General features: G+C 42.7%; 3 protein-coding genes and 2 pseudogenes across 7 annotated transcripts in view; 2 read left to right on the forward strand and 3 right to left on the reverse strand.

Annotated features, from left to right (window-relative positions):
* Nucleotides 1-765: 765 nt before the first annotated feature.
* On the reverse strand, nt 766-30,648 carry LOC123997253 (annotated as a pseudogene).
* A 908-nt stretch (nt 30,649-31,556) lies between these two features.
* Nucleotides 31,557-48,331, reverse strand: LOC123997179 (DAZ-associated protein 1-like). 5 transcript variants are annotated; one of them, XM_046301308.1, is made up of 13 exons: nt 48,187-48,331; nt 46,949-46,989; nt 46,128-46,294; nt 45,533-45,598; nt 44,446-44,550; nt 44,115-44,163; nt 40,340-40,422; nt 37,888-38,035; nt 37,604-37,633; nt 37,013-37,165; nt 36,276-36,443; nt 33,612-33,704; nt 31,557-32,483 (listed from the first exon to the last, which is right to left on the reverse strand). In XM_046301308.1, exons 1-13 carry the CDS (start codon nt 48,216-48,218, stop codon nt 32,311-32,313), a joined length of 1,308 nt encoding a protein of 435 aa, XP_046157264.1. In that variant the 5' UTR covers nt 48,219-48,331; the 3' UTR covers nt 31,557-32,310. The 5 variants fall into 5 exon arrangements, with proteins under 5 accessions (XP_046157264.1, XP_046157263.1, XP_046157268.1 ...); XM_046301307.1 differs by having other exon boundaries at nt 44,446-44,553; XM_046301312.1 differs by having other exon boundaries at nt 44,446-44,553; nt 48,159-48,271.
* A 5,743-nt stretch (nt 48,332-54,074) lies between these two features.
* On the forward strand, nt 54,075-58,933 carry LOC123998045 (guanidinoacetate N-methyltransferase). Its single transcript, XM_046302879.1, has 6 exons — nt 54,075-54,333; nt 55,337-55,482; nt 55,579-55,642; nt 55,756-55,823; nt 56,124-56,234; nt 58,665-58,933. Exons 1-6 carry the CDS (start codon nt 54,159-54,161, stop codon nt 58,803-58,805), a joined length of 705 nt encoding a protein of 234 aa, XP_046158835.1. The 5' UTR covers nt 54,075-54,158; the 3' UTR covers nt 58,806-58,933.
* A 2,716-nt stretch (nt 58,934-61,649) lies between these two features.
* LOC123997421 lies at nt 61,650-68,071 on the reverse strand (annotated as a pseudogene).
* A 443-nt stretch (nt 68,072-68,514) lies between these two features.
* Nucleotides 68,515-72,089, forward strand: part of LOC123996879 (proprotein convertase subtilisin/kexin type 4-like) — a 13,216-nt gene continuing 9,641 nt past the window's right edge. Inside the window, 4 exon segments of the mRNA XM_046300683.1 lie at nt 68,515-68,659; nt 68,795-68,899; nt 69,005-69,049; nt 69,051-69,104. Of these exon segments, the coding sequence (XP_046156639.1) occupies nt 68,534-68,659; nt 68,795-68,899; nt 69,005-69,049; nt 69,051-69,104 (330 nt within the window). The 5' untranslated portion in view covers nt 68,515-68,533.

A 72,089-nucleotide genomic window follows, 5' to 3' on the forward strand; every position in this document is an offset into this window, starting at 1 on the left:
GAGAAGGGCATAATACAGTATCATAAACAAACATTACAGCTCCCCCTAGTGAAATAACTGATAATACACAACTACACTCACCAGACAGTTTATTAGGTACACCCATCTCGTACCGGGTCGGACTTTCCTTAGCATCCATAACAGCCTGAATTCTTCGGGGCGTGGATTCTACAAATTGGATGCTGACACGATGGCATCACACAGTTGCTGCAGATTGGACAGCAGTACACCACAGCCACCAGCCTGTACCATCGACACAAGGTAGGATGGGTCGATCATGCTTTCACCAAATCCTAAGTCTGTCATCAGCTTGACGCAACAAGAACCGAGATTCATTGGAGCAGGCAATGCTTTTCCACTCAATTCGCCAGTGTTGGTGATCGCATTCCCAATGGAGTCGTTTTTTCCTTGTTTTTAGCTGATAGGAGTGGAACCCGGTGTGTCGTCTGCTGCAATAGCTCATCCGTAACAAGGATCGACGAGTCGTGCGTCCCACTGTTGTACTGAGCTGTTATTTGTCTGTTTGTGGCTCGCCTGTTATCTTGCACAATTTTTCTTCAACCTCTCATTCTCCTTCAACCTCTCATCAACGAGCTGTTTTCGCCCCAGGACTGCCGCTGACTGGATCATTTCTGTTTGTCGCACCATTCTCTGTAAACCCTAGACGGATGCAAATGGCGGAAGGTGGTGGGGCACAAAGTGTGTGTATGTGGAGAGGAATGGTGACATTGGGCAATGGGGGGAGGAGAGGTGGGCTCTTTCCGTTCAACTGCAGACCTCGAGGTACTGCTGGAGGAAGTGCAGCAGCATAATTTCATAGTGCTCTCCAGACTTTGGGCAGCGGATGCTGTGTCTCTCGTCGGGGTAGATCTGAAGAGATAGAGACAAAGGATCAGATATGGAGAAAAGAGAAAGCCCCGGCAAGGATGCGTCGACCTTCCTCATTTCAAAGATGATGTTTATATACTATGAAAAGATTCCTTTGAAAAATAAATGAGTCATACTCGTTTCTTCTTCATAGTGTGTTTGTTTTCGCCAACATTTCAGCTAAAGCCTGTGAAACGGTTCCACCGCACATACTCAATTCTCTTATCAATCGCTGTTCATTTTCTACCCTGAAGGCAAGCCTCACACGCAAATAAACACTATAATGTGTGTTGTGTCCCATCGTACATGGGCTTGTACATGTGAACAACTAAACCCAATACCCTCCTACCTGTAGCAGATAAGGCTTCCCAGCGGATCAGTTAAGAACCCAGGAAATTGGTGGGAAAAGTGTACAGTTTCATCAAGGAATCAGTGTAAAATAAGTAAAAGGTTAGTCCTGGGTTGGAAAACAAAATATTAAAGAAAAAGTATTTCCACTCGAATCGAAAATTAGCCTGATCCTTGATCTGTTAATGCAGTATAGCCAACTCCTATGGTTATTGTCATAAGAGTGGGCTCTACAGCACAAACAAATCTAGGACTAAGCTAATTGAAATGCATTCCAAGCAAGTCTATCCCATCAGGACTATACCAACACAAGGGATGAACAGTGCTGCAGGACAGTGCTGCAGGACAGTGCTGCAGGACAGTGCTGCAGGACAGTGCTGCAGGACAGTGCTGCAGGACAGTGCTGCAGGACAGTGCTGCACAGCTGCACTTTGGAGAGTGCTTACTGCTGCTTTTACTTACTGCCTGTTAAGCACCCTGAGATCGACAGTCAATTGTAATGAAACGTGATGACTCACTCACTAGGCAGATTGTCTATGGGCAGGGTCGACCGAGCCGGTCTCGTAGCCCTGCTGGTTGTTCTCAGGCAGGTCTATGTAGCGCTGTGTAACCCGCCTCGTAACCCATCCACACAGTCACAGGGGCGCCCTCTATGGCCACCTGGAGGACAGCTCAAGTCAAGCAGGCTTAAATCACTTGAGATTGTGAGTCGACAATGTTAACTGGTTAAGAGTGAGGAGTAATCATAGCTACAACCAGTCAAGACCTTGTAGTGTTAAATTCAGTTTTAGAGTCAATATTTTAGACTTGTTGATTTTACCAGGGCTGGGCCACATTACTACCCTTTCATGGTACGAGGTTATAGAACTGCACAGCCTGCCATCACAATATTCTTATTTTTTTTACACAGAATGCGTGTGATGTGAAATTGTGACCAAGTCCAAAGAATAGTCCCCTAAAGTTCTTCAGTGGAGACTGAACTTTCACCTCACCTTGAAGATGTTGGGCCTGTAGACAAGGACCATGAGGGAGAGGAAGCCGCCGTCGGACCAGCCGTGGATAGCCACGCGACTTAGGTCAACAAACTTGTACTTGTCGGCCAAGTACTGCAGCTCCTCCACCTGGCCCTGAGACCCACAAGAAGTGTGAAAGGAATGTTAAGACTCGCATGGACTGAGTCTTGTTCAGAGGGCACGAAATAGGAGAAAACCTTGTTGAAATGGGAACGTACCATCTGGGCTTGTCCAATAAGAACGTCCTTTTTGATGTTGCCACATTGTGCCTTCCTGAACACAACCCTGCTAATACAGATTGATAAACTGGCAATAGAGAAATCACATATTTTGTCAATACCTACAACAATGATGTCAGTGGAGATGTAAAACTGTGCTACCATTTTGTTTTCAGAGCCTCGAACTTGAGCCCTCTTCCATCGATGACAACGACGGAGTAGCCTAGTGATGCTAGCGTGTTCAGCCTCAAGTAATTCACTCCTTTGTGCGAGTTATTTACTAACTGCACCTGGAGCACAAACAAAAACACCCGCTCAAGATTAAAAACATACATAAGAAAACCTTTAACATGATCTTTATTTTTATACATTTTGGGGTTGCCGAGTGGCGCAGCGGTCTAAGGCACTGCATCTCAGTGCTAGAGGCAACACGACTATAGACCCGGGCTCGATTTGTCTTGCCGTCCATGTTACCCAATTGGTCATTTTGTAAATATATATTATTTCCTGGAACCATTACATGCACCCATCTCATTGTTATTTAATTATTAGAGATACACAAACGTTTGTTGCACCCACCATGCGTCATGTCCGCAATGGTCATGTGAGGTGAAATGTGTTTATTTTGGGATGTGAACACTCGGTGTGTTTGACCCGACAAAGATCCGTTTCGGATGGAAACGTTGTCAATAAAGCGGTGAACTGGGAGCTTTAACGTTGTGCGGACCTTCTTGTTCTATACTCGATTCCAGGCTGTATCACAACCGGCAGTGATTGGGAGTCCCATAGGGCGGCGCACAATTGTCCCAGCGTCGTCCGAGTCAGGGTTTGGCCGGGGTAGGCCGTCGTTGTAAATAACAATTTGTTCTTGACTGGCTTGCCTAGTTAAATAAAGGTTCAATAATAAAATAAGATATATAAAATCCCAACTCTGACAAACAGACTATATTACAGGATAATAACATTTTAATTGAACAAACCTGGGGCCCTCAACACACAAATGGGATGGTGTGGTGCTCTCTGCCAGATACCAAGTTGTGTGGTTTACGCAACATGCCGTATAGCGGGAACTTCGACTTCCCTGAAAAATTAAAAGTCTCTGGTAGAATGTAATCTCCTTGGCACCCTGAGAAGAAAACAACATCAATATGATGTCAAATGCATATCACTGTTCATTGTGCTGCTCTTGGGGCAGTTACTAGAGCAGAAGGGGCAGATAGTATTTATGTTGTTGTTCTTAGGAAGTCAGTATAGTAAGGGCAGATACTATTGATCTCGTTTGCCCTTAGGGCACAATAGCGAGAGCAGATACTGTTGATGTTATATATGTAGCTGCCCTTGGAGTGGCTCGTTCAAAAACGATGAAGAAGCAACATTGAATTTGCAGCGCCATTCCGATGTCTCAATTTGTGAGGTAAGTGTGTGCTTATTCATGTCAACATCTTGTGCATTGATACATTCACGTTTTTGTGGTGAGGGTGAAAAGCCAGTAGAAAAGTGAACATAACCGCCTCCTTAAATCGGGCACTTAAAGTAATCTGCAGGGAACAACGAGTAGATTAAATGAGTTGACTTACCCATTATCAAAAAAATGATTTTGTAAGGTGCATCCTTATTCACATCTTTACCATTAAGCCAGAAATAGAATCCAGAAAGAACATCTAACAACAGTGTATTCTCCTGCCTGTTGTCTGAGTGTAGTCTCTGGCCCACTGGTCACAGCCCTGTTGTAACAGTGTGGTGACCTTGTACAAATGGCAGACGTTTTGGACTCATTCACCCTGAGGAAGGTGATCTCCTCATAGCTTGTTTGAACAAAGAGATAAAAGACGTCATAGACCTGAAACAAACAAAGAACCAACATAATATGAGCCCTTAAAGAAAGAGCCTTCGTTGGTTTCAAAGTTCAAGACAACAAAAGCGTTTCATTTCAGCACGTATAACTGGAAGAGAGGTAGGTAACTTAACATTCATGTGACAACAAACTAACCAACAAAAAACTACAAGTAACAGCCATTTCCGATAGAGGCAAGTAACTACAACTTTGTGCTAATCAGGGCACTGGAAGCAGTCAGGATGATTTATTTTACATACTGAGTTCCATGCTCAGATCTCAAGTCAGAATCTAGACCTTGGAGCCAAAGCCGGAGTTACTTTAATCCAGATGTCAGTGATCTCCTCACAGATGATGAAGGGGTGGACCCCCTCAAGCACAGCCTCCACACTCTCCTCCCTCTGGGCCTGGTCCTGAGTTACAGGGATGAACAGACCCGGGGGCTGCAGGACCAGCTGGAGCCTCTGCTGACTCCTGTACAGCAGCACTGCCCATGCACTGGACAGAGGAGCAATGAGATATGTTACAAGTCAGTATCAAATCATTAGCTGGCTAACGTTTCTAAATATCCTCAAACAATTCCATATTTACTAGTTCGTAGAGAAAGATTGTCTTGAAATTGAAAGAGCTACTTTTAATCAATTTTTTAAAATCAAAGTAAGTCGAATTAGCTTATTGATCATGCTCCGTGACATAGGCTACCCTTCTGGAGAGAAGAAATGTGTGCGGTTCAACAGATAACCGACCCACACATGATTGAATAAAACATGTAGAGGAGAGGAGCTTGATTGGCTGTTGGTTTCTGGTTGCGGTGTCATTTGCCTTGGCGCAGGCCTCAAGACAACTGTCGCCCACCAGGAGTGGGTAACTTGCCATTTCAGCCCTGCGGGTAGCACAATTGTGTGAGGACTAGTCCAGATTGCTGGTGAGTGTGGGATGGAATGGAACTCCAGGTGGTGCTGGCCTAAGTCACATGATCAGGCTATCATTGTAAATATGCATTCCTTAATAACTCACATGTTTAAATAAAGCTACAATAAATAAACAAAAATCTAGCAGATGAAACCACAAGGCTTGGCGCCTTTTTAATCTTTACAAGCACTTTACTCAATGGTTTATATATAGGAATAATTACACCTTTACTTTACAGATACAATCCGTTCCATGACATAGGTTTGGTTAGTTGTGTCTGTTCCAGTCTTTAGAATGAACTATTTGCCGTCTTGTCCAGCCGGCGCGGGCAATGTACTCGACCCCGGGGAACAGGGTGGTGACCGGCAGGACCAGGTCCTTGTCCTGGGTGCTCACAATCTGGTGAATAACAATGACTCATGAAAATACACAGGCAGATAGGCATTGAGGGACATACAGAATACATAGACCAAAAATATATAAACAGAAAGCGACATACAGAATACACAGGTAGACATACAGAATATGAATAGACAAACATACGAACACAGATCAAAACCATGACAACTTAAGAAGATATGTTTACTCTGCCAAGATGGTTGGTTTGGATTTCTGCCATTTTGAGGGTAATTTGAGCATTCTTACTCCCTAAGAAGGAAAATTGATAGCAGGACGACACAAGGTACAACTCTGCCTAGCCACAATATTCCCCACATGAAAATGTAGATTGTAACTAATACAGTTCAAGAAAAAGTTATGAATCAGTACCAAAAAACAAGGCCATTTGGGATAGGGGTGAGACAGCGGACCTGTGCGGGGGTATCTGTAAACGTCCGCCGTGCGCTCCTCCAGGGCTGGGGAGGGAACATGAATTCTCTACCTCTGACTCATCCACCTCCTCGTACAGTAACTGGAGGGTCCCCCCCCCCCACCCGGGTCTGAAAGAGAACGAGACGAACCTATTGAGTTGGCCGTTTTATTCAACAGCAAATATGTGCCCGAAAGCCAACGTGCTTTGTGTTACAGTGGATTGTAGAATGGCCTAACCTAGTGGACTTGGTCTTCAATAATAAAGATCCTGTTCAGTCAAAAGATATATCTCTGGTAGAGGGAAACAAAGTAGAATAAGGACACGCATCCCAGAAAAATAAAGATAGTCACCTTCAGGAGTAGCTGGTGACCATCAGTAGCCCGTGAAGCAGTCAAACTAAGCCCTAAGAAAGGTAGAAACGCATGCACTGTCAGAAGACCGCCCCCTGCTGTCCACTTTGTTTTAAAATGATGCTGCCCTTTCGTTTGACCTTACAAGAATCAACTTGATTAAAATATATATATGCACATGAAAATGTAATGCAAACGAAATGCAGGCCTGTGTGTATTCTCGAAATTACCCTAAAAGAGCACCCTTTCAGATAAGTTGTAGACCTTTAATTTAACAGAAATCAATCAAATTGATAAATAACAGAACTCTGAAAGTGAATTAGCATCAGTCTCAATTTTTTTTTATTGTGTTAGTACCGTGCCAGTGTAACCGGTGTGAAATGGTTAGCTAGTTAGCGGGGTGCACCCTAATAGCGGGGTGCACCCTAATAGCGTTTCAATCGGTGACGTCACTCGCGTTGAGACCTTCAAGTAGTTGTTTTCCTTGGTCTGCATTTGTGGAGCAATAGGTAACGATGCTTCGCGGGAGGCAATTGTTGATGTGTGCAGAGGGTCCCTGGTTCAAGCACAGGTAGGGGCAAGGAGAGGGATGGAAGCAATACTGCTACACCAACCTTTATGGCAGTAGGTGAGTCTCCTCTCCTCCCCGGTCTCAATGCTGACCACCCACAGGTCATTGTTGTTGATAAAGGCCAAGAAGGGGGGGGTTCCCCAGAGGAGATCTTGGGGTCCATGCTAGTGCCTGAGCATTGGGTCTTAATCTCTACAGGTTTCATGGAGGACACCTGCTAAACACCACACAGACTTTCAGGGATTAAGATTTACAATGTTACAGTTAGGTTTGTTATCAGAGTGCCTACCAGTATTTTCTAGCACAAACACATGTTGGTGAGCACTTAGTACACTTCTTCACTTTGTACAGTTCTTTCCTTTAACAATGCACAAAGTGCTCTGTACACTTCTTAATTTTCACAATGTACAAGTTCCGAACACCTAAAATGGAGACATTAGATTGCTTTGATAAAGTCCTGATAAATCAAGTACATAATCTCAAGGCATATCAAAGAATTCACTTTTAAAGTGAAACAAAAGCAAGAACCCTACCATGACAGAAGTTTTAAAAAACATTGAACAAAAATAAAATCTATAGCCTAGACCAGGTATTCCCAAACTGGAGGTACGCACAATGCCGTCAGGGGTACGCCAAATAAAAATGTAATTCACATTTAAACAAAAAAATATATATCTTTTTTTTTTTTAAATGTCTTCACATTTTCAAACAGTGGGGCTATACATTTGGGTGAGTTTATTTGTCTCGCCTGAGTAGCTGTCATGCCCTGACCTTAGAGATCCTTTTTATCTCTTTATTTTGGTTTGGTCAGGGCATGAGTTGTGGTGGGCTTTCTATGTTTGGTGCTTCTATGATTTTCAATTTCTATGTTTGGCCAGGTATGGTTCTCAATCAGGGACAGCTGTCTATTGTTGTCTCTGATTGGGAACCATACTTAGGCACCCTTTTTCCCCACTTGTGTTTGTGGGAAGTTAACGTTGTTTGATAGCCTGAAGCGTCACGGTTTGTTTTGTTTATAGTTTTGTCTGCGTCATTTTGAGTTAGAGATAAAATGTACACTCACCACGTTGCACCTTGGACCAGTTCCTTCAACAGCTATTGCCCCCTTACCCAGGAAAGCACTGAACAACAGACAGGGACGTTGGACCATCGAAGAGGCACAAATATGATAAGAACTACATTGATTTAAGGTTCACTTATATTGGGAGTAGTGCCTGTCCTCAGCCACAGTGTGTTATATGTGCAAAAGTACTATCTCACAACTCGATGAAACCTTCACACTTGCGCAGACATTTAGAAACAAACATGCCAATTTGAAAAATAAGCCACAGGAGTTTTGAGCGAGAATTAATATGACTTTCGAGTAGTAAGACATGTATAAAAGCAACAGATACCATTAATAAGAAGGGGATAGAAGTGTCTTATATGGTGAGATACCGAGTGGCTAAGACAGGCAAGCCCCATGCTATTGTGGAGGACTTCATTCTTCCTGCTACCGCAGATATGGCTGGAAGAATGCTGTGGGAAAAAGCCAAAAAAAAACTATACAGACAATGCGTTCATCAAACAACACTGCTTCACGACGCATCAGTGACATGTCAGGAGATGTTTTAAAACAATTACTGCTTTGCATACAAGCCAGTGAATTCTATACATTACAGCTGGATGAGTCAACAGACGTGTTGGGCATGGCACAGCTTCTGGTATATGTCCATTACGTTTATGGGGGGTCAATTAAGGAAGACATCCCCTTCTGCAAACCACTGGAAACCAGGACATCAAAATGGACTTTGGTGGTCTAGATGAGTTGGTATCTGTACTGATGGCGCAAAAGCCATGACAGTGATACATAGTGGAGTGGTAACGCGAGTGCAAGCAGTTGCTCCCGACGCCACTTGAGTGCACTGCAACATCCACCGAGAGGCTCTTGCTGCCAAGGGAATGCCTGACAGCTTGAAAGACGTTTGACACTACAGTGAAAATGGTTAACTTTGTTAAAGCAAGGCCCCTGAACTCTCGTGTATTTTCTGCACTATGCAACGATGCGGGCAGCGACTATGTAACGCTTTACAACATACAGAAGTGCGCTGGTTAACAAGGGGAAAAGTAGACACGTTTTTTAAAATTGAGAGACGAGCTTCAAGTTCTTTAATGACCATCATTTTCACTTGTCTGACCACTTGCATGATGACGAGTTTCTCACACGACTGGCCTGTCTCGGTGATGTTTTCCTTGCCTGAATGATCTGAATCTAGGATTACAGGGACAAAATTGAGGCCATGATTAAGAAGTTGGAGCTCTTACATTTACATTACATTTACGTCATTTAGCAGACGCTCTTATCCAGAGCGACTTACAAATTGGTGCATTCACCTTATGACATCCAGTGGAACAGCCACTTTACAATAGTGCATCTAAATCTTTTAAGGGGGGGGTGAGAAGGATTACTTTATCCTATCCTAGGTATTCCTTAAAGAGGTGGGGTTTCAGGTGTCTCCGGAAGGTGGTGATTGACTCCGCTGTCCTGGCGTCGTGAGGGAGTTTGTTCCACCATTGGGGGGCCAGAGCGGCGAACAGTTTTGACTGGGCTGAGCGGGAACTGTACTTCCTCAGTGGTAGGGAGGCCAGAGGTGGATGAACGCAGTGCCCTTGTTTGGGTGTAGGGCCTGATCAGAGCCTGGAGGTACTGAGGTGCCGTTCCCCTCACAGCTCCGTAGGCAAGCACCATGGTCTTGTAGCGGATGCGAGCTTCAACTGGAAGCCAGTGGAGAGAGCGGAGGAGCGGGGTGACGTGAGAGAACTTGGGAAGGTTGAACACCAGACGGGCTGCGGCGTTCTGGATGAGTTTTAGGGGTTTAATGGCACAGGCAGGGAGCCCAGCCAACAGCGAATTGCAGTAATCCAGACGGGAGATGACAAGTGCCTGGATTAGGACCTGCGCCGCTTCCTGTGTGAGGCAGGGTCGTACTCTGCGGATGTTGTAGAGCATGAACCTACAGGAACGGGCCACCGCCTTGATGTTAGTTGAGAACGACAGGGTGTTGTCCAGGATTACGCCAAGGTTCTTAGCGCTCTGGGAGGAGGACACAATGGAGTTGTCAACCGTGATGGCGAGATCATGGAACGGGCAGTCCTTCCCCGGGAGGAAGAGCAGCTCAGTCTTGCCGAGGTTCAGCTTGAGGTGGTGATCCGTCATCCACACTGATATGTCTGCCAGACATGCAGAGATGCGATTCGCCACCTGGTCATCAGAAGGGGGAAAGGAGAAGATTAATTGTGTGTCGTCTGCATAGCAATGATAGGAGAGACCATGTGAGGTTATGACAGAGCCAAGTGACTTGGTGTATAGCGAGAATAGGAGCCTAGAACAGAGCCCTGGGGGACACCAGTGGTGAGAGCGCGTGGTGAGGAGACAGATTCTCACCACGCCACCTGGTAGGAGCGACCTGTCAGGTAGGACGCAATCCAAGCGTGGGCCGCGCCGGAGATGCCCAACTCGGAGAGGGTGGAGAGGAGGATCTGATGGTTCACAGTATCGAAGGCAGCCGATAGGTCTAGAAGGATGAGAGCAGAGGAGAGAGAGTTAGCTTTAGCGGTGCGGAGCGCCTCCGTGATACAGAGAAGAGCAGTCTCAGTTGAATGACTAGTCTTGAAACCTGACTGATTTGGATCAAGAAGGTCATTCTGAGAGAGATAGCGGGAGAGCTGGCCAAGGACGGCACGTTCAAGAGTTGGAGAGAAAAGAAAGAAGGGATACTGGTCTGTAGTTGTTGACGTCGGAGGGATCGAGTGTAGGTTTTCAGAAAGGGTGCAACTCTCGCTCTCTTGAAGACGGAAGGGACGTAGCCAGCGGTCAGGGATGAGTTGATGAGCGAGGTGAGGTAAGGGAGAAGGTCTCCGGAAATGGTCTGGAGAAGAGAGGAGGGGATAGGGTCAAGCGGGCAGGTTGTTGGGTGGCCGGCCATCACAAGACACGAGATTTCATCTGGAGAGAGAGGGGAGAAAGGTCAGAGCACAGGGTAGGGCAGTGTGAGCAGAACCAGCGGTGTCGTTTGACTTAGCAAACGAGGATCGGATGTCGTCGACCTTCTTTTCAAAATGGTTGACGAAGTCATCTGCAGAGAGGGAGGAGGGGGGGAGGATTCAGGAGGGAGTAGAAGGTGGCAAAGAGCTTCCTAGGGTTAGAGGCAGATGCTTGGAATTTAGAGTGGTAGAAAGTGGCTTTAGCAGCAGAGACAGAGGAGGAAAATGTAGAGAGGAGGGAGTGAAAGGATGCCAGGTCCGCAGGGAGGCGAGTTTTCCTCCATTTCCGCTCAGCTGCCCGGAGCCCTGTTCTGTGTGCTCGCAATGAGTCGTCGAGCCACGGAGCGGGAGGGGAGGACCGAGCCGGCCTGGAGGATAGGGGGCATAGAGAGTCAAAGGATGCAGAAAGGGAGGAGAGGAGGGTTGAGGAGGCAGAATCAGGAGATAGGTTGGAGAAGGTTTGAGCAGAGGGAAGAGATGATAGGATGGAAGAGGAGAGAGTAGCGGGGGAGAGAGAGCGAAGGTTGGGACGGCGCGATACCATCCGAGTAGGGGCAGTGTGGGAAGTGTTGGATGAGAGCGAGAGGGAAAAGGATACAAGGTAGTGGTCAGAGACTTGGAGGGGAGTTGCAATGAGGTTAGTGGAAGAACAGCATCTAGTAAAGATGAGGTCGAGCGTATTGCCTGCCTTGTGAGTGGGGGGGGGTGAGAGGGTGAGGTCAAAAGAGGAGAGGAGTGGAAAGAAGGAGGCAGAGAAGAATGAGTCAAAGGTAGACGTGGGGAGGTTAAAGTCGCCCAGAACTGTGAGAGGTGAGCCGTCCTCAGGAAAGGAGCTTATCAAGGCATCAAGCTCATTGATGAACTCTCCGAGGGAACCTGGAGGGCGATAAATGATAAGGATGTTAAGCTTGAAAGGGCTGGTAACTGTGACAGCATGGAATTCAAAGGAGGCGATAGACAGATGGGTAAGGGGAGAAAGAGAGAATGACCACTTGGGAGAGATGAGGATCCCGGTGCCACCACCCCGCTGACCAGAAGCTCTCGGGGTGTGCGAGAACACGTGGGCGGACGAAGAGAGAGCAGTCGGAGTAGCAGTGTTATCTGTGGTGATCCATGTTTCCGTCAGTTCCAAGAAGTCGAGGGACTGGAGGGAGGCATAGGCTGAGATGAACTCTGCCTTGTTGGCCGCAGATCGGCAGTTCCAGAGGCTACCGGAGACCTGGAACTCCACGTGGGTCGTGCCCACTGGGACCACCAGATTAGGGTGGCCGCGGCCACGCGGTGTGGAGAGTTTGTATGGTCTGTGCAGAGAGGAGAGAACAGGGATAGACAGACACATAGTTGACAGGCTACAGAAGAGGCTACGCTAATGCAAAGGAGATTAGAATGACAAGTGGACTACACGTCTCGAATGTTCAGAAAGTTAAGCTTACGTAGCAAGAATCTTATTGACTAAAAGGATTAAAATGATACAGTACTGCTGAAGTAGGCTAGCTGGCAGTGGCTGAGTTGTTGACACTACACTAATCAACACAACACACAGGTCTTTCCATCATTGTTAGATTTTTGTGTGCAAATGAACTCAAGTTTACGGACAATGTCAAAAGTGATATAGCGAAGCACCTGAGTGAGTTGGGTACGCAATTACGCAGGTACTTTCCATAAACAGGTGAGACAAACAATTGGATTCGTTATCCCCTTCATGCCCTACCTCCAGTCCACTTATCGATATCGCCTCCTCAGTGCTCCACCTAAAGCCCCATAATCACGTCTGTCCTCGGGGCTAATCAATATCAAACAGGCCAGAGCATCATCCGTGAGGCATAAAGCCAACTGCAGTGCCCTATCTTCATTCGACCACCCCCCAAAATGAGCTAACAGTTCAAACTGAGCTTGAAAAGCTTCCCAATCCGCCTTACCAGAGTACTTCGGGGTCTTAACAGATACGGACGCAATCGGGAATGGGTGCCGCCATATTTGTTTACATACTGAACTCCAGATTCCTCGTCCTGCAGAGTCAACGTCACCCCTTCGGTCCACCCACCAGAATCCACGCGAAGCACAGTCGACAAAGCACTCATGCTCGCTTCAACTGCCATCATTCTAGCCGTCTCTCTCAAGCAGCCTCTGTGATCCGATGCCCTGGCGATCTCCTCAGCCAGATCCTCCGACGTCCATGCACACGCACCTCCTTGGTCATAATCGTCCCCTACCTCCACTTTCGGATTCCCTCGAAGCATTTTCAACCCCAGTTCTCACGTACGTTAGCTAGCCACAGTGGTCAGCTAGCTAGCTGGCTAACTTTTATCTAAGTTTTTACTTCTGACACCAATGACCTGGCTAGATCGTAAAGGAACAATTGTCCAGACAGTTGATTGATATTACGAATTCACGGTTTATTAACCCAACTCCACACAGGCTACTGTTCGGCCGCAGCCCACGCCAAATAAATTAAAGATACCCGTATAAAACAACCATGACCTTCTCTTGTGAAGGCCAGACGTAAGAGAGAGAACAATGGCCAAACATGGTCTTATCTTGGCCTCCCAGGTGGCGCAGTGGTCTAGGGCATTGCATTGCAGTACTAGTTGTGCCAGGTGCACTGTGTTTCCTCCGACACATTGGTGCGGCTGGCTTCCAGGTTGGATGCGCGCTGCGTTAACAAGCAGTGCGGCTTGGTTGGGTTGTGTTTCGGAGGATGCATGGCTTTCGACCTTCGTCTCTCCTGAGCCTGTACGGGAGTTGTAGCGAGGAGACAAGATAGTAACTACTAACAATTGGATACCACAAAATTGGGGAGAAAAGGGGGTAAAATTCTCAAATATATATATATAAAAAATTTAACCTCCACGCCACTCCACCAACCACCAGGATGGTGCATCAGAACATTCCAGGCATTCCCGTGATTGGCAGATAGCAGGTTGATTGGCATGTCGGACCCCACTAGCACTGGGTACTGGTAAGTACAACACAACCAACTAACAGCATAACACATAACACACAGCTGCTGTCTGTCCGGGTTACTACAGTATTAAGTGCTGGGGGGGGGGGTCGCAGAACGCAACTATTTATAGACTATCATGATCATACAACCTCTTAAATGTAATGGCAAAATGTCGATTCCCACCTGTGCCCCTGCACAGGTACCCCCTATATATATAGCCTCGCTACAGTTGTTTTACTGCTGCTCTTTAATTATTTGTTATTTTTTTCTTATCAATTTTTATACTTAACAGTTATTTTTGTTAACTGCATTGTTGCTTAAGGGCTTGTAAGTAAGCATTTCGCTGTTGTAGTCGGCCAATGTGACACATAAAACTGGATTTGATTTGAAATAGACGTACCCACAGGTAACTGCTATTTATGTGTAATTACATGATTCTGACATGCAAAAACTTGGTATATTTGGAAAGACGACATCTGGGATATTATGAGGAAATTATCAGAAGATAGGAGTTACATAGTTCAGAATACACAAGATCAAGCACACACAAAATAACCTTTATTTAGTTTATTTTGAAAGTAATATTTTATTGACAAGCTATAAGTGAATTATTGATGACTAGAGCTGGAAACACAGATGGCTTCTGCAACATGTGAACAATATCAGAAAAAAAATGTGATTAATAGACCTAACAACTACAAATGAGCAAAGTGGCATATTTCTGTAAATTAGATCATTCCAGTGCCATTACATATTTACAATCCCTAAATTGTTACGGTTCTCTTCTATCTCCTCCTCTGAAGAGGAGGTGTAGCAAGGATCGGACCAAAATGCAGCGTGGTAATTTTGATACGTGTTTAATTAAGAAAGAACACGAACATAACAAAACAAGAAACGTACCGTGAAAACCTAAACAGCCTATTTTTTTTAAATAAAAAATAATTTATTACCTTCAATACCATTCATTCTTTACAACTCCTAATTTTCATACATACTCCAATAATGGTATTTTAATTTAACTAAACAAAAACCCCAAACAAAACCTCAGGGGAGCATCTTCCCTCCCCGTCACCCTACAAACTACCTTTCCCCATCTCCCCGTCCCTATTCTATCCCCTTACAAATCTAAATGACACCCAGCCCTAAACCCCCCTTCCACCTCTCCCGAGCAGCATGCTGCCCCCACTTCTTCTCCCTCTTCATCCTCCCCCTCAAATCTCCTTCCACCCTCCTCACTATCCCTTCCACCCCCCAATCTCTCCCTGTCTTCACCATGTTCTGCCTGGCTTCCCACAGCCCCCGTTTAAAGAGACTCATGAGAAGCCAGAGCAGAAACTTGTCCCTATCTGTCCCTCGCTCTCCCTACACCTCTCTAACCTGGCCCACGTCAATACAAAATCCCCCCCTTACCAAACCTAACACACGTGCCCTAGCCCATACTACTCCAGAAAAGGCACAGTCCCAAAAGACATGGCGCACAGTCTTCTCCCAGTCACAAGAGGATCTTGGACAGGTGGGGGATTGCACCAAACTATACCGGTACATGACGGAACGTACCAGCAAGCACTTATGGAGGCTCAACCAATTCAGGTCCTTGAGCCTGTTGTCTAGACCCCGCGCCTGCACTCCCTCCCAGGCCACTTCCGAGATGCCCACTACAGGCGCAGGACTCCCTGCCTTTCTGACCTCCTCGTACAGGTGCCTGTGATCTAAACCTACTCGGGCAACTTCAACCTCAGGGTGCGCACGCATGACCAAAGTGCCACGGCAGCTGTTCCGCCCGAGGACCCGTGTTAGACCACACCATTACGCTTCTCGCCTGATTACGAGAAGAACACCCGCAGGAGGTAACCGGACAGGTGGATCACTGGATGAGCAAGCTCCGTTAACAAGAAAGAAACAAAAATTGCGTCCAGCTTGAGGGGGAAATGTGGTACCCCCTACCTCCCTCCCCGATGGGACAGAGCATGCGTGCCCTGGCGACCCACTCGCACCTGCCACTCCACATGAACTGAAACGCAAGCCTCACTAGAGGCCTCCTCAGACAAGCCGGCAATGGGTAGATGTACGCCAAATACAAAAGAGACGGCAAAACATCCACCTTTAGGACCAGGACTTTGCCCATAAAAGACAAATACCTAGCCTTCCACATTGCTAGCTTCCTCTGTACCACTGCGATACACATGTTCCAGTTTAGCGTCGCTGAGCCGAAGGTCTCAAAATGGACCCCGAGAATCCTCAGGGCCCCCTCACTGAGAGATAACCCCCCGGGCACATCCGTTCTACCGCGCCATCTTCCGAAAAACTTGACGGAAGACTTTGCATGGTTCAGAACCGCTCCCGACGCTCGGGTGAAATCCCCAAAGATGGCAAGGGACCTTGTCAGGTACGAGTCCTTGCACAGCAGCAAGGAAGTGTCGTCGGCGTACTGCGTCATCTTAACACGCAGCCCACCACTTCCAGGGATCAGCAAACCTTCCACCCCTGTGTCTGCCCTAATGGCAGCCCCCAGAGGCTCCATGTACAGAACGAAGAGGAGAGCTGAGAGTGGGCACCCCTGCCTGACCCCAGACGAGAGGTCAAAAACGTCATCCAAGTGACTATTTACACTAACTCGGCACCCCGCTCCGACATATAATGTACGAATCCATCCTATGAACTTCTCCCCAAATCCTAATCGACCTAACACTCTGAATAAAAAGGATCTATTCACGTGATCAAAGGCTTTCGCCTGATCTAGCGCTGCTACCATTAAAGGCAGTCCTCTATCTTCAACCCAAGCAATGGAGTCCCAGATTAACTGTAGGTTCCATCTAATAGAGCGGCCCTCTACCCCGCACGTCTGATCCTCATGGACGACGTAGGGAAGGGCTGTGCGCAACCGGTCTGCTAAAACCTTTGCAAGTAGCTTGTAATCTACACACAGCATGGTCAACGGCCGCCAGTTGCCAAGGTCTGTTACTTCCCCCTTCTTATATAAAAGTGACAGCACACCAACAGCCATTGATCCCCCCGGGACCCCCGTCTCAAGGATGGCCTTCAAGACTTCGAGGACCACTGGTCCAAGTATACCCCAAAACTTGAGATAAAACTCAGCCGGCAGCCCATCCATCCCAGGCACCTTCCCTTTTCCCATCCTCCTAAGAGCGCTCTCAACCTCTTCTAGTGAGATCTGGGCCTCCATCACTTCTCTAATGTCCTCCGGCAACCGCTTGGACAAGTGTTCTAAAAACACATTTCCCTGCTCTACTTCTATTTCCCTTTCCTTAAATAAACCTTGGAAATGATCAGTTGTCACCCTGACCATATCCTCTGGTTCTCTAACTATACTACCATTTTCTTCCCTAACGCCATGCATTACCTTCCTACTCTGTCTGGCCCTAACCGACTTAAAGAACATAGCAGAACAAGTCTCATTATGTTCTAGAAAGCCACTATGCGCACGCTCCAGGAAAGCTCGAGCTTTCCGCTCCTGCAACTCCCTGAGCTGCGCCTTTAGTGTTGCGGATCTCTCCCAGTCAAACGACCCGCCGAGGTTGCCTGCCTCGTACTAGAGTTCAATTAAACTTTGGATACGATCCACCTCCTCTCCTCCCTTTTTTTCCTCTTGCAATACCCTATTATAAAAGCCCTAATCCTCACCTTAACTAATTCCCACCACTCTAACACCCCCTCGCACATGGACCGGAGGCCTTCAAGCCTCCAAAAGAAACCATAAAACCAGTCAACAAAAGCCTGCTCCTCCAGCACATCCTGATCTAACTTCCAGTACACCCTACCAAAGAGGCAGTCTGGCGACCCCACCTGCAGGAGCAACCCGTCGTGATCCGAAAAGAAAACAGGCAACATCCGCCCAGACAACTTACCCAAAGACCTGGGTACAAAAATATAGTCGAGCCTCCGCTCAACCCCCCTGGAGTTGCGCCATGTAGGACCGGCCATTTTCGGAGTAGTGTGCAGACCACCATCTACCAGACCATGGCAAGCCATTAGCCTGGCAATGGCGCCTGCACTGCTATCCCCCTCTTCCTAAATCTGTATTAAAATCCCCCCCCTATCACTAATTTCCTATTTGTGACACACAGGGGCGTCAGACAGTCCACCATCTCCCTCCTGTCTGCCACCACCTGTGGCCCATACACCACCACTAATCTAAATTTACAATCCCTTATCGTGACATCCACCCCTAAAACCCTCCCCTGCATTACCACAAAAGATTCCTCCACTTTTACCTCCCTGTGCCCACACAGAATCCCTACCCCCGATGAGTGCACCCCCCAACACCCCAAACAGACTCCCCCTTATGAAAAAATAAAAACATGTAATACACTCAAATTCTAAACCCAGACAGAAAAAAAACAACAGGAGACTCACCCGATGCTCCCCTGCTCCATATCTACCGGTGAGAACACCATCCGTAATCCCGACATCCCCCCCTCTTCCTCCATCACACCATCCCAGGATGCAGGAATAGTGTTTGGCTCCGGGGTGCCCTGCATCCTGGGTTTACCCCTACAATCCTGACGGGCACCCCCGCCACAGGTGTGCTGACGAGCCACACCCATGGCACGTCTTAGGCTTGTCACAATCCCTCGCCTCGTGATCCTCAGATGCACAAAATCTGCATTTTCTTGTACTGCACGAGGCGAATATGTGACCGTAGGCCATACAGCGCCTGCAAAATGGGGGCTGACGTGCATAAAACAACATCCCCCTGTCAGCCCCTAGGGAGAACATAGCAAGAGGATGGAGGTAGCCACCATGTCCCTTTGGGTCCTCTCTGAGGAGGGCCTGGAAGCCTCTCCTCCCATTCCAAAACCCAAGGGAGTCTTTGAGGTGCCTTGCTGAGGAGACGTTATCCATGCATCTCCCCAGAAAAGCCCTCACCTCTTCGTCCTTAACGTAAGGGTTGTAAATGTTGACAGTTACAACCCTAAAGTTATTCTTCGCCAGGCTTGTTATTTCGTAGTGGCACATCGGCCTCTCACCTCCCACTGCTCTTGCCCTTCTCAGGATATCATCGTGTTTTTCCTCTATACAGTGCCACGTCGTATGCTCCCTCCAATGAGTTGCCTTGGAAACAAAACACGTCCTTCACCATCAGCTTTAGAATCCCCATCAATATTATCCTTCCAAAAGATTCGTCCTAAAGGCTCCAACTCCTTTTCCTTCCAAGCAAACCGAATCGTGTTGGCCAGCCCAATCCCAGGGACCGACCATGTTGATGTATTTAGCACCATCTCCGCAAGGAGAATGGCGCGCGTTCTCTTCTCTTCTCTTCTCTTCTCTTCTCTTCTCTTCTCTAACAAGTAAAAAGAAAAACCAAAGTGACCGAGCCTATCTGGTGAAACGACACAGAGACAGGAACAATCACCCACGAAACACTCAAAGAATATGGCTGCCTAAATATGGTTCCCAATCAGAGACAATGATAAACACCTGCCTCTGATTGAGAACCACTTCAGGCAACCATAGACTTTTCTAGAAAAACCCACTATACCTTAATCCCAATACCTACAAAAAAAACAAGACAAACACACCACATAATAAACCATGTCACTCCCTGGCCTAACCAAAATAAAGAAAACACAAAATACTAAGACCAGGGCGTGACATAAATGCTATTTGTTTAATATAAAAGCACAATTTCTACCATATCAACCTCACTCAAACATTGTGGTGGTGTAATGGGGTATCCAGGGTACATTCAAGCGTCCTTTCAACCTCATCAAAGTGTCCAAATGTGGTAATCGCACTGTTTTTGCACACTGGATATGCCTAAAAGTTATTGTTCACTATTAAAACTACATTTCCACAACACAAACCTCTCTCAAACATTGTGGTGTTGTCAGGGCTATACAGGGACCATCCAAGTGTTTTTTCAACCTCTCCAAAGTGCCTGAACATTTAGCCTAGGCATATCCAATGTATTGGTCCCACAAACAAATTAACTGTTTACAAAAACAATATAAAAGCAACAGATATACAGTACCAGTCAAAAGTTTGGACACATCTACATATGCTGAGCACTTGTTGGCTGCTTTTCCTTCACTCTGTGGTCCAACTCATCCTAAACCATCTCAATTGGGTTGAGGCCGGGTGATTGTGGTGGCCAGGTCATCTGATGCAGCACTCCATCAATCTCCTTCTTGGTCAAATAGCCCTTACACAGCCTGGAGGTGTGTTGAGTCATTGTCCTGTTGAACAACAAATGCTCGTCCCACTAAGCGCAAAACAGATGAGATGGCATATCGCTGCAGAATGCTGTGGTAGCCATGCTGGTTAAGAGTGCCTTGAATTCAAAATAAATCACAGACAGTGTCACCAGCAAAGCACCCCCACACCATCACACCTCCTCCTCAATACTTCACTGTGGGAACCACTGACGCTTCTCTTTGCTTTTTTGAGCTGTTCTTGCTATAATATGGACTTGGTATTTTACCAAATAGGGTTATCTTCTGTATACCACCCCTACCTTGTCACAACACAACTGATTGGCTCAAACGCATTAATTTTATTTTATAGATGTAATGTCTTCACTGTTATTCTACAGTCTAGAAAATAGTAAAAATAAAGAAAAACACTGGAATGAGTAGGTGTGTCCAAACTGTATTTGTATATATATGTATATATATACAAATACAAATATATATATATATATTTTTTAAATGATTGTGGTAACTAGTGAGAACATGAACCAAGAGGCCAGGGCTCAGGTCGACAGCACAGTTTCGACTGCTCCTAAAGTTTTGCCTCGGCAAAGCAATTTGACTGACTCCCAGCCCAGAAAGACAATTTCCATAGACGGCCAGATAGAGAAGTCAGATTTGAACATTTCTAATAAGACACTTAAGTCATCTCTTTTGTGCACCAAACATCCATCAAATTATTTAAATAATTGTAGCTGCGGCCGATTTTTATCTCAATAATTTGCAGCTGAAGACATTACATTTTTACCTTCATCCAATGTCTGACATGTTTTTGAATGACATGGAGATGTCATCACTGCTCGTGATGCTCCCTGTGAGTGCTAGCACAGTTAGAACAATAAGTCAGATGTTTCAGCGGATGTATAAATCTGAAGCATCTGGTTAGCATTTCCACTCACCACAAAATATGGTGATAAGAGAAAGCCCAGTGGCCAGCAGTGGGAGAAGATGGAACGAGATGGATTTTGGCTAACAGATCAAACAGCCAGCTTCAGTCAGCTGATTCTAGCCATCCCTTCTGGTTAGTTCTAGTCGGGCAGCTTAGTCTCCCATTCAGAGGACGCAAATCCGACCATTACCCCCGGTGAGACAAAACCGTGACTCGTCAGTGAAGAGCACTTTTGCCAGTCCTGTCTGGTCCAGCAACGGTGGATTTGTGCCCATAGGAGACATTGTTTCCGGTGATGTCTGGTGAGGACCTGTCTTACAACAGGCCTACAAGCCTAGAAGCCTAGAAGCCCTCAGTCCAGCCTCTCTCCAGCCTATTGCGGTATGTCTGAGCACTAATGGAGGGATTGTGCGTTCCTGGTATAACTCGGGCAGTTGTTGTTGCCATCCTGTACCTGTCCCGCAGGTCTGATGTTCAGACGTACCAATCCTGTGCAGGTGTTGTTACACATGGTCTGCCACTGCGAGGATGATGAGCTGTCCATCCTGTCTCCCTGTAGCGTTGTCTTAGGCGTCTCACAGTACGGACATCACAATTTATTGCCCTGGACACATCTGCAGTCCTCAAGCCTCCTTGCAGCACGCCTAAGGCATGTTCACGCAGATGAGCAGGGACCCTGAGCATCTTTTTTTTGCTGTTTTTCAGAGTCAGTAGAAAGGCTTCCTTAGTGCCCTAAGTTTTCATAACTGTGTCCTTAATTGCCTACCGTCTGTAAACTGTTAGTGCCTTAACGACCGTTCCACAGGTGCATGTTCATTATTTGTTTATGTGTCATTGAACAAGCATGGGAAACCGTGTTTAAACCCTATACAATAAAGATCTGTGAAGTTATTTGGATTTTTACGAATTATCTTTGAAAGACAGGGTCCTGAAAAAGGGACGTTTCATTTTTTTGCTGAGTTTAGATACTCTTGACCATTTGGGACCCCTTGGCTATTTCACTCAGGAAAGGTTATAGCCCAGACTTAATCAAAATTGTGTTTTGTCTCATTTATTGATATGGATATAGAGTCTGCATGGTGGGGTTGTGCAATGCAAATGGCTATAACAAGCCTACATACAGAGTGGAATTCACTAATACAAAAGTCAAATGCCTAATATAAGACCAAGAGTCCGTGCTGTCAAATACTGGAAAAAGTGTGATTCAATAGGTTATATGATCACCACTCGGGTGGCGCAGTGGTCTAAGGCACTGCATCTCACCACAGACCCTGGTTCAATTCCAGGCTGTATCACAACCAGCCGTGATTAGGAGTCCCATCATCATCCAGGTTAGGGTTTGGCTGGTGTAGGCCGTCATTGTAAATAAGAATTTGTTCTTAAAAGGATTAGACCCGTTTATTTCAATTTTTGCCTAAAATTACATACTCAAACTGCCCGTAGCTCAGGACATGAAGCAAGGATATGCATATTCTTGATACCATTTGAAAGGAAACACTTTGAAGTTTATGGAAATGTGAAATTAATGTCGGAGAATATAACACATTAGATCTGGTAAAGGATAATACAAACAAAAAAACAGGGTTTTTTTCCAACAACTTTGAAATGCAAGAGAAAGGACATTAAATGACATAGGAGTTTAGGTGCAATTTTCCCACCAGATGGCAGTAGTGTACATGCAAAGTTTCAGACTGATCCAATGAAACATTGCTGTAATGCACAAAATGTTGTATCGAGTCTGCCCAAACAGACACAGCAGGGGTTCAAAATGTAGAACCCAGTTCTTAAATTTTAATATAAAAATAGATTTTATCAATCAAAATGATGCTACATTTTATCTCTGGGACCCTCAGGATGACAAATCAGAGCAAGATTACCGAATGTAAGTACATTATTTACCTTCAGAGGTGAATGTATCAAACCAGTTGCGTGATAAAAGTTTATTGTTGTTCTGCACTCTCCTCAAACTATAGCATTGTATTTTTTCACTGTAATAGCAACTGTAAATTGGACACTTCAGTTAGATTAACAAGAATTTAAGCTTTCTGCCCATTTAAGACATGTCTATGTCCTGGAAAATTGGCTGTTACTTACAACGTCATTCTAGTCACATTAGCGCACGTTAGCAACAACCGTCCCGGTATAAGGACACTGATCCCGAAGAGCAGTGGTTCCCAAACTTTTTATAGTCCCATACCCCTTCAAACATTCAACCTCCAGCTGTAACACCTCTAGCACCAGGGTCAGCACACTCTCAAATATTGTTTTTTGATACATTTATTAAACATAAGAATGAGTGTGAGTTTTTATCACAACCCGGCTCATGGGAAGTGACAAAGAACTCTTATAGGGCCAGGCACAAATAATAATATAATAATAATCAATCATTTTGCTCTTTATGTAGCCATCTTACATATAAAACTTTAACTGTTCATTGAAATGAGGAATAACTCACCACTGGTTAATTAGAAGGGTGTGCTTGAAAGGATGCACATAACTTTGCAATTTTGGGTTGTATTGGAGAGAGTCTGAGTCTTAAATAATTTTCCACACAGTCTGAGCCTGTATTTAGTTTTCATGCTAGTGAGGGCTGAGAATCCACTCTCACATAGGTATGTGGTTGCAAAGTGTAAAAACTGCTTCCAACTCTCACTCTCAAACACATAGATCCCCTGATTGCAGCTCACGTTGCCTTTTTGGACCCCCTGTGTATGACCCTTTGCCTGCCCTTGGACCTAGCTACCTGCCCCCTCCTGTGGTCCTTTACAAATACACCTGCTGCACCCTGCACTTGAAACCAGCTCTCTGTCTCCCATGTGTTCATTACACAAAGGGCATCAATGTATTAGCAGCGCAATTCGCCAAGGCAGGATACTCTGAGCGCAGACCAATCCAGAAATCTGGCAGTGGCTTCTGATTAAATTCAATTTTCACAGAACCGCTTGTTGCAATTTTGACGAGGCTCTCAGATATCGGTAAGTGGACTGGAGGCAGGGCATGAAAGGGATAACAAATCCAGTTGTTTGTGTCATTTGTTTCAGGAAAGTACCTGCGTAATTGCGCCCCAAACTCACTCAGGTGCTTCACTATATCACATTTGACATTGTCCGTAAGCTTGAGTTAATTTTGTACCCAAGTGGCGTCGGGAGCAACTGCTTGCACGCGCGTTACCACTCCACTATGTCTCCCTGTCATGGCTTTTGCGCCTTCAGTACAGACATCTTGACCACCAAAGTCCATTTGATGTCACAAAGCTGTCCAGTGCTTTAAAAATATCCTCTCCTGTTGTTCTGGTTACCAGTGGATTGCAGGAGAGGATGTCTTCCGTAATTGACCCCCCATAAACGTAACGGACATATACCAGGAGCTGTGCCAGGCCCGCCACGTCTGTTGACTCATCCAGCTGTAACGCATAGAATTCACTGGCTTGTATATGAAGCAGTAATTGTTTTAAAACATCTGATGCGCCATGAAACAGTTTTGTTTGTGATGAAGTCATTGTCTGTATAGTTTTTTTGCCCTTTTCCTCAGCATTGTCCCAACCATATCTGCAGCAGCAGGAAGAATGAAGTCTGTCTTAGCCACTCGGTATCTCACCATATAAGATGCTTCTAGCCTCTTCTTATTAATAGTATCTGTTGCTTTTATACATGTCTGACTGACTGCTCGAAAGTCATCTTAATTCTTGCTCAAACTCCTGTGGCTTATTTTTCAAATGGGCATGTTTTGTTTCTAAATGTCTGCGCAAGAGTGAAGGTTTCATCGAATTGTGAGATAGTACTTTTGCACATATAACACACTGTGGCTGAGGACAGGCACTACTCCCAATATAAGTGAACCCCAAATCAATGTTGTTCTCATCATATTTGCCCCTCTTTGATGGCCCAACATCCCTGTCTGCTGTTCGGTGCTTTCCCGGGTAATGGGGCAGTAGCTCTTCGGGGCATCATATTCACAACTGTCTGTGTCCATGCTAGCTGGGCTAACAAGCAAAACAACTTGTGTCATCGACAGTTGCAGGTGTAGTACTGCTGGTAGTAGCAGTACTACCAGTAGAGCTAGTATGTCTCAAATGTTTAAAAAAAAAATATGAATCACATTTTTATTTGGCGTACCCCTGATGGCATTGCGCGTAACCTCTGCGGCAGGTACCCCCAGGGGTAACTGACTTGCCTAGTTAAGTAAAATTAAATCATTCTCACACAAGTCATTTGCTGAAGGCTCAAGCCTATACTACGTTATCTACTGGTATAACATTGTTATTGAATGCAGTTCTATCACAAGCTCTAGACTTTTATTTTGGAAATTAAACCGAAAGCTTCAAAGCAACTCTTAATGTCTGGGTGTTGCTTGATTGACTAGCCAACTTTGACTAGCTAAGTTCGGTACATATCCTTTGCAGATGCCACATTACTGACAACAGTTTGTAAGCATAAAAAAGTTCTATAACCAAGCAAAGGGAGACTGAATGTTATTGAATGTGTAAATGTTAATTTATAGTCATAACATAGGGTTTGTACATTTACATTTCATGTTTCACGCACGCAATTTACGTATGGATTTTCTTACGATCCTAACGAGACAAAACCTTTTGGCAGGTATAGGAAGAGGCTAAGCGAGAAGGCTCACTCTTGCCAAAATCTGTTCTGAATAAGCCCAATGCTTTTCTATGGGCATAATATGCAGACCTAAGCTTGTCGCCTGCAGTCCTGCCTTTGGGACAACGACTCACATTGTTAGGGTGGAGTCATGAGTATCTTGTCAATACACAGATCTCTAGTTTCCGCCACTTGGCGGGTACAGCGTGCACTGTTCAGATGCTGGCTTCCCGTAAAATAAATTGATATAATGACTCCTGTTTAAACAAAATCATTCAAATACCACAGAAGATCATTAGCTTATTTGAGAAGCCAGCAATTTGGGCAGCGCACGTGGCAATAGGCCTAGCTGATTAATAAGTTGAGGCTGTCAGTGAAAAGCATCTCAAATGTGTGAAGATGTGTTTTGAGTATAAATTAAAAATGTCGAGACAAGAAAAATGGGCGGGGTGTGTGGCAAACATGAGCGTCTCTCTCCAGAATGCATGCATTCAGCTCTCCAGAATGTGCTCCACTGTCTCCCACAAATTCTTGCACATTCATTGTGTCATTGTGTGAATTGGATGCCCTTGTTAATTTTGATCAATTCCCAATTACATTACAGTATGCAATCAGAAGGTCTTGTAAATCTACTGTTAATTCCCCTATTTTGGTTACATCCATTTCTGTTAATGCATGTATTACAGTCATTTACTGTTCTCATTCTCAAAGTGGAAACGTTGTTTGCAGAGTTTACAACCTACTACACTTGTGAGAAACACATTTTGGTATATTTCATAACCAGCCGTTTAGGAGTTTTCCAAATGTTTTCATTGTCTTTTGTTTGGAGTGCTCTATGTGAGTAATGAGCATGTTTGTGGTTTCTCTGTCCTGATAAGGCTGAGGGAGTGTGCATGCCTGAGCACGCCAACCTGCTAAGTTGGTACAATGTTGCACTTCACTAGCTATAGCTCAAATCAAGACATATAGAGATGGAGGCATACAGAGTAGAGAGATCAGTGCAAATTTTAGCATGTATATCTTGGTGGGGCAAACCACTACACAACACTAAACAATACATTAATTGCACTTTAAAGGTGGCAAACAGTGTCACAAACTGTTACATAAAGCTATCCCAAAAGCAGAGCTTTTTTTTCAGCACCATGGAGTGAATCCTTACCACCGCTACACCTGGCTATCAGCGGAGCCTTGTCTGGCAGCGAAACAATTAATTCAGCCTAATTTACTGCCTTTTAAAAAACATTGCTGATATGGCTGACTTGCTTAAACAAATGTGGTTTCTACTGACAATTGAGATGTACAAACTATGGCATAAGGGAATGATGAGCGGATAAGAAGCAATCCTTAATTTTGATGAAGACAATGTGCGAGCTACAATGGATGTAGTCAATATAACTATTTGTTCAGCACTTTTGAAATGTAGTGACAGAATTCATAACATGGGAAATCCTTACAGTATTCTCCCTGTACACCAATTCAGAACTGTAGGGTATATAAATGGGGCAAAAAGCAGACAATGAAAGCTCTTACAATAATCGAGGATGACATTTCTCTAAAACAGGCTATGTGCACCACCAAGTCAGAACAGTAGGCTAAGTTATAAGGGGGAAAGGGACCAAATTAGTATGGTGAGGCACATACTAACAGCTCACTACACAACATACACTTAGTATTACTTTGTTAGCCACAATATACATATCTCCCTGGCATAATACATAATTTATGCAACAGCATACAATACATTTTTGGAATCACCTTGTGCTGACTTGAACAGGAAGGTGGTGCGGCAGTCCTTCTTGGGGGCAAATTCTGTCACCAAACTTTGTCATCTAAGTCTGGCATTCTCTGGATTTATTGTGCTTTCAAGACAACTGGGACGTCAGAATAAAAAAAGATAGAATCATGACGTCAGTGATCTTCAGGTCGGAGCTCTAGAAAGAGGACCAAGTTCCTGACTTGGAATTCCGAGTTGGATGACCGTTCAAAATGTATTTTCCCAGTCGGAGCTCGTTGTTTTCAAAGTTCCAAGTTGTCTTGAACTCACTGAACTCTGAGATTTCCCAGTTCCGTGTTTCCAGTTGGTTTGAATGAGGCAGAAGTCATGCTGGATTGACAGCATGGCCAACGTATTCAACCTTTTCTGGCCCATGGTTTTGCATGTGAACGTTTATCCTTCTAAGCTTTGAAAAGAGACCCTTAAAACCAGACTTGAACCACACACCCTCTCTACCGAAAAGCCGGCTACTGATTGCTTTGAAATGCTTGCAGTTAGCCACTGACTCCTTCCAAACCACTCATTGTTGAATTTGCAAATTCCAACTTGTGTAATGTTTATGTCCAATGGCAGATGAACTCTGATACGTTTTATCTGTAATTTCACTTCTTATGACAAGGACTGAAAAGGATTTGCCAGTAGATTGTCGACTTGATTCATGATGATGACTGCTTGTCTCGCTTGCTAAGATTTTGAAAGCATGATGGTGAAATTATCAGTCCAATCAAAGCTATGGTAGATAACGTGATTTGACCTGTGGCCATTGACCTTGAGCCTTCTTGGATGTAACTCTGTGGCAGCACCCAAAGGGCTTGAACTTTCTTAATCTCCCTGTAGATTTTGCAATGATGTAGTGTCCCCATGAGTGAGAGAACACTGAGACAATCACGGCGCAACTAGAGAACATTACCAGCCCATATGCTCTGTATTTTCCGCTGGCTGCCCCACCACCACAGAAACCACTGAGCTAGGCTGAAACACCTGTATTTTGGAGCTGCTTTACTCAAGAAAGCAAAAAAAGAGACCATGTTTGTATGTGGCTTTATTAACTCAATTTGTTATTTTTAAATTGGCAAACTGATATTTGGCACATATTGATGCCAAAATAACATGCAAAACAGAATAAAAGAAATGCAGCAGCCTACAATAAATTGGCCAATACAGCAGTTGACCTCTAACTTCCATTATCAACTAAATAATATACATAGGACTAAAGCCGACAAAATAAAAATAGGATAATTTGTTTGTGGGAGGATAAACAGCCCCACCTGCCCTGAATGATGGGTCACCCCTGAGAGAGATTAACAGATTGAAAGAACCTGAATGTTCATCGGGATATTTTATACTGTTTTTATTTGTGGGCTTTAGGCCTAAGTATTTTATTTAGTTGATGATGGAAGTTAGAGCCTATTGGCCAATGCAGCTGTATCTCAGTTTCTAGTGCTCATTTATTTAGCTGCCAATGGATCACCTTGTATCAATGTTTCCATATGGGAAAGGCTGGTGCTCTTGCATAAGTTGAATTTAAACTTTTAGATTGCTATCATTTTAATTCAGATTTTTATAATGAACCATGCGACAATCATTTTGAGGAAAGAAACCCTTCTTATAGAAATGAAACTGTTTCACGAAAATGCGTACATAAAAAATAAAGAGGGCACGACAAAGCCTGATCCCCTTCAAGAAACTGAAAAGATTTGGCATGGGTCCTCAGATCCTCAAAAGGTTCTACAGCTGCACTATCAAGAGCGTAGTGCGTATGGCCCAGTACATCACTGGGGCCAAGCTTCCTGCCATCCAGGACCTCTATATCAGGCGATGTCAAAAAAAGGTCCAAAAAATGGTCGAAGACTCCAGCCACCCTTGTCATAGACTGTTCTCTCTGCTACCGCACGGCAAGCGGTACCGCACGGCAAGTCCAAAAGGCTTCTTAACAGCTTTTACCCCAAAGCCATAAGACTCCTGAACAGCTAAACAAAGGGCTACCCAGACCCATATTTTACACTGCTGCTACTCTCTGTTTATAATCTATGCATAGTCACTTTAACTCTACCTACATGTACATATGACCTCAATTACCTCGACGAACCGGTGCCCCCGCACATAGCCTCGCTTGTTATTTTACTGCTGCTGTTTAATTATTTGTTAGTTTTATTTTCTATATTAAATGTTTTACTTATCTATTTTTACTTAACACTTATTTGTCTTTCTTTCTTAACTTCTTAACGCATTGTTGGATAAGGGCTTGTAAAGTAAGCATTTCACTGTAAGGTCTTCTTCACCAGTTGTATTCGGCACATGTGACAAATCAAATTGGATTTGATTTGAATGTTCCTGAGTGGCGGAGTTACAGTTTTGACTTGAATCTGCTTGAGAATCTATGGCAAGACCTTAAAATGCGATGATCAACAACCAATTTGACAGAGCTTGAAGAATTCGTATAGGAATAATATTGCACAATTGGCCAAATATTGCACAATCCAGGAGTGGAAAACCTTTAGAGATTTACCCAGAAAGACTCACAGCTGTAATCGCTGCCTGAAGTGATTCTAATATGTATTTACTCAAGGGGTTGAATACTTATCTAATCAAGATGTATTATTGTTTTAAATTTCATATATTTATTTCTTACAAATGGCATTTAGACATAAGTAGACTGTTTGGACCTGCAAGAAGTTGTGCCACAGATCGAGTCTTTTCAGGAGGATACAAAACACACGGACTTGGATTAGATATTTCAAAGGTATTTCATCCCGGGGCAAAACGAACAAATTGCCATCAATCTAATGATCTAATACACTCGATCAAACAGGCTTCACTGCACACGATTATACATCTTATAAAGCAATACACTCATTCAAACAGGGGTCACTGCACACGCACACAGGCAACTTCAGACTATATACACCATTCTAACGGTCATGATGCGTTATGAGCACAAACAAAAAAACTATTATTGACTGCAAAGAGATCTGATATTGAGTCCCTATCAGTCTGCCCTCCATATTCGTTACAACAGATGTCAGTTCAATGTCTAGTATGGATTTACATTTGGTTGAGTTGTCAACTAACATGAATTCAACGTGAAATCAACCAAACATGTCACCCTGTCATTGGATTTAGGTTAAAAGTAGGGTGAAAAAATTATGAAATGCCCTTACTTGTGTTGAAACAACGATAATTCAACCAGTTTTTGCCAAGTGGGAACGTTCTTCGTAGCCTAGTAGTCGAACACTTTCCATAATCTACATACAGTAGTTTAGAGAGTCTAACAGCTAGGCCTATGGCGAAAGGGAAGTTCAGAATGGGGGGAACCAAAATTATGTGCGCTAAAAGAGTAACGATTTCCTTTTTACTAAAACCAATTCTAAAGTAGTTTCACCAGGTCCTCCAACTCGTGCATTTTAAATTGCACAGCAGAGAGCCAGGGAGGCATGCAACCAAACCCTTGAATCTTGAAATTTAACTGCGACTTTGTTCTCGAAACATTGACGTTTAATTTCAACGTTATTCTCGATATAAATGGTATTTAAGAGAAAATTCACGTAAAAGTTCTGTGCATTGAGGCAAAATAATATTTAATGATGGCTATTATGTGGTTTTACCATGTGAGACCAAGTGGGTTTGAAAATGTAATCTGCACAATGCATTTGTTAGCTTGCTGAGCTAAAGCCTATAGGCATTTTATTGGAGAGATAAAACCATAAATCAGGGGTATTACACTTTTAATCTACTAGGTCCAGAGCCAGCTGTTTTTCAGTTGTATCGGATTAATTGCACCTACCTGGTGTCCCAGTTCTAAATCTGTACCCGATTAGAGGCGAACGGAGAAAAAGAAAGAGCCGTGGAACTGGCTACGAGGTCCAGAGTTGAGTTTGAGGGGCCTATGTGTACGCAAATATATCTTTATTTTTTTAGAGGGCCCAACCCTGTTTGGGTTTGACATGTTCAGGTTTTTGTTGATATTGAGGGAACCTGGTCCATGACTGTCATTCTACTTAACCCTTGAAAGTGACCATGGGTGTTATTTTCCCCATAGACTGTCGCTACCCCAGAAACAACACAGCCTACCCCTTGATGGTTCATGCAATGCCCCCCCCCCAAAATTGTGTAAAGGGATCCTAAACAGAATATACACCAAGCATATCAAACATTAGGAACACATTCCTAATATTGGCAGCAACAAGAGGCAGGATATCTTTAAAACATTTATTTGAAATAAATTCCTTTCTTTTTGCATAAGTGCAAAATGCACTCAAAAACAGCCACCTGAGGGAAGTCTACATTTAAATAAAAAAACAAGCAAAGTGTACATTTTTTTGTACAAAATTCTCTTTAAAAAAATTGCAGTTTGTGTATAATATATATTCATATTTTCCAAACTTTAAAACAAAGACTCAGAAAATAAAACACAATCCACCAAATTAAAAACATTTTCCCTAAAATTTAAAGCTGATAACTTTAGACCCTGTTTTCAGTTCTGTATCTGGCATAAATATACATATGTCTCTCTCACATACATACATACATACATACATACATACATACATACATACATACATACATACATACATACATACATACATACATACATACATACATACATACATACATACATACATACATACATACATATTCTCTGTGCTAGTGTTTGACCAGACAATCAAAACCTATTGCAAAGTAGTAAAGTCCTACTTTAAAACATGTGGGGAGAAACAAAGTTCCTTTCACTTCAACATTTGAAAGAAAGGTTATGCAAAAATCAACTTTTACATCATGTGACATTGTAACAGAAGTAAATTGGAATCCCTGGTTTTATGAGAGTTCACTTTTCCCCCCAAATTGTGTCAATTTGTGTTCCAAAAAACAAATACAGAAATCCAGTTTTGCTTATGACCAGAACACATTTCCCTGACTTTAGAACTGAGCGCTGTGGCGGTCGGAGACGCTCAGCGTCGGTATGGATGAAAGCCCGTTACGTTGTGATTCTGTCCTCGAGCAAAAGCGGCTGCTGTAGGCTGGGGGCCCGCCGCCGGTTGTGCTGTTGGTGCCCCATATGAAGCGGTCTGCTGGCTGGGATCTGCGAAAGTATGGCCAAACCCACTCAGGTCCTGACCATAACCTGTGGGGGTGGGTGAAGAACAGGGGTTCATTATCACAATCATAAATAGTGCTCATAAACAAACAGATTCTAACCAGCTAGGTGAAAGTCCCTTATTTTACCCAAAATAAATACAGCATTGATCATGGTTTCAGGGCTTTTAATGTTCATGTTAAATATAGTCTTCCTTCATGAGCCTTCATGAACCAAAAGTCGGAGTTTGGTTAGGCAGTTAAGAATGAGTGCTTCCAGTTTAAATCAATTGGTCTATTATTTTTAGGATTCAAAATATGTAATCTGAACTGTTATGAGAAGAATCAACAAAAGGAAAACAGTATAAATGCTTAACAGGTTTTAAATTTTTTGAATACACTGGATGGCTCCATCTCCCTGCAATCCACTGTAGTCTGAGAAGCAGAGAACTGCATAGACGTTCAGTGCAGATCCAACTCATGTCGGACAGAGTAACGAAAAAAGAAAATAAATGAAACAGAAAATGGTAGAACACAAGCAAACTTTCCCACAAGGTGCTCAAAGCGCTACAAGGCTAGAAGAAACATGTGGAAGAGCAGACCTAACAGAAATCAAATAGATATCGGACATTCATTCACCAGCCACAGGTGTTTGTTTCTTCATACAAACTTTGCTCTGATTATCATTTATCTGTCAAAGGAGAGGACAGCATATGGGAAAAACAATAATTGACTGCTAACACTTTCAACAACAGAGAGCAAAATAAAAACGTTAATTATAGTATACCATGAACACATTTTGCCAATTAAATATATATATTTTTTTTAACCAGAAAAGGCAGAGTGAGAGAGGACAAACAAATCTGAGGACACAGGTGTTGTTGGAATAATAAACTACAGCTACAATAGGAAATGAGACATTAACATTCAACAGGCATGGAACCCTGTTAATTTATTTATTATTCATATTGTGAGATATGGTCACGCAATAAGAACTCAATCTCAAATCATTGAATACCGTAGCTGTATTTTAGTTTACTCTAGAAGTATGTACTTTGTATGCACAAACATACAAAAGCACATACAGGGGGAAAGGGACGCAAAGGAACGTAGCAGCTATACGACTTTATACTGAACTGTACTTCTGGTGGTTGGAAAAGACAATGCTCACACCTACCTGCACTACTTCCTCCCTGCACATCCTGACCATTACTGTGAGAAGGACGCGTTGGTCCGTAGGAAGAAGGCTCCTGAGGGTAGATACTCAGGCCTATCAGGGAGACGAGGAGACTAGGTTGACGTAGCCCAGATAGTCCACTTTAACATTGTCGCCTTCTTAGACCTGCCACTATGGCTTGGCTTAACACTTAATTATTACACTCCCACTGACTGCCTGCTCTTAAGACTCCTACCATCACTGCACACATCCACCTGGAATTACAAACACATAGGGTGAATGGGGGGGGGGGGGGGGGGGCACTACTTGCTAATGCCCTTTGCCGCCTATGGTTACCTTACTAAACAATTCTAAAGTAGGCAGCTAATGCTAACGGTAAAAGAGCAGGATGGGTAGGCAAAGCACAAGCATGAAACACTGAACAAGATGGGAATCTCAACTGACAGTCACAGGGATATATTCAACTGATGCAGTGCATTCGGAAAGTATTCAGACCTCTTGACCCCCACCCCCCCCCTCTACACACCCATACCCCATAATGACAAAGCAAAATCAGGTTTAGAAATGTTTGCAAATGTATTAAAAATAAACATCATATTTACATAAGTATTCAGACCCTTTACTCAGTACTTTGTTGAAGCACCTTTGGTAGCGATTGCAGTCTTGAGTCGTCTTGGGTATGACACTAAAAGCTTAGTTGGCACACCTGCATTTGGGGATTTTCTCTCATTTCTCTAAACAGAGGTCTCTCCAGAGATGTTAGATCGGGTTCAAGTCCGGGCTCTGGCTGGGCCACTCAAGGACAAAGCGACTTGGCCCGAAGCCACTCCGGTGTTGTCTTGGCTGTGTGCCTAGGGTCGTTGTCCTGTTGGAAGGTGAACCTTCGCCCCAGTCGGAGGTCTTGAGTGGTCTGGAGCAGGTTTTCATCAAGGATCTCTGTACTTTGCGCTGTTCAGCTTTCCCTCGATCCTGAGCCTCCCAGTCCCTGCCGCTGAAAAATATCCCCACAGCATGATGCTGCCACCATGCTTCGCCATAGGGATGTTGCCAGGTTTCAAGTTCAATCTTGGTTTCATCAGACCAGAGAATCTTGTTTCTCATTGTCTGAGAGTCCTTCAGATGTCTTTTGGCAAACTCCAAGCTGTCAGTTATGCGCCTTTTACTGGGGATTGGCTTCCGTCTGGCCACTACCATGAAGGCCTGATTGGTGGAGTGCTGCAGAGATGGTTGTCCTTCTGGAAGCTTCTCCCATCTCCAGAGGAACTCTGGAGCTCTTTGAGTGACCATCGGGATCTTGGTCACCTCCCTGACCAAGGCCCTTCTTTCCTGATTGTGCAGTTTGGCCGGGCGGCCAGCTCTAGGAAGAGACGTGGTGGTTCCAAACTTATTCCATTTAAGAATGAGAGGCAACTGTGTTCTTGGGGACCTTCAATGCTGCAGAAATGTTTTTGGTATAATTCCCCAGATCTGTGTTGACACACAATCCTGTCTCAATTTCCAGTCTCATAGCAAAGGGTCTGAATACTTATGTAAATAAGGTATTGGTTCTTTATTTTGAATAAATGTGCTCAAATTTCCAAAACCTGTTTTGAGTTTGTCATTATTGGGTATTGTGTGTAGATTGAATAGGAAAAACATTTAATCTATTTTAGAATAAGGCTGTAACGAAAAAATGTGGACAAAGTCAATGGGTTTGTATACTTTCCAAATGCACTGTACTATTTTGAATATACACGTATAAGATACACTTATAAGAGCTATTAACAAAACAAGATATCTAGGTCTGTCTCTCCCCACAGATTTTTGTTCCCTCTGACAAATGCCAGTGGGGACGAGGAGGGGGAGACAGAATTAACTAACTAAGCAACATACATTAACCTTTCAAAAAGCAAGGATTTACCAAGGCATTTTGCTTACTAAGGAGGAAGAGGCCTTATGCAAGAGCCCCTCAGTTGATGACAATGCTGGATTTGTACTCAACATGGTACAATAAATATAATTGGAGGAATTGAAAAAAAATCCTGATACAGTGCCTTCAGTCTTCTCATATAAGCTTTCATATTTGTTTGTGGGGAAAGATTGGTCTGAAAACTATTACTCTCAGGAGAAAAATAATCTACAGGATCCATCGACACCATGGAGCTCATGCCAGGAGAGAAAAGCCAGCCAAGTCAATAACAAAAATGGAACAGTTGGTCAAACTGCCTGTAACCTTTGCCAGTAAAATACAATATCTTCCTTGGTCTATGTGCAGTTTGGTGGACATTCCAACTCTTCTCAAAAACAAGATTTCTAGGTAGGATGATCTAATTCAAACCTATCATTGGTTACCCAGCCACATCATTACACAGCCCTAACTGGAATATTCTAAAAAAGGTGACACTGAAGAGTCCTGGGTATGGTGGGACTTCTATAGTATCTTCGTGGCCAAGCCGTGGGGGGGGGGTATATATGTATGCAAGTGTGCATATGTCGTGGTTAAAGCTACATGGTACCAAAGGGGCGAGCACCTGCTTGTTTTAGGGTTGTAGTAATGAGCTTAGGCTAGGGAGGAGGGGTTGTTTGAACCAATAAAGCATCCAACAAAATGGATCTATCCAGTATAAGCCATAATAACAGCAATGCTGAGGGTGGGGCTAGGGAATGCATGGAGGCTCTACTTACCATACTGGCTGTAAGGGAAGTCTGGCTGTCCCGTGGGTGCTTTGCTGATGTCCTGAGTAGGTGCTGTAGCTGGAACAAACCCTAGCGGCCCTGTTACCGGAGTCGTGGGCGGGGGCGGCACTCCTTGTGGGGCATACTGCTCACCTTGTGGCGTGCCAAAACTGTACCCTAAACCAGTGCCAGATGGAAGAGTAGTTATGCTGTACATTCTGAACTATGAAAGATCACCTGTAAGATATATTTCCATTTTATTATAATCAAAATAATCATACAACCTTTGTCAGCTAGGCAGTAGGGTTGGACGATATTAGAAAGTAATCATATACTGGTGGTATTAAAAAATGATATATTGTGAAGACGATATTTAACGTTCTTGTGAAGATAAAAATGGAGAACTAAGCGTGTTACTGTTGGTGTTACATTATTGTTAGTGCTGCAGACAAGCTATTCATTTCTTCGAGACAAAGCTGGTGTTGAAATTATTTTCCTCCATTTTTTACCTGACTTAACGATGCCCGCATTTGAAACTCGTGCTGACATTTAAGTTTTTTGTGGAGGAATTTGTACATATGTGCAAACACTCATCATAAAGCAATGATTTTTTTTTTTTTTTTTTTACAAAACACACATTTTTGGGGACATAATATTGTTAATTGCAATATTGGCAATATGAAAACAAACCATTTACATAAATAGAAAAAATGCTTTTCTTATGACAATACATTTCAGATACTGACCGAACTGAGGTGGTGTGCTGTATCCCTGTTGAGCGTAGGCCTGAGGTGCACCAAACCCCCCCGGCGGGGTCGTTGTGACGAGGAATGCGTTGAACGGTGATGGGGGCTGGACGGGAGCTCCACGGCCCACAGATAAAGGGGGCCCGTACCCACCTGAGTCAGAGAAAACACAACAGTTACTGAATATGGGATGACAGGTGTCTATTGGTACATTTTTAGTCTTGGATATATCCTGGTTGAAATCCACCGTTAGTAGAGGCTGCATATTAGATAACATTTTCACCGCTAGGGTGGTATGATACAAGACTTACGCAAGGGTGAAGAGTGTTAAGAATAATGATAATTTCCCTCTAGAGACAGATAATGGACTTCGAGTGCCCTCAGGTATCCCAGCTGTCACCGTGATAACACTGGTGCTTAACTGACATTACCCAATTCATCAATATGGAAAATATAAAGTGCAAGGCAACTGTCTATGACACAATACTTTCTTGATAAGTTAACCATCACAAGACAATAGATAACTATTTTTAAAAAGCTAGTTAGTGCGAGATATCCAAAACAATCAAATGATTCAAGGACAAAACGTACCCATGGGCTGGCCTGTAGACACCCAAACTCCTTCAAAAGAGAAAATAGTTTAGTATTTTGCTGGCACAAAAACAATTCTTCAATATGCAATTTGTAACTATAGTATGTTGATCATTCCTCAAAGTAAAGTTTCAATGTGGACCTAGAAATACAATGTTAATATTATTTAGAAAAGCAATCAGGAATTTTTGCAATACTATATTTCTCCTAGGTATAATAGAATGTCATGTTCCTGGTCTGCCAGAACGAGCCAGGTTCTCTGCTCTGGCTGGTCTCCCACTCACCCGGAGGCCCATAACTCTGCTGCCAGCCCTGGGCAGGCTGTGCCGACCAACCATTGGCTGCACTCAGGATGCCTCTGGGTCCCCATTGGTTAAGTTCAAACTGGCCAGGAGCTTTGTTGTCCCGAGGTTCAGCCCTTTTCACTTCCACCTGGACAAAGGACAAGGAGGGCACAATTTGCAAGACCAGCAGTTTATAACCAAAATACCTTCCTTACCTGATCTCACCCATTACTAATATATCTCTTCAACATATCAGCTTGAGAGTGTTTCAGTTTTACATCTTATCTGGGCCATTACACTTGTGCCTAATGCTGATCAATACTTTAAGGGGAGTTGCGTAACAATATGTTTCTCAGGTACTTCAGTCACAATAAGATATTGCTTAATAGTTGGTTAAATAATTTAGAATAAAGCATAAAATAGTAATTGATTTAAAATGGTGCAAAAATGTCATACATTTTACAAAAATCAGTCTGAGAAACATATTCATATTTCCTGTTTTTGTGCCCTTTAACTTTGATAAAAACATTTATCGGAAGGTAAAGACTTACCTTTTCCCAGCTAACGTTTAAAGAATCTCAATTATATTTAACTTGTAGTAGAACTTCAGAGGGAGATGGATGTACAAAGAAATGTATCATATATATCAGAAGAGGTAAAACATGCAGACAATAGAAATGGACAGTCATAAGTCAATTTAAAAATGAATCTTCATACAGTGTCAGATAATGGAGAAAATTGCAATGGTGCTCAATTGACTAATACCCATCTGATTTGCTCATCTCACACAGAATAGAAGCACTTGGTATTGGCCTGGACTAATGTTCAATGAGGTTGAAAAGCCAAATCATTTTGTATCACACCAGATGGTTTGTGAGGCTACCAGCCCTTATCTGCCCTATAAAATAGTAGCTTCACTTGTTGTAGCCAGCCAGAGATACCAGCAGTTTACCAAAGCGACACATGGGTTTAAAAACTACATGGTGGGGAAGAGGGGGGGGGGGGTAGACAAAAATAGACTAGGCTCTATGGAGGTTGAGTTATTGGGGTCACCTTGCAAAATGAATCTCAATTTTCCCCCTGCTTTAAGGCGGTGCCACTTTCTTTGCCTCGCCTCTTTCTTCTCTGTCGACCTAATTACAAGCACGTTTCCAAGAGTGGCCCTCCGTCTATAGACAACTACCTGGGTCTTCTCCCACGGGCATCGTGGCTGGGAGTGATGGATACCATGACTTCAATACACTACCCAACAGCGGAACTGGGATTTTGTCCCACAGTTTGATGTGCTCCACTTTCTAATTTTGTAACTTATATCCCTTGCCTCCCTCAAGTCTAAGCCAAAGGTAATGTCAACTCAAGATCAAGCCAAGCCCCAATTCTTTCTGGAAATCAGGACAGTCAAGGAGTCGGTAAGAGGATAGCATAAAGTAGGTAGGGTCCCATATATCAATTATGAACAGACATGAGTTCAACTATGAAAAATGGGTCCATATGTCATTGTCCACTTAAATATTCTCTTTCAATCAAAGATAAATATTGTGTAATCACACTATTGAATGCACATTTTCCAAATTAATTTTTTGTCAAGATAATGAATGCTATAGGAAAGGACATCTCAGAAGTAGTTATGCTAATTGTTTATGATAAAACTACAAATCATTCATGACTGAATATAACACACTAAAATAAAAACTACTGGTATCACAGAACTGTGGCTTCAGGCACCCAATTATCTAAGAACTTGCCGCTGGAAGGAAGTAGTGGATGATAGGGGCTTAAAAGACGGCGTGGATAGCCCTAGAAAAAGGCCCACCCATTTTGGTTCTCAGATGTGGTTGACACAGTATGGAGATTCTTAAACTGGGGTCACTTAATTTAGGTTCTTTAGGAAATATATCAAATAACTCAAAAAGTAAGTGACCTGCCAACAAAATAATCAAAAAAGAAAAAAATAACTGAACAAGACCAATCCTTTAGGTGATTTCTCTGTGGTAAAATAAAGCATTTTAGGCTAAACTCTTATCTCCCATTATATGCTCCAAAACTGGCCACTCCCTTGAATCTCCAAAGCCAGGGCAAGTATTGTTTGAAGTAAGATATCGAATACCTTTCACAACCTAAAGGAGAGGTCAAAATAAACAAAGCCTTGGGCGAATACAGAAGTTGTCACTAATATTTCAGGAGGGGTGACCAAGTATTCTTTACAACAAGTACAAGGTCAACCAGGCCATTGAAATGTTACGTGATCCAGAAAACAATTGTGACCTGATCTTTTAGGAAAATCTTCAGCCATGTCATTAAAATATGGAGTTAAGAACTTTAGGCCTTCAAATCTCATTGGTGGCCCCTGAAAATAAGAGCTGTAACTCAAAGTTAACAGCAGCAAACAATGCATCCCGTCGCCCAAGCCTCAGTTTGATCTTGAGGGTAAAATAAAACTACAACTACACACTTTTTTGCCCATGATGTCGTGAAAATGCATGTTGACAGCCTGGTCCACTGATTGTTCGGCCTCGAAAGTAATAAATCCAAAACCTAGCCAACGACCAAGAGTGAATCAAGGTAGCAGGGTGTTGTGACAACACAAGATGAAGAACAGTATTGTGCTCAACAAGACAAGGATCCATCAAGACTGAGCTGGAGGCTCCTGGGGTTCAGATGATGTCACTGACTTGCAGCGATACACAAGCTGAAGTCTGAGGCCCGAGGCACTTGTATCATCAAAGATAAACTTTGCACCAATCCTTTCCATGAACAACTAAGGTTTCAGCTGTTTTTTTATTTTTATTTTTTACTTCTAACACAGCAATGTCTCCTTGTTCTGTATTCATGTATTATATAGGGGTTTGAAAATGTAATGTAATATATCAAATTGTAATATATTTCTATCCAGTGCAGTCAGTTGAACTACTGAGGAATATAAAAACTATAAAGATTTCATGACACTTAAGTAGTTTCAGAGCATTCATGTATGCATTGGGTGCCAATTGGCCCAGCTGTATTGATGTTAGTTCTTTTCATCCAAACCCCAACTTGATCTGCCCCTTGGTATATTGCTGTGAAGCACAATCTGGCAGCATCCATTGTTAATGCATAACAAAACAAAAAAATGGAGAAACAGAAACTGTACAATGTCTAAAGCTTTTTCAAGTTTTCCCAAATGTGGTTTTATGTTTAGAGTCAGCCAGGATAAGCCTAAATGGAAAATTACAATATTGCTTACAACAGCAACACAAAGATATAGGCCATTTTGTCTTACGAAATGTGTAAGTAATAACTAATGATGCTGTCAAGAGTTTGCATGGGGGATAAACAAAGTTCCCGTCAAACATGGTGAAAAACCCAATGGTGTAAGTATTAAACTCTTACTGTACAAAATCAAAACCCTGAAATGAAGGCTTTGATAAGGTGATTGACTGTGAAGCCTCTCATGGCTTTTCATTGAACTGCATAGAGCCTGGGTTATTCTAACAAATCAAATCTAAACTTTAATTGGTGGTGTACACAGTTTTGCAGATGTTATTGCAGATGCAGCGAAATGCTTGTTTCTAGCACCAGCAATATCAAGCAAAAACACCATTCATCTCAATGACTACAGTCCCTGCATGATATTAAAAATTACTCTAGCTGAACCTATGAATATACAGCACTGTAATTGAATCCTTCATTTAATTGTACATTTAGAAGCCCAACATTGGCAAATGTCCTGGTTCTGATAAAGTCTTGTGATTTTTTTGTGGTGATAAAAACTTTCCACAGTACTTGAGTTATGCAGCAGCAGCAATAGCCCACTACAGTGAACCAGTTTAATTTTGATAAACTCATACCAGTGGCAGAATTGGGTTGTGAGAAAATCTCCACTCTGGGACCTAACCTGATTCCAATTAAATGTCCTTTGAGACAACCGAGAATTTGAAACCGCTAATATTATTTCAAGCTGTCCCAAGCTGCCTGATCTACAACTATAAATATCATCCATCGATGACTTGTCCTTAATCTAGATTCAAAACTTAGTTTAAGCATTTGCAAGCAAACATTCCTAGACAATCTACCCAAAACAAATGGTGTCAAAACCCCCCAAAAAACTCAAGTTCATAACCATGATGAATCTAAACTTTGTATACACCCCAAATTGACAGCCTGCACATTCCATTTTTCATTCAAACATCTGGCCTGTACCTCTGTGATACCACTCAGTACACAATAACCTAAAGGAGAAAAGACAAATCTTAAGAGACACCGTTAATCACATTCAAACCATTCACAAGGAGAAGGACAGAAAAATTTAAATAGGAAGGGCTTATACTTACAAAAATACTTAACTTTCTACATACAGGAAAACACTTAATATATATATATTTTAAATCCGAAGTCTAAATTTAACAAAATAAAACTTAGCTTAATACTGAATGTTTAAAAGTATTTTAGTAACAGAAAAGTCTGGATATTATGCTTGATTATGTTAATGTCATTGCTGTGCAACATCGTGTAAATTCGGATGAAAAACTATTCTGCTTGTCTCCCCAAAGAGATCAAGGGGTACTAAAGTAGAAGAGAGGTAATAAATGACAGAAGTCATTGACTGGGACAAGTGCAGAAGAAACAGCTCTGAGCAAACTACCCAACCTAATGTAACCTACATCTAGTCTAAACAGTTCTGAGCTAACTGACCAGACTAATCAACATCCACCCATGCTTGTCTTGTCATTCTAGGGGTGTGTTTACAGCCCAATTCTCATTCAAATGTTTTACTAATTGGTCTTTTGACCAATCAGATCTGAAAATGAGCTGATGTGAAAAGATCCGATGTGATTGGTCAAAAGACTAATTAGTGGAAAGAATATCAAAACCAGGCTGCCAGTGTAAACGCAGCCTAACTATCAACTAATTTACCAGATGAAACTCCTTAATCTGTTCTTCTTAAAAACAATTTCAAATGTCAACCGACTGAAAAAAAGTGAACTGCATCTGCATAATTTAGGGCCATAGGAATTCCTTTCCCCAGCTTCTTCAGGTTTTCCCTCTCAATCGCACTAATAGAAAAAACTAAACTGATGTTGTAAGTCCACAACAATGCTTAAACCACATCAGGAGACCACTTTTGAGTTCTGGGAAAAATTTGAGAAATGTCTTACCCTTTAATTCCAGTGGGCACCTAGTAAGAGTCCGTTTAGTGATGTTTTTGTAGTACACATGATGGTAGAGTTTGCAAAACAAATATCCACTGGATTGATGTAAATAATAATGACATAGCATTCTGCCAGGTAAGCATAGGCTACCATGTAGTTAACATTTAATTGAGAAGGTTTTTGGGAAAGCCTTTCCATCTATCAGAAGATTTTCTCATTAGCATCATCGCTAACCGCGACGCAAAATGATAGCTGCGCGCACCGCACACACAGATGGGGAATTCTCGTTGACTCTTCAGAAAGTTGCAGGAAATACGAATCACTGATGCATTCTGTTCATGTCTTATGATAAACTTGGGCTAATTAATACATTTTCAATACATTTAGTTGATTCGCTACCAAACAAAGTTATATTGTTGAATTCCAATGCGTCCGAATTGAGTCCACGTTTTCTGTATTGCAGGTTTTATAGGTCCTTAATTTTTTTTTTTTTTTTTTAATAATCTGGCACTATGCTGGTGAAGTTCTGTCATTTCAGCATTTAACTCAAAGTACTCAAAAAAGACAAAATGTTAACACTTTTGTCAAATGGTCAAAGTTTTAAATTAGTCAATCCATTTCATTGCTGCCTGAATAATACCACAAAATAATATCAAGATACTGTACTCAAGTACAGTCGTCATGATGAAGCCAATTTATTTCAAACTACATGTAATACTATAGTGTGTTAGCATGTCCCTTAATAAAACATCTAAATGCATCAAAAGCTGATCCGGTCACACAAAGTCAAGATGTTTGAAATGCCTGCAAACTTTCTAAACTTCCTCACCATGTAAATAGGTCTGCATGGGGAAAGCTTTCCGTATTTAATGTAATGTAATGTAAATGTATTTAAGGGTGACATCCATTACAACGCCTGTGAATGAATGAATGAATGACGAACAAGATGTTCCACCAGAAGACACAGGTGGGTCTAGCTATAATTGAGCATATGGGGGGGGTGGATTGAATGCAGCTTACTCTCTTTGGGTCAGAATAGTTTGTCATGAGATTTAGAGATGGGAGGTACGGAAGAAAAAAAAAGGGATCAGCTTTTACCTCGGGGCCTCTGTTTTTCCACGTCATAGATCATTACCACCTCTGTGACCTTGGATTCAACAAAGGAGAACATGGGCTGCATTAGGATACAGGGGGGAAAAAATGCTAGTATTGCCATTGCATGCATCTCTCAGTTGGAAAACTAACACATTCTATCAATATCCTCTCCTCATATCCATGGCATTTTAACAGAAAATACTATTTTTCCTGTAGTGTTCCATTAAGCAGTTCCTATATTGGATCCTGTGCAACACATTTAAAACGGTTTTAGGTATTATTTTTTATATAAAAGTTATACAATACCGTAATAGACCATTTTAACAGGACTCACCACTCCAAATCTATTGAAATAGTCCCGGAGTTCAGGTTCACCGCAGTTATGGGGGATTCCGCCGACAAATATCTTCTTTGATTTATTGCTGTCAGCTTTGCTACCCTTCTGAAACAAAGAACGGGATCTCAAAGCCAGATTAAGAATCTGTACAGGTGCATCAAATCCAGGACCGAAAGACTGAAAAACAGCTTCTATCTCCAGGCCATCAGACTGTTGAACAGCCATCACACCATCCCCTGTATTAAGAGAGTAGTACTCATGTAGTAAGTGAAAGACAAAGATAGACTCGCTCGCACCCACACTCACAGCCAACGCTGCTGTCCCATGTATATGAAGACAAACACTGGACTGTTTCTTTCACACCAAGTATTCATAGTGTATTATTCACATAGCTCATTCTAAAATATCTACTACTGTATGTTCGATTTTTGTTAAACCATTTATATACTCAAATCTTGACACGGCTCACTAATATCTTCTGCTTTACATATCATCCTCAGTATATATTTTAGGTGGCATATGGATTGAGTGTAATTTGGGTTGTTATCTGGATTAGTTTGTTAAGACATTTTTTCCTGCATTTTAGGCACTAGTAACAAGCATTATACTGCATTATACCCGCTACAACACCTGCTTAACTGTGTACGCAGCCAATAAACTTGCATTTGAATCACACTGAAGACAATTCACCATCTAGTCAGACAGCGGAGAAGAAATTAGGTTCTCTCATTCTGCCCTGGGGTATAATTCTTCACGTCACATCAATGCAAACACCAGTCCCAAAAGATCAGGGCACACTAGTGCCTTCACTTCAGAGTTACTGAGACAAGCCATTTCAGGATCTCTGCATAAGTGATTTAGTAAAAAAAAGAAAGAAGTCTAACAATTACATTTTAGGCTCATTAGTAGAAGTCATGTTCACAGCAATATGCCTCAGTGTGACAGATGAGATTTCTAGAGGCAGATAGGACCCCAGTTTATAAAAGGACCAAAAGGATACAATTTAATCCATTCTACCAAGGCTTGGTGCCCTATTTCTGTAGAGGACACATGTAGCCCCAACTAATTAAAATACGCCCCTTACCCAGCCATCCTTCGTTCGCACTTTTTCAGGTTGCATTCCTCTGGGAGTACATGGCTTGGGATCAATCTGAAGGCAAGGAATGAAATTGTACATCTCACCCTTCAGTGAAAAATCACCTTCAAATGTTCCCTCCAATTTATCTGGTGAATTAGCCCACTCAATACAGCCACATACAAATTAAATAAATTCCGTGTTATACAATTCAAATTATGATAAGTCAAAGTTGAACTTGTTCCTGTTCATATTGCTGCATAAAGCAACTTGTAGCAAACAAAGCATGTCATGTCCAGCCCACTGCAGTTACATGTTAGTTCAACTAATAGGCATCTGAAGAGGCAACACTTGTTTGGCAAACAGCCTGCTTTCATGTCCATGAATGTCCTTCAGAGCCAGCCTTACATTTACTGAAGATACCAATGCCAGTTATGAATTCCCTACTACTTGCTCTTGCACAGAGTATCATCCACATGTAATACTTCAGATAAAATGTCCACATTCCCATGCAGTGCTTAATTATTCTAATACTTTTAAAAAGGCATAATTGATAAGACACATATTTTACTTTCCTTATTCAAGCTGCAAAGTGCATACTCACATTTCTGCCATCAAGATTATGGGGTTTGGTCTCCAGTACAGTCCGGACACAGTTGGGGTCTTTGAATTTGACAAAACCAAAGCCCCGTGACTGATTTGTGGTTTTGTCCTTCATGATGACACAATCAACTACTTCCCCATACTGCGAGAAATAGTTTCTCAAAGTTTCTGATAGAAAAGAGGACATTGACATGAGTGGGACGATCCGTTACAGGATCCTTTAGGGATACATACATAGCCTAGTGTCCTGACATTATGAGTAATGCGTTTCAAAGTTAACTGAATGCAAAGTATTTAGTATATCATTAATATCCCCATTAGCTGTTGCCAAGGCAGCAGCTTCTCTCCCTGGGGTCCAAACAGACAAAACATTACATCAAACAAAACATTGTGCATTCAAAAGCATGCATCTTTGGAGGCAGGGCATGGAGGTTTCAACAAATAATTGTCATAACAATCACATCGAATTCTTATAATTGCTTTTCTTGTCATTGAAAGCCCCAAGGAAGAACCAAGGAAGGATGCACACAAATACGTAGTACTGTGGCTATTGCTCATAACTTCAGAAAACACTGTCAGAGTGAAGAGCGTGGTGTAAAGACACACTGCCCAATCAAGCATGATACAGAGAAGTGCTCTGGACCATAGCTACAGACAAATTTGCTTAAGACTAGATATGAGCAACTATGAGAAAATCCTGCATGCGTACTTTAATTACAATACACACTAACATGCCACCCTTTGGTACTCCTTCAAGCACAACAGTATGTGCACTGCAATACACCTAATATTGACTGGTTGGTATGTAGACAGCTGACTCACCCTGTGTTGTACTCCAGTCCAAGCCACCCACAAACAGTTTCCTATAAAACGAGAAAAAAAGCATTCCTTTGAATTTAGGCAAAACCTGAGATGGTCCATCATTCCTGGGACACAGGAACACATTCTCAAATGGTTCTGATGCGTTAACATGTGAAAACTGACTGTAACCTCACAATAGATAGTTATTTTACTGCGGGTATATTTCTTTAAGCTGCTGATGATGCATATCAACAAACCTTGCTTTCTACTCAAATACTGGAATAAGGGTGACTTGTTTAGCACCGACAACACCTCTGGTCTTGTTTTGAAACCTTATGCCACGTATACAAGCTAACAAACCAGGCAAGCGAAGATATTAATTTAAGATAGCTAAATTAGCTAACTAAAACATTAATTATCCATTAAACTTGAAAGAGCGTTAGCTAGCGTTACAAATTTGCCTTTAGTTAATCTTATAAACCAACGTTAGCTATATGCCGCAAGTAAAAAATAAAATAGGTAAAATACCATTGCTTCAACTATAATTTGATATGGATAATGTTGACGGATCAAACCAATATTATTACAATGCTCTCAATCTTATGCCCTGAAGTCAGTTCTCTATCAAATTCAAGAGTAACAGCGCAATATTAGCTATCTCCAGCAACTAGCCACAATTGAAAGTTAACTAGCTTCTGGTATATTTTTTTAAGCATGTAGTGTTAACTAACGTTATATTCTGTCAACTTCAATCAAACTTGAAATTGCCTACTCCACAAAACGAAGATATCACCAGGAGTCGACACTTGGCTAACGTTACCGTGCCGTATTGGTACTTCACCACTTTGCTAGCTAGTTAACGTTAGCTGCTAACGCTAGAGAGCCACTTTGTTTTGGTTTATATTTATTGTGTTGTTAGTTAACTAACTAGCTGAATAGTTGAGTATTTCAATTAATTATTCAATGACACCATGTAAACATTACTTTTGACTAGCTATCTAGTTACCTAAACCAATGTCATGCATGTTTCCAAATTATTCTTAACTAGCTAGGCTAAAGTCAAGTAACGTTCGCAAACTAGCTAGTTAACGTTAGTTACCAGTAGTTATAAATATAAAAACGCTAGCTAACGTTAGCTAGCTGAGTAAAAGTGGTGATGCAGGTAATATCTATCACAGTAATTCATTGATTGAAGTTAAAATGCAAAGGAGTATATACTTATATAACTAACTCTCTCTTAGGTGGCGATCACATCTTACCCAACTTCATCTCCGGCTAAATTGCTGTTCATTTCTAAGACTAGTGCAGGGAACGGGTATGCTGTCACTAGTTTATTGCTTCAGTACTGCTCCTCTCGAGGAAGGTCACTCCGCTTTTGGTTCAAACTGAATCTGCGCAATGACGACGTTTGCCACACGGGGTCACCTGCCAGGGGGTGGAAAAAAATGTAATAATATACAGACAGTTGTGGGATATGTAGTTGAAATGTAATCTCTTCATTTACAAATTCGATCAGAAAATAAAATAATACTGCCACACGGCATTGCTTGTGGATGTACTATATAGTGCTGAGTGATTAGTGCTTTGAGGTTGGTTTGATTATTACAAAAGAAAATGTAGACATTAAATGTATACATTTAAAATAAAATACAATTAACTGTAGTGACTTAATTGCTTGGGGTCATTGTCCATTTGGAAGACCCATTTGCGACCAAGATTTAACTTCCTGACTGATGTTGCTTCAATATATCCACATAATTGTCCTCCTCATGATGCCATCTATTTTGTGAAGTGCACAGACCCTCCTGCAGCAAAGCGCCCCCACAACATGATGCTGCCACCCCGTGCTTCACAGTTGGGATGGTGATCTTCGGCTTGCAAGCCTCCCCCTTTTGCCTCCAAACATAACGATGTTCATTATGGCCAAACAGTTCCGTTTTTGTTTCATCAGACCAGATGACATTTCTCCAAAAAGTACGATCTTTGTCCCCATGTGCAGTTGCAAACTGTAGTCTGGCTTTTTTTTCCTGGCGGTTTTGGAGCAGTGGCTTCATCCTTGCTGAGAGGACTTTCAGGTTGTGTTGATGTAGGACTGGTTTTACTGTGGATGTAGATACTTTTGTACCGGTTTCCTCCAGCATCTTCACAAAGTCCTTTGCTGTTGTTCTGGGATTGATTTGAACTTTTCACACCAAAGTACATTCATCTCTAGGAAACAGAACGCGTCTCCTTCCTGAGAGGTAAGTCGGCTGCGTGGTTCCATGGTGTTTCTACTTGCGTACTATTATTTGTACAGATGAACGTGGTACCTTCAGGCGTTTGGAAATTGCTCCCAAGGATGAACCAGACCTGTGGAGGTCTACAAAAAAAGATTATGGGGTCTTGGCTGATTTCTTTTGATTTTCTCATGATGTCAAGCAAAGAGGCACTGAGTTTAAAGGTAGGCCTTGAAATACATCCACAGTTACACCACCAATTGACTCAACTGATGTCAATTAGCCTATCAGAATCTAAAGCCATGACATATTTTTCAGGAATTTTCCAAGCTGTTTAAAGGCACAGTCAACTTAGTGTATGTAAACTTCTGACCCACTGGAATTGCAATGCAGAGAATTATAAGTGACATAATCTGTCTGTAAACAATTGTTGGAAAAATTACTTGTGTCATGCACAAAGTAGATGTCCTAACCAACTTGCCAAAACTATAGTTTGTTGTCAAAAAAAATGGTGGAGTGGTTGAAAAATGAGTTTTAAGGACTCCAACGTAAGCGTATGTTAACTTCCAACTTCAACTGTATGTAAGACCGCTGTTCATCGACTACAGCTCAGCCTTCAATACCATAGTGCCCTCCAAGCTCATCACTAAGCTCGGGGCCCAGAGTCTGAACCCTGTTGTGGTCATTTCCTGTATTACTAAGTGAAAGGAGAGTTTACAAACCACACACAAGTCAGAGTTATATTTTAAACTGAATATTTTAATAATATGAGCTTCACCATAGCCCTTTGATTCTCAGATCAATTCAGTGTCTATAAATTAATTCTGAGTGTCAACATAATTGCAACTGAGATCTTTTATAGCAAAGATCCACCCCTCTCAATTCACAATGACGAACCACAGGTCTTAGGAAAACTGCACAAAGGAAGACTTTTACTTGAGAGAGGAGTATCCCATAGCCAGACAGCATTAGCTATAAATCATCGTTCAGTTTGCTCTCTAAGACAAGGTTCTACTTCACGTTTTTGGGACTTCATATTACCAAAACAATTACCTCATCCAATTGCATATATCAATGGTCAATTCTATATACTCCCATCTCAAAGTACAACCCACCCCTGGACAAGCTCCCTGAGAGGAGTGAGCCTCTAGGTCATATACTATGAAAGACAAGTTTCGACATCAGAGGGGACATTCAATGGTTCCAGACACTGCCATACTCCTCACCCCAAAGGGAAAAGTAGGGAGTGACTGGTGTACAGACATTGTGGAGCCCTTCACATGGTTTAACAGATACCCTCACATATGAAGACAATCCTGACCTCTCCCCTCTCTGGGCCCCAAGTGACTTTTCCCACATAAGCATATTTATGAAAGTTGATAAAATATCTTATTTATCAATGTTACCTAAATAATTCTGATTCTGCTACGACAACCCCACCCTGTGCAACTGGGTCCTGGATTTCCTGACCATCCCCAGGTGGTGAAGGTGGGCAACAAAACCTCTGCTACGCTGATTCTTAACATGGGGGCCCCACAAGGGTGCGTGCTCATCCCCCTCCTGTACTCCCTGTTCACCCATGACCGTGTGGCCACACACAAGTCTCCAACGAAATCATCAAATTTGGAGACGACATAACAGTGGTAGGTCTGATTACCAACAATGATGAGACAGCCTACAGGGAAGAGGTGATGGCCCTGATGGAGTGGTTCCAGGAAAATAACCTCTCCCTCAACAAAACAAAGGAGCTGGTCATGGACTTCAGGAGACAGCAGAGGGAGCACGCCCCCATCCACATCGATGGGGTCGCAGTGGAGAGTGTGAAAAGCTTCAAGTTTCTCGGTATGCACATCACTGACAACCTAAAATGGTCCATCCACACAGTCAGTGTGGTGAAAAAGACGCAACATTTTACATTGACATTTTAGTAATTTAGTAGACGCTCTTATCCAGAGCTACTTACAGTTAGTGCTTTCATCTTAAGATAGCTAGGTGGGACAACCACATATCACAGTCATAGTAAATACATTTTCCCTCAATAAATTAGCTATCAGTAAAGTCAGAGCTGTTAAGGGTGGGGAGTAGTCAAGTGTGATTGTTAGTTCACAAAAGGCTATTTTTAATCATTTTCTATTGGGGGGGGGGCAAGAGACCAGAGGTGGCAGAACGGAGTGCTCTGGTTGGGGTGTAGGGTTTGAGTATAGCCTGAAGGTAGAGAAGGGCAGTTCATCTTGCTGCTCCGTAGGGAAGTACCATGGTTTTGTAGTGGATGCGAGCTTCAACTGGGAGTCAGTGGACTGTGCGGAGGAGCGGGATGACATGGGAAGACTTGGGAAGGTTGAATACCAAGCAGGCTGCAGTGTTCTGCACAAGTTGTAGGGGTTTAATGGCACAAGCGGGAAGCCCAGCCAACAGCGAGTCGCAGTAGTCCAGACGGGAGATTACTTGTACCTGGAATAGGACCTGCGCTGCATCAAGGTGAGGTAGGGTCCTACTCTATGGATGTTGTAGAGCATGAACCTGCAGGAGCTAGTCACTGCTTTGATGTTTGCAGAGAACGACTGAGTGTTGTCCAGGGTTATGCCGAGGTTCTTTGCACTCTAGGAGGGGGACACCATGGAGTTTCAACCCGTGATGGAGATGTCTTGGAGTAGGCAGGCCTTCCTGGGGAGGAAGGGCAGCTCCGTCTTGTTGAGGTTGAGCTTGACGTCAGTGGAGGCTGCTGAGGGGGGCAATGGCTCATTATAATGGCTGGAATGGAGTGTAATGGCTGGAATGGAGTGATTTACTCTATTCCGGACATTATTATTATTATTTTTAAAAATAAAAAAATTGTACCTTTATTTAACTAGGCAAGTCAGTTAAGAACAAATTCTTATTTTCTTATTTTGAAATTCTTATGAGCCATCCTCCCTTTAAGCAGCCTCAACTGATTAAGGTGGTGAGCCGTCATCCAAGCTGAGCTATCTGCTAGGCATGCAGAGATGTGTGTCACCACTTGGGTGTCAGAAGTGGGGAAAGAGAAAAGTAGTTGACTGTCATCCTCATAGCAATGATAGGAGAGACCATGTGAGGATATGATGGAGCCGAGTGACTTGGTATATAGGGAGAAGTGGAGAGAGCCTAGATCTGTGCCCTGGGGGACACCAGTAGTGGAGAGTATGTGGTGCACACAGATCTTCTCCATGTCACCTGGTAGGAGCGGCCTGCCAGGTTGGATGCAATCCAAGAGTGTGCAGAGGCTGAGATGTCCAGCCCTGAGAGGGTGGAGAGGAGGATCTGATGGTTCACTGTGTCGAAAGCAGCAGATAGATCTAGGAGGATAAGAACTTCAACCTTTTTTCAACCTTAGGAGGCTGAATAAATTTGGCTTGGCCCCTGATATCCTCACAAACTTCTACAGATGCACCATTAAGCACCTAGGGTTTCTTCTGGACAGGGCCTAAATATACTGTCCTAATAAGCACATGACCTAGAGCAGCATTTCTCAAACCAGGGGTTGGGAGGGACCACATGTGGTGTTGCCTGATTTGAAAATAAATTGGGTTGCAAGAGAAACAAACAAAAACAAAAATTGCGCTTGTTATGTTAGTAACATCTGGTAGCTGCTAAATGCAGTTGTAATAAACAGAGTGGTTTCTGTTTTCTTCCTACAGATCTGGCTCTATCTTTTGAACGTTTAAGCTACAACATATTATGACCCCATCACTGAAAGAGATGCCTCTCAGGAACATGTATGTTTCCCTCGACAATGCCCATGAGCTGCGCAGGACTCATTAGAAAAGGCGTTCAATCAGACTGGGGGGGAAAAGAACATCATCAATTATGATGCAAGGCTAACGTTACTTCTCCTTTGCTAGCTAGCTAACACACATTCACATCAAGCAGCTGAAATGACAGCAAACTATTAACATTTTCATTTTTGAACCTTCATTTCTATTGCCAATTCTTTGGATATAGCCTTTATAATGACCCTGATGAATGAATTGTCCTGGATCAGAGAAGCTGTCAAGCTTGCCACGTTCGCATGGCATGATGGAGATCGCAAAATAATACAAAAAATGCTAAATGTTGCACGAGTCGGATAGGCACACAAGGCTTATATTAACCTGAGCAACAACAAAAAAGTCAGGGATTTTTTACATTTTCCTTTTGAAAGTGATATCCTAAGTATAAATACAGTAAAGTACACACACTAAAGGGTAATAAAATATGTTCTGAGCAAAATAGTGATTTTTAGACAACTACAAACTTCAAGGAGTTGGTCATTCAAGGAGTTGGTTTGATGGGAAGTCGTGATGTCATCGACCTCCTCCCTTGCTGGAGGAGCAATAAAAAACAAAAAGGAAACCCCTCCCACTTGTACCATGTCATGACTTACCTGGACCACCTATTGAGATGTGGCTTTTGTTGAGTTAATCAGGTGTTAAATGGGGTGAAAAATAGACTGGAGTGCCACTTGAACCCCAGCTGTATTAAACCAAATGCTCGGCAAGAAGCATGGGGAAATAATATCTAGGCGCTTTTTCCAGGGGAGATTAAGTTTATGAATGCCTGGCTCAGCTGCAGGACAGTGGAAGCACATTGAAACAAATATAATTATGGCATCATGGGTTTTGCCTTACATTACCGTGAATAACTCATGGCTATCAACCAATCAGCATCCAGGATTCAAGCCTCCCGTTTTATAAAGTAGACTAATAGGGCACACTGCAATGTTGTAAAACAGACTACAATATGCCATGATTATTAAAATACAATCAGTGTATCATGTTTTCTCTCAGCTTTCGACACTTAGGACTTCATTGACCCGGCTACTCCTTGAAATGCTACTTATTGACCAACAGTAGTAAGTAAGCCTAATGTCTATGCTTACGCCTCGTTGACGTCTTGCACAGTCAGCACTTCTGACCCATATAAATCCCCACCGCAACAAAATCTGTCCTTCCTCTGCCACGACGTAGGATCAGCAACTCCGTCCATCCCCCATCTAATAAAGAAAGCCAACTACCAAAATGACTACGGCACAACCCATATTTTCCAAGGGAGAAGACTGCAAAGCTGGCTGGCACGACGCTGGTGCTGGTTACAATGAGACCGACACTCATCTCGAGATTTTGGGCAAGCCCGTTATGGAACGTTGGGAGACTCCGTACATGCACTCGCTGGCAACTGTAGCCTCCTCAAAAGGTACAACACACAATGTGCAAGCTAGTGGGCCATATGAACGCATAGGGACGACAAGACGGTGTGTATTTTGGTACTCTGTGATGTAGTTCCATAATATTTTACCTGACTAATTCATTTTCCTTACAAATGTGTAAAACAAATAGACCGTAAGGGGCAGCCTATTTGCCTATAACTTAATCAATGGCTACAATTCATTCAGCGCTACAGGTTAGTCAATACAGACGATCACAATCAATCAGCAGACGTTAGGAAACGTTCATGAAACCAATGCGTTTACAGTTTATATGCGGCGTTCCTCTCAATGCACGTTATGTTTAAAAGCATGGCGGAGTTGGATATAATGGCTTGTAGTTGCAGCAGGTGTTACTCTACCAATTGAACCGTGCCAAATGCGCACTTGCTGGGGAGTGTCAATTTATTACCGCATACCATTCAAGAAGTTTCATGATTATCACTGATACTTTAAAAAAATATATACATTAGGCTACGTTAGTTGCGTAAACGTTTAGAGTTTTTTGTGCACTCACGTCACCATAGCGCCCATGTTGCTGCATGGAGGAATGTGGTCCAATGAGAACAGTTGTTTGGTTCCAAATACAATATGACCAGTTCTAGTAAATAGAGTATGTTTGTCTTTATATTGCTTTGGCAATGTCTGTTGGAAAATACACTTCTTTGGTGGAAATTTGCCAGTTTCTAACAGCGTAGTAGCCTAAAGGGTGATGGCAAAACAAAATGGTATTTTTCTAATCTATTTTTACACATTACTGAAAGACTACTCTGTGGAACTCCTTCAAGTGGCCACAGGCCATCTATCACGTGCCGTTTCCCCCAAACATTCATTTGAGAACCCTTAAATGACAAACAAAAATTGTGCATTATTAGTTTAGCTTTTCGTGAAAGGTGCCACAGCACTGGGACAAAGGTAGAAAAGTTGAAAACACTTCAATACAGGTAGATACTTAAACACAAATTGAGATGCTTGTTCTGCTTTGTCCCACAGGTGGGCGGGTTCTGGAGATTGGGTTTGGCATGGCCATCGCGGCAACTAAAGTCGAGTCCTTCCCCATCGAGGAGCACTGGATCATTGAGTGCAATGATGGAGTGTTCGCAAGATTGCAGGAGTGGGCCAAGGCTCAGCCACATAAAGTGAGACAAATCTTCAACTTCACATTCGGTTCTATTCAGACTTTTTCCTCCTTTTTAATGTAAATGAAATTAACCTAAATTATTCTCTACTCACAGATTGTGCCCCTCAAAGGACTGTGGGAGGAGGTAGTGGGCAGCCTGCCTGACAACCACTTTGATGGTAAGTTTCAAAATGCATTCTATTGGCATACCTATTATTGTATATTCTTCAGTGAGTAAATTGCTTTAGATATGCAAGTATGTGTAATTGTAATTATGCCTCTTCTATCAAAGGCATTCTGTACGACACATACCCTCTGTCTGAAGACACATGGCACACTCACCAGTTTAACTTCATTAAGGTAAGTAACACTTCGATGACCAAGGCTGCACATTATGAACATATCAGCAAAAGCACAGGAACCAACAGAGGAGTGGGATTTCCCCCTGTAATAGACTACAAAACGCACAAATGTTTGGTATCATATATGATATCATAGCTGTATCCAATGCAAACATATGGCAGACATGAATCCAAATAGAATAAGATATTTCTTAATGGAATCCGATCCCTATCACTTGAAACAAACATTGCCTATCGTTCCACAATGACGTGCTAACGTTTTCATTAATAGTGCAATTGTTGAATTGTGTCTCAATAGGGCCATGCCCACAGGCTGCTGAAGCCAGGTGGTGTTCTCACCTACTGTAACCTGACCTCCTGGGGTGAACTTCTCAAGACCAAATATGACAACATCGACAACATGTTCCAGGTGAGCCGCCTTTCAGCCAGTCAATGATCAACACCTAATCTCTCTGAGGTGCATGGGTAGGCTACACATGTTCCTTCTCGGGCTCGACACATTTCATTTCTTTGCACGCATTCTGCCCTTCTGCCAGATGGTACTTACAGGTATATCACGGATAGTTACTGTGGTATTACGTCATTTCACTTGTGGCCCTCAATATTTTTTGGTTTGATGTTCATTCAACCATTAACCTGTTAGTTTAACGTACAGTGACTATGTCTCTGTTGCACTCTGCTTATTTGGTATGTCTGTAGCTACAGTACTAACTCATTTTCCTGCTGCACGTTTCCACTTTTTATTTTTTTTTTTACAGTACTTCAAAGTCGACACTTGATCACAAATGTTCTACAGTTTTATTTCAAAACTATGAAAATCAAATTCACAACTCTATTGATTCCACTCCTAAGTGGGGTGATTACTTAGACAAACTAAACCAATTACTGTATATCTACTAATACCATTTTTATAGCACTTGGTCCTGGCACTGTTAGAAAATCTGTCCTCAATTACCTTTCTTGGCTAAACAAAGGTTAATGATAAATTGTATCTGAACTGCAACTGCGTAACCCTTTTAAACTCACAGACCCTATCATCCTGTATACTGGTTGAAAATTGCAGATTTGTTCACTGATAAGTGCCTCAATTGTAACTTAGTGGCTGTACAGTAACCTACTGTGCCATATATGATGTCAGAGTTCAGGCTCTTCCATTTACAGTGCTTTATGGGATTCAACTGACAGCCGTTCTAAGCTTGTGTACCACACACACAAAAAGATGCCCACATTTGTTGTCTGAGTGGGGGGAATGCTGTAAATCGAACGATCTGAAAGATGAGACGTTGAGGACTATAATAAATACCGCTTTGATGTCATACAAGCAAACCACACCTACATTAAGTCCAAATGTGCACTTCACATTTCCATGTTTGAAAACTCATGACATTTTAAAGTAAGAAACATTTATGTTTGATATGTTTGATGTAAAGTTACAAAGATGTGTCATACCCTGGGTTGTCCTGAGCAGAATGAACCTGTGTCGTATTGTGAAGAAAATGTGCTGAGAACATGCACTCATGACTCCATTCTGCGCGCACCAAATTTATTTTCATTCACATTACATTTACATTTAAGTCATTTAGCAGATGCTCTTATCCAGAGCGACTTACAAATTGGTGCATTCACCTTATGACATCCAGTGGAACAGTCACTTTACAATAGTGCATCTAAATCTTAAAGGGGGGGGGTGAGAGGGATTACTTATCCTATCCTAGGTATTCCTTAAAGAGGTGGGGTTTCAGGTGTCTCCGGAAGGTGGTGATTGACTCCGCTGTCCTGGCGTCGTGAGGGAGTTTGTTCCACCATTGGGGGGCCAGAGCAGCGAACAGTTTTGACTGGGCTGAGCGGGAACTGTACTTCCTCAGTGGTAGGGAGGCGAGCAGGCCAGAGGTGGATGAACGCAGTGCCCTTGTTTGGGTGTAGGGCCTGATCAGAGCCTGGAGGTACTGAGGTGCCGTTCCCCTCACAGCTCCGTAGGCAAGCACCATGGTCTTGTAGCGGATGCGAGCTTCAACTGGAAGCCAGTGGAGAGAACGGAGGAGCGGGGTGACGTGAGAGAACTTGGGAAGGTTGAACACCAGTTTGTCTTAAGTGCCTTGTGAAAGCCTAACACTGTAAGATCGTATTTTATAACTTCGCTAGTCATGTTGGCAATTGAATTAGCTTTCAAATGATGCTCACCTGACCCAGATTGCGATTTATAATGAAACGTTCCTGGATTGTGTAAACAGTAATTATGTGATTTTTTTTTTTTTTTTTGGGGGGACGCAGCGCTGTGTTCAAAACAACTACAAGTATTCTAGCTTCAGTTCCTCAATGGCAAAGCTAGGAGAGCTCAAACAAGCATCTTATCGTTGAAGGCTCTTTCCATGAGTCATAAAAGTGCATTGATTACTTAGGAACTGTGCAGTTTGGACAAGTGTCCACTTAGAGACACCAGTTAGACCTCTCACTCAAACACTTGTAAGATTTTTTTTGTTATGTTGCAGCTACCCCAAAAATGTCATGAATGTTCTTATGTTACTGATTGTATCCAGAGTTTTCAGATTTTGTTGACGAACGCTGCGAAAAGTACAGTAAATGTAAAATGCATATAAAATCAACAGTTTGTTTGGATTCAGTCAGGTGAACTGTTGTCTGATCATTTCCATAATCTCCAGTGTTCTCTTTTAATTGCTACCATGGTCATGCATATGCTTTTTATGTTTCTTCTGATAGAAACATTTCAATTTGGCACTATTCACAGGCCAATTTCCACAAGTGTAAAGGGTTAAATGGCCCCATAATGTGTGATGCAGGTCCACAATACAGACCATATCTTTGTGTTAATGATTTTCAGGAGACCCAGATGCCTCAACTGCTTGAGGCTGGCTTCAAGAAGGAGATGATTAGCACCACAACCATGGATATTGTCCCCCCAAGCGAATGCAAATACTATGCCTTCCGCAAGATGATTACTCCCACCATTCTGAAAGAGTGAAATGGCTTGGTGCCACTGCAATGTCATGCCTTCTCAAGTGCCTGTATTTTAAAAAGCCACATTAGTTTACTGTCAAATCCACAAGCACTCAGGGATGTTCATCTTTCAATAAACTAATTTAAATCAAACTTTTCTTCTGTCAAAATGAATTTGTTTGGGTATTCCCTCTAACAATTGTGTATCTCTTGCAATTTGTCACAGAATGCATTACATTTAACTGTGTTGCAACATCAAGCATTTTACATACCACACATGCAGCCCAATTCTGATCTTTTGTCCAATTATTAGTGCTGAGAGATTAACCAACTAATTGACCGATCATTTTTAATTTAGTTTTGGAGTTTTCCTGTGAGCTCGATGTGCAGTTTCTCTAGAGCTAAATCAGATCAAACCTGAACTGTGCGATGTAGCTGGGAGTTGAATTTAGTTTTTTTTTTTTCCCACAAAAGGGGTTACTTATGGACAAATGCTCAATTACCCCCCCCCCCCCCCACCACCACCGACGATCCCGCATGTGAAGAAGCCAGATGTGGAGGTCCTGGACTGGTGTGGTTAAACATGGTCTGCGACTGAGGCCAGTTGGATTTACTGCCAAATTCTCAAACATTGAAGGCGGTTACTAGTAGAGAAATTAACACATTTTCTGCCAACAGCGCTGTTGGATATTCCTGCAGTCAGCATGCCAATTGCACGTTCCCTCAACTTGAGACATCTGTGGCATTGTGTTGTCAAAACTGCACATTTTAAAGTGTCCCCTTTATTGTCCCGAGCACAAGGCGCACCTGTGTAATGATCATGCTGTTTAATCAGTTTCTTGATATTCCACACCAGTCAGGTGGATGGATTATTTTGGAAAAGGAGAAATGCTCATTACTGGGGTGTAAACAAATTTGTGCACAACATTAAGAAGCTTTTTGTACATATGGAACATTTCTGGGATCTTTTATTTCAGCTCATGAAACATGGGACCAACACTGAGTTGCTTCGGTTGCCCGAACGCCTACTTGTCTGGTCTGTGTTGAGCAGACACAGAACACAGTTGCTGCTCAAGGAACAGTATCTCACCCTGAAAATACATGATCTAAGTGATTGATAGTTGGTGATTAGCAGTCATAAAAGTAAGCCCTGTTTACTTTAAACTACTAAAATTGTGATTTTGACAGCAACTCTACAAAGATGAGATGACTTGGAACGAAATAATCAAACTAATGTAATATACACAAGTTATATATTTTAAAGGATAAGACCTATGATGGTAGTACCTGCCCATTACTGCTTACCTTAATGGTTTTATTCTGTTACAAGTGTTGCAGCGGTGTAAGGCACTGCATCTCAGTGCAAGAGGCGTCACTACAGTCCCTGGTTCGAATCCAGGCTGTATCACATCTGGCCGTGATTGGGAGTCCCATAAGGCGGCACACATTTGGCCCAGCGTCATCCGGGTTTGGCCGTCATTGTAAATAAGAATGTATTCTTAACCGACTTGCCTAGTTAAATAAAGGTTACATTTTTTACAGCATTCAGAAAAATTTACGAAAATCAACAAACCTTGATTTCTTTTATAATCGAACAGACCTCAAAAAGCAATTATTGGTATTTTGACCAATCAGAAGTTCCTTTGCCAAATAATTGGGCAAAAGATCAGAATTGGGCTGCCTGTTTAAACAGCTTTCAATTTTCCATTTGAATATAAATCAAAATTGCACTCTTGACAAGAAAACAATTATTTCCCGAGGGGCTGGGTGGGACAAGCTTCAGAATAAGTCCCTTAAGTAAAGAGTTACTTTTTCCATCTAGAGAAGTTGTTAATCATTAATGGATAAGTTGTCGTGGCACATTACCTCACTTATTGGCCCTGGTTATAGATAAGTGTTATTTGTAGCTTACACCCCAATCATGAAGTGTTTTTTTAAATAGAGGTCCTCGGGATATGAGACAACCTTCAGATCTCACAAGAATTCAACTGAATCCATAAATATTTACCATGGGGTCACAAATCCTTGAGCCTGGTAAATGATGAGTTACTGAAAATGAGATTTGTCAAATATCAACTTATATTTAAGGAGCATGCATTTCTTGCAGAATAAGCACAAGAGGGCAACAAGTCAACATTTTATGTAGATTGGATGTAATTTATCGTGCCAAATCACACAAGGGGAGCCTTTTTTGTGCCAACATGTTAAAATGGTTTAGACCTATCAACTTTCCCATAAAATATTAATAGCTCCACCCTGCTTCCTGATAGGCTAGGTGGAATTGTATCCCTATTGCTACCTACCAATCGTCAAAGATGTGCATACAGGGTTAATTTGGGATTGGGTGTTGCTGAGTAGAACCAAAGACGGGCCCCTGTGACAATACTTTAAGGTTGTATCAAACCTCATTTCCTTGAAGTAAACACTGATCTGACATGACAATTGGTGAAAGTAATACCAAGGAAAGCTTGCTTACGCCAATTCAATGTCAGATCAGTGATTACTTCAAGGAAGAAAGGAAACATTGAGTATTCAAACAGGAACTATTTGGTTGAACCAGAGACAAAGGAAGAAAATATCTAAACTCTGTAGAACTATTGTGTGTACCAAGTGCACCATCTACTGACTGAAGTACAAATAGTCTTCAGATAAAGTACACCAACACATTACAAAAGGGTAAGAATAGACCATAAAAGAAAGCAAAAGACCTGATTTGACTTTCTCTAAATAGTGATGACCATAGAAATATTGTTTAAAATGTTCAGTTAAAATTATTCTATTGCTGAGATAAAATTGGAAATTGATGAATGTCATACCTGCCAGTATCAAAATCTGTGCAGGGCCAAGAACAACAACAGTTAAACTAAACGAGAATAAATGAATTTAATTGTTTATACAGAGAAGAGGAGCCAGAGAATACCCAGAGTGACTCCTGAGGATATTGCCTAGCGGTTTACTGGGTGGCCAGACCACCCATAAATACAACATTTACAAACAGCCAGACAGAACTTCACTTGCGATACCAAATCCTCATTTTCTTCTCTCTCTTGATTTTCTTCTGCAACTGGAGCGTCCCGTAGAGAAGGGCCTCTGCTGTGGGAGGGCAGCCTACAAGAGGACAAGTAAACAATCAATTTGAGTCAAATGTTTTCTATAAAAAGCAAATTAAATCTTCAAAAACAGCTATTATTGTGATTGGTTTATTTTCCACATTGCTGTACATATATCCGGGATAAAAGTATTATTTGTTTCATAATAAAAATAAATTTAAAAAACAATGGAGATACCTGGAACGTATATGTCCACTGGTACGATGCGGTCACACCCTCTGACCACTGCGTAAGAGTAGTGGTAGTAGCCACCCCCATTGGCGCAGCTGAAGGACAGAGTAATAAGATAAGTGGCTCAACTAACAGTTAAATATGAAATGCAAGATGAATGTCAACCAACACAGTAAAAGCACTGTGTAATGGTAAATCTTAGTGTAGGGAAATAACAAATCAGTAGAAGCAGATAACTTTAGGGAGGTGTTATTAAATGGAAAAAGTTCAGGCGATCATGAGATCCATTTCAAACTAGATAACCACTAAAATGTTTCTGTTTAAATCCAATCATATTACAACAATACTTTACCTTCCCATGGAAATGACATATCTTGGCTCAGGCATCTGGTCATAAACCTAGGAGAAATAATGAACATCATGGTGAATTCATACACTCAATAAAAGCAAATACAGAACTCCTTTCTCCAAAGAAACATGTCCTTCAGTCAAATACCTTGCGCAAAAGCGGGGGCCATCTTGTTGGTCAGGGTGCCTGCCACAATCATGACGTCGGCCTGTCTGGGGCTGGCTCTGAACACCACTCCGAACCGGTCCATGTCATAACGAGGAGCCGCCATGTGCATCATCTCCACCGCACAGCACGCTAGTCCAAAAGTCATGGGCCATAGGGAGCTCTAATGTAGAAACACACAAAGACAGATTGCTTTGTAGACTTATCAGTCCAATCTGAACAATGATCACTGAGTCAGTCAATGCTTTCCCTTATTCATCTCTGGTGAAAAGAAAAGTGAGATATGGCTGGCCCCCACCTCTCGCCCCCCCCCCCCCCCCCATGGCAGAGAATAAAAAAAATTGCAAGTTGTTTCAAAGCTAATTTCCTGCAATTCTACACATTTTGCCATGACTTATGCCATGTTAACGTGATCTGAGTGAGAGTGACTAACAAAATACAATTTTATTGGTCACATACACATGGTTAGCAGATGTTGCAAGTGTAGCGAAATGCTTGTGCTTCTAGTTCCGACAGTGCAGCAATATCTGAGTCTGAGTCACTGGCTTACTGGTGCTTTTCCATGCCGACCCTAGGAGGTGTGCGTCACTTGAGTGGATTGAATCTCTGACGTGATCTTCGTGTCCGGGTTGGTGGTTGAAGATATCCCTCTAGTGATGTGGGGGCAGTGCTTTGGAAAAGTGGGCGGGGTTATCCTGCCTGGTTGGCCCTGTCTGGGTGTATAGTCGGACGGGGCCAGAGTGTCTCCAGACCCTCCAGTAATTTTGCTATAATAGTTTGTGTCGGGGGGCTAGGGTCAGTCTTGTTATATCTGGAGTATTTCTCCTGTCTTATTCAGTGGCCTGTGTGAATTTAAATATGCTACCTCTGATTCTCTCTCGGAGGACCTGAGCCCTAGGACCATTCCTCAGGACTACCTGGCCTGATGACTCCTTGCTGTCCCCAGTCCACCTGCTGTTCCAGTTTCAACTGTTCTGCCTGCGGCTATGGAACCCTGACCTGTTCACCGGACCTGCTGTTTTCCAACTCCCTCTACCGCACCTGCTGTCTCGACATCTGAATGATCGGCTATGAAAAGCCAACTGACATGTACTCCTGAGGTGCTGACCGGTTGCACCCACTACAACCACTGTGATGATTATTATTTGACCCTGCTGGTCATCTATGAACATCTTGGCCATGTAATGTTATAATCTCCATCCCGCTCAGCCAGAAGAGGACTGGCCACTGCCTGGTTCCTCTAGGTTTGTTCCTAGGTTCCTGCCATGTTAGAATAACCAAACTGTTCCACAACCACGTAACACACAAATCTAAGTAAAGGAATATATACATATAAATATACAAATGAGCAATGACATAGCGACATTGGCAAGATGCAATATATGGTATAAAATATAGTATATACATTTGAAGTCGGAAGTTTACATACACCTTAGCCAAATACAAATACATTTAAACTCAGTTTCACAATTCCTGACATTTAATCCTAGTAAAAATGAACTGTTTTAGGTAAGTTAGGATCACCACGTTATTTTAAGAATGTGAGATGTCAGAATAATAGGAGAGAGAATGATTAATTTCAGCTTTTATTTCTTTCATCACATTCCCAGTGGGTCAGAAGTTGACATACACTCAATTAGTATTTGGTAGCATTGCCTTGAAATTGTTTAACTTGGGTCAAATTTGTTTTGGGTAGCCTTCCACAAGCATCCCTTTTTGGCCCATTCCTCCTGACAGAGCTGGTGTAATCGAGTCAGGTTTGTATTCCTCTTTGCTTGCATAAGTTTTTTCAGTTCTGCCCACAAATGTTCTATAGGACTGAGGTAAGGACTTTGAGATGGCCACTCCAATACCTTGACTTTTTTGTCCTTAAGCCAATTTCCACAACTTTGGAAGTACGCTTGGGGTCACTGTCCATTTGGAAGACACATTTGCAACCAAGCTTTAACTTCCTGACTGATGTCTTGAGATGTTGCTTTAATATATCCACATAATTGTCCTTCCTCATGATGCCATCCATTTTGTGAAGTGCACCAGTCCATTCTGCAGCAAAGCACCCCCACAACATGATGCTGACACCCCCGTGTTTCACGGTTGGTATGGTCATCTTCGGCTTGCAAACCTCCCTGTTTTTCCTCCAAACACAACAAAGGTCATTATGGCCAAACAGTTCTATTTTGGTTTCATCAGACCAGAGGACAGTTTTCCAAAATGTACGTTCTTTGTCCCCATGCGCAGTTGCAAACTGTAGTCTGGCTTTTTTGGAGCAGTGGCTTCTTCCTTGCTGAGCGGCCTTTCAGGTTGTCGATATAAGACTTGTTTTGCTTTGGACATAGATACTTTTGTACCGGTTTCCTCCAGCATCTTCACAAGGTCCTTTGCTGTTGTTCTGGGATTGATTTACACTTTTCACACCAAAGTACGTTCATCTCGAGGAGACGGAATGAGTCTCCTTCCTGAGCGATATGACGGCTCTGTGGTCCCATGGTTTTTATACTTGCGTACTATTGTTTGTACGGATGAACGTGGTACCATCAGGTGTTTGGAAATGGTTTCCAAGGATGAACCAGACTTGTGGAGGTCTACAAAAAAAATCTGGGGTTTTGGCTGATTTCTGTTGACTTTCCCGTGATGTCAAGCAAAGAGGCACTGAGTTTGACAGTAAGCCTTGAAATACATCCACAGGTACTCCTCCAATTGACTCAAATGATGCCAATTAGACTATCAGAAGCTTCTAAAGCGATGACAATTTCTAGTGTATGTAAACTTCTGACCCACTGGAATTGTGATACAGTGAATAAGTTAAATAATATGTCTGTAAACAATTGTTGGAAAGTTTCTTGGAGGGCCATTGTGGTATCAGCTGGAGGGGGTATACACAGCTGTGACAATAACCGAGGAGAATTGTCTTGGCAGATTACACGGTCGGCATTTGATTGTGAGGAATTCTAGGTCAGGTGAACAAAAGGACTTGAGTTCATGTATGTTGTTACAATTACACCATGAGTCATTAATCATGTAACATACACCCCCACCCTTCTTCCCGGAGAGATGTTTACGCCTGTCGGCGCGACGTACAAAGAATCCAGGTGACTGTATTGACTCCAACAACATATCCCGATTGAGTCATGTTTCCGTGAAACAGAGTATGTAAAATCCCGGTCTCTCTGGAAAGCAACCCTTGCCCTAATTTAGTTTCTAACTTGTTATCAAGAGACTGGACATTGGGGAGTAATATACTCGGAAGCGTTGAGTGGAGTGTGCGCCTTCGAAGTCTGACCAGAAGAGAGCTCCGTCTACCTCTTCTCTGGCGGTGTTGTTTTGGGTCAGCCCCTAGAATCAGCTCAAATGCCTTGGGTAGTTCGGACAAAGGATCCGCTTCGGGAAAGTCATTTTCCTGTTAAGTTTACGCCACTCTAATATCTAATAGTTCTTCCCGCTTGTATGTAATAACACCTAAGATTTTCTGGGCTAACAAATAATACATAAAAAATACTGCAAAGTTCCTAAGGACTAGAAGCGAGGCAGCCCTCTCTGTCAGCACCATTTTGTAAAATGTGGATCAGGACCTGTGGGCATGTGCCCGACTGTCAAAACTTCTCACACACAATCAAACATAGAAATTGCACCTTGTGTATTCTACTTTTCTGACTCAACAGTAAGTTGAAACCCGACTGAGTGCCAAAAAAAAGAAGCTTAAGGCTGGATTAGAGGAATGCCTGCGATCATACGGTGCTGCCCTCTATAGTTAGTTTAATCATTTTGACAGTTGTTTGACTGGCAGCCAGTCAGCCACAGAATAGAACATGTCACAAAGGAGTTTTAGATGGAGGGGTGCACTTCTTGATTTTCTTATTGAAAGATTGACACAAACATTCAAAATGGACCATATGCCACTGAAGAACATAGAGTACTTGCGTTGTGACATTGACTTACCCTGCGTGCCCAATTCACCAGATCATCCAGCTTAGTGATAACATACTCTCCCTTGCTGCTTGTTACTGCAGCGGGCTTGGCAGCAGCCACCGCTGTGCTTTTCTCTCTGACTGAAACCACACTGGAAGAAAAGGAGGTAATATGAAGTACTCAAACAAATATTTTGACAAATTGAGACGTTTACAGGACCTCCCTTACCATGTAGCATTGCCACTTTTAGCAATGTGGTGTAGCGACAGGCACGGTTGTATCGCAAATACTGAAATAGATCTGTGTGGAAGAAAAAGATTAGGTAATACGACCTTACAATACAACAGACTGACCATCAAGACAAACTAAATGGTATTAACAATACACAAATTACACTACTTTAAGGATTTAATAAATAGAGCAAACATTTCATAAGGTTACAGGTGATTTCAAAACAGAAAGAACCTGTTACTAACTATAGTAAATCCTAGGCTTCTTTGTTTATATCACCTTTAGTGCGTAATTTGCCTAACCTTATGCTTACCTTGATGAAAAGGTACCAAACGCGGCCAGGCGAGGAACTGCACAGGAAAGACAAAAAAAAAAGCAGATGTCAACAAATGTTGTTTGGCTGTATTTAGATAACGTAACGGTTACTTGCGGCAGTGCTATAGAATAGGGAGTGCACTTTCTTGGGTGATTAAATAAGCTGACTGACGTTTGTGATAGAAATATTAATTGTAAAGTGGTTGTTCCACTGGATGTCATAAGGTGAATGCACCAATTTGTAAGTCGCTCTGGATAAGAGCGTCTGCTAAATGACTTAAATGTAAATGTAATAGCGACAGTAGCTACCATCCATGCTTTACAAATGTTTTATTTAACTAGGCAAGTCAGTTAAGAACAAATTCTTATTTACAATGGCGGCCTACACCGGCCAAACCCGGACGACGCTGGGCCAATTGTGCGACGCCTTATGGGACTCCCAATCATGGCCGGTTGTGATACAGCCTGGATTTGAACCAGTGTGTCTGTAGTGACGCCTCTAGCACTGAGACGCAGTGCCTTAGACCGCTGCGCCTCTCGGGAGTCCCTAACTAACATTACTTAGCTAGCTAGCAGTATGAGCCATTGCTCTTATGTAAAACAGGGACATGTATTAGTCTTTACTAGATTTACCACAGACGTTAATAACCATGCACAATGTCTGAGAAACTTCACGCGTGCTAGCTTTATAGCTAGCTAACTACACGAACAAACAGCATTTGCTAACTAGCATATAGTTGTTTCTGATTAAGCCAGGGGTTCTGGAGTGCTAGCAGCTAACTAGCTTGCAAGGTCAGGGAATACAAACCGTTGTGATAACAAAAAAATGTCACGAACAACCAATATAATAAATGAATCGGAAACGATACAAAAGTGTAATATTTGTGAGACAAATTAGTTAGATATGTTCCAGTAACTCGCTTTACGTTTTAGCCAAAACATCACTCACCCACCAAAGCCGCCATCATAAACATATATAACAGCTAGGACTTCCGGTGACTATGCTTACACGATAGAACCATTTGGGGCGCTCTCTTCCATATTTTTTTATTGACAGGACTACAAAAATGTCTGTATATTAGTAAAAACGTAGGCCTTAGTGATTGGTCTGAACTTTCGAAGTGAATTGCTCAAAGTAAAAAACAAAGGTGTAGAAAATAATGTCACATTTGCCAGTGGATCCATGGGGTAAGAAGTAGATCAGAACAGATCCAGGATCAGTTTACACAACCCAAATCATAGCCCATTACAACGCAAAACTGAATAATGCGATAATTGGGCGCCAATCTGTGGCGGGAATATTTATTGATCATGCGCATGGAGGTCTGTTCGAATGTCAAACAACAACCGTTAGTGATACAACTTGTCAAAATCACTTAGTCATGTTGGAGGCATGAGAGTTATCAAAATGAAAGGGTTGTTTCCTTAAGACCAAAAATAAATCAGCTGAACAGTTAAAAAAAAGAAACCAGCATGAGGTACCTGTACATTAGTTGCTCTTTGTGTATGGTGTATGTGTGCACAATTTACGCAGAAGTCATCTACACCAACAGTTGGGCTCTATATTTAGGTGGCACTCCTGAACAAATCAACAAGATTGCAAAGAAACATGGTTTCCATATATTGGGAAAGGTAAAACAATTATGTCAATGTTAGTTCACAGTTTATTTATGCAATATAATGATTTGTATTTTTTATATGTAGATCTTTTGGCATAATATGACTTGCTTGTAGGACCTAATTTCTTCTGGCATATTATATTTGTAGATATTTCCAGATGGCAACTATTACCATATGGAGCAACGAGGGGTGGCAAAACAATCATTGCAGGCACACTATTTGCATAATCTTCGACTGAAAATGGACCCTACGGTGAAAAGCCAATAGATCTGTAAAACACTTTCTAAAATTGGCTGTGATAACCAGTCCCAGTATTGCTCTTATTGTGATGAGTGTAATGATCTACCTGTTTCTCAGGTGCTTTGGTTTGCACAGCAATCTGGAAGGAGTAGAAATAGAAGACACTCTCACAGTAACCACTGATCCATTTTTCAATCAGCAGTGGTACCTGGTACATGTCAACATTATTCTTTCATTTTTGTTTGAAGTTTATTTCCATAATAAGAAGCTCTTTAGATTTTTATTCTGCTGTTTGAGGGTTTTCTGCCTTGAGTGAAAACATATTGTCATGTTTTGTCATTGATTATCATGCCTTGTCCCTGTTCTTCTCCTTCTATTCGTTTCCCTCTGCTGGTCTTATTAGGTTCTTTCCCTCTTTCTATCCCTCTCTCTCCCCCTCCCTCTCTCACTCTCCCGCTCTCTCTTCTCTCTATCGTTCCGTTCCTGCTCCCAGCTGTTCCTATTCCCCTAATCAATCATTTAGTCTTCCCACACCTGTTCCCGATCCTTTTCCCTGATTAGAGTCCCTATTTCTCTCCTTGTTATTCGTTTCTGCCCTGTCGGTTCCTTGTCTAGAATTCACCGTGCTGTGCTTGTGTATCGCCCTGTCGTGTCGTGTTTTCCTCAGATGCTGCGTGGTGAGCAGGTGTCTGAGTCTGTTTGGTTCAAGTGCCTTCCCGAGGCAACCTGCTGTTCACCTGCTGTTCAAGATCGAGTCTCCAGTTTGTCCTCGTCATTTCGAGTGAAAGTTGTGTTTTTTGATTGTATTTACTTTACTGGATTAAAGACTCTGTTTTCGCCAAGTCGCTTTTGGGTCCTCTTTCACCTGCATGACAGAAGGAACCGACCAAGGAATGGACCCAGCGACTTTGTTACACTGCCGTCGAGATCCAAGGAGCCATGCTCGGCAGACACGAGCAGGAATTGTCTGCTGCTCGCCATGCCGTGGAGAACCTGGCCGCTCAGGTTTCCGACCTCTCTGGACAGTTCCAGAGTCTTCGTCTCGTGCCACCTGTTACTTCCTGGCCTGCCGAGCCTCCAGAACCTAGGGTTAATAACCCACCTTGCTACTCCGGGCAGCCCACTGAGTGCCGCTCCTTTCTCACGCAGTGTGAGATTGTGTTTTCTCTCCAACCCAACACATACTCTAGAGAGAGAGCTCGGGTTGCTTACGTCATTTCACTCCTTACTGGCCGGGCTCGAGAATGGGCCACAGCTATCTGGGAGGCAAGGGCTGATTGCTCTAACAAGTACCAGAACTTTAAAGAGGAGATGATTCGGGTTTTTGACCGTTCAGTTTTTGGTAGGGAGGCTTCTAGGGCCCTGGCTTCCCTATGCCAAGGTGAACGGTCCATAACGGATTATTCTATTGAGTTTCGCACTCTTGCTGCCTCTAGTGAGTGGAACGAGCCGGCGCTGCTCGCTCGTTTTCTGGAGGGACTCCACGCAGTGGTTAAGGATGAGATTCTCTCCCGGGAGGTTCCTTCAGATGTGGACTCTTTGATTGCTCTCGCCATCCGCATAGAACGACGGGTAGATCTTCGTCACCGGGCTCGTGGAAGAGAGCTCGCATCAACGGTGTTTCCCTGCTCCGCATCGCAACCATCTCCCTCCTCTGGCACAGAGACTGAGCCCATGCAGCTGGGAGGGATTCGCATCTCGACTAAGGAGAGGGAACGGAGGATCACCAACCGCCTGTGCCTCTATTGCGGAGTTGCTGGACATTTTGTTAATTCATGTCCAGTAAAAGCCAGAGCTCATCAGTAAGCGGAGGGCTACAGGTGAGCGCAACTACTCAAGTCTCTCCATCAAAATCCTGTACTACTTTGTCGGTCCATCTACGCTGGACCGGTTCGGGTGCTACATGTAGTGCCTTGATAGACTCTGGGGCTGAGGGTTGTTTCATGGACGAAGCATGGGTTCGGAAACATGACATTCCTTTCAGAGAGTTAGAGAAGCCTACGCCCATGTTCGCCTTAGATGGTAGTCATCTTCCCAGTATCAGATTTGAGACACTACCTTTAACCCTCACAGTATCTGGTAACCACAGTGAGACTATTTCTTTTTTGATTTTTCGTTCACCGTTTACACCTGTTGTTTTGGGTCATCCCTGGCTAGTATGTCATAATCCTTCTATTAATTGGTCTAGTAATTCTATCCTATCCTGGAACGTTTCTTGTCATGTGAAGTGTTTAATGTCTGCCATCCCTCCCGTTTCTTCTGTCCCTACTTCTCAGGAGGAACCTGGCGATTTGACAGGAGTGCCGGAGGAATATCATGATCTGCGCACGGTCTTCAGTCGGTCCCGAGCCAACTCCCTTCCTCCTCACCGGTCGTATGATTGTAGTATTGATCTCCTTCCGGGGACCACTCCTCCTCGGGGTAGACTATACTCTCTGTCGGCTCCCGAACGTAAGGCTCTCGAGGATTATTTGTCTGTGTCTCTTGACGCCGGTACCATAGTGCCTTCTTCCTCTCCGGCCGGGGCGGGGTTCTTTTTGTTAAGAAGAAGGACGGTACTCTGCGCCCCTGCGTGGATTATCGAGGGCTGAATGACATAACGGTTAAGAATCGTTATCCGCTTCCCCTTATGTCATCAGCCTTCGAGATTCTGCAGGGAGCCAGGTGCTTTACTAAGTTGGACCTTCGTAACGCTTACCATCTCGTGCGCATCAGAGAGGGGGATGAGTGGAAAACGGCGTTTAACACTCCGTTAGGGCATTTTGAGTACCGGGTTCTGCCGTTTGGTCTCGCCAATGCGCCAGCTGTTTTTCAGGCATTAGTTAATGATGTTCTGAGAGACATGCTGAACATCTTTGTTTTTGTCTATCTTGACGATATCCTGATTTTTTCTCCGTCACTCGAGATTCATGTTCAGCACGTTCGACGTGTTCTACAGCGCCTTTTAGAGAATTGTCTCTACGTAAAGGCTGAGAAGTGCTCTTTTCATGTCTCCTCCGTTACTTTTCTCGGTTCCGTTATTTCCGCTGAAGGCATTCAGATGGATTCCGCTAAGGTCCAAGCTGTCAGTGATTGGCCCGTTCCAAGGTCACGTGTCGAGTTGCAGCGCTTTTAGGTTTCGCTAATTTCTATCGGCGTTTCATTCGTAATTTCGGTCAAGTTGCTGCCCCTCTCACAGCTCTTACTTCTGTCAAGACGTGTT

The sequence above is a fragment of the Oncorhynchus gorbuscha genome, linkage group LG15 (assembly GCF_021184085.1).
Source record: "Oncorhynchus gorbuscha isolate QuinsamMale2020 ecotype Even-year linkage group LG15, OgorEven_v1.0, whole genome shotgun sequence".
Lineage (NCBI taxonomy): Eukaryota > Metazoa > Chordata > Actinopteri > Salmoniformes > Salmonidae > Oncorhynchus > Oncorhynchus gorbuscha.

Bases quoted from the DNA above. Each gene is read 5' to 3' on its own strand.
- LOC123998045 (XM_046302879.1), top strand. From the start codon at position 54,159: ATGACTACGGCACAACCCATATTTTCCAAGGGAGAAGACTGCAAAGCT. The intron at 55,824-56,123 runs GTAAGTAACACT...GTGTCTCAATAG, and splicing joins ACCAGTTTAACTTCATTAAG to GGCCATGCCCACAGGCTGCT. The intron at 56,235-58,664 runs GTGAGCCGCCTT...AATGATTTTCAG, and splicing joins ACATCGACAACATGTTCCAG to GAGACCCAGATGCCTCAACT.
- LOC123997179 (XM_046301307.1), bottom strand. From the start codon at position 48,218: ATGAACAGCAATTTAGCCGGAGATGAAGTTGG. The intron at 45,599-46,127 runs GTGAGTATGCAC...CCTTGCCTTCAG, and splicing joins ATAATCTTGATGGCAGAAAT to ATTGATCCCAAGCCATGTAC. The intron at 44,554-45,532 runs GTAAGGGGCGTA...TCTTTGTTTCAG, and splicing joins TGCGAACGAAGGATGGCTGG to AAGGGTAGCAAAGCTGACAG.